General features: G+C 42.8%; 2 protein-coding genes across 3 annotated transcripts; both read left to right on the top strand.

The window, feature by feature from the left end:
• Positions 1–13,378: 13,378 nt before the first annotated feature.
• On the top strand, positions 13,379–58,880 carry SLC25A43 (solute carrier family 25 member 43). 2 transcript variants are annotated; one of them, XM_037164101.2, is made up of 5 exons: positions 13,379–13,905; positions 20,256–20,497; positions 24,037–24,209; positions 45,007–45,141; positions 46,041–47,250. In XM_037164101.2, exons 1-5 carry the CDS (start codon positions 13,631–13,633, stop codon positions 46,239–46,241), a joined length of 1,026 nt encoding a protein of 341 aa, XP_037019996.2. In that variant the 5' UTR covers positions 13,379–13,630; the 3' UTR covers positions 46,242–47,250. The 2 variants fall into 2 exon arrangements, with proteins under 2 accessions (XP_037019996.2, XP_053525753.1); XM_053669778.1 differs by lacking the exon at positions 46,041–47,250 and adding an exon at positions 58,497–58,880 and having other exon boundaries at positions 13,387–13,905.
• On the top strand, positions 58,833–61,725 carry SLC25A5 (solute carrier family 25 member 5). The gene is made up of 4 exons (XM_037164102.2): positions 58,833–59,025; positions 60,016–60,502; positions 60,783–60,923; positions 61,302–61,725. The coding sequence occupies exons 1-4, from the start codon at positions 58,915–58,917 to the stop codon at positions 61,457–61,459; spliced, it is 897 nt and encodes a 298-aa protein (XP_037019997.1). The 5' UTR covers positions 58,833–58,914; the 3' UTR covers positions 61,460–61,725.
• Positions 61,726–72,089: the final 10,364 nt, after the last annotated feature.

The following is a 72,089-nucleotide window of genomic DNA, read 5'->3' as shown; positions in this document are numbered from 1 at the left end:
CAGGCATGGCCATAAGATTTTGGCCTGAGTTACCAAAAGAACCAAATTTCCATTTACTGAGATGGGGAGGATGAGGGGAGGGGCAGATTTGGTGGGAATGACCAGAGGTTTGGTTTGAGACATATTAGGCTTGAGACATCCATTAAATGTCCAAGAGGAGCTATTAAGGAGGCATCTAGGTATGCAAATCTAGAAGTCTAGGGCAGAATTCCAAACTGTAAATACATATTTAAAAGTCATCAGCACATAGGTGGTATTTCAAGACACCAGACTAGATGAAATCACCATGGAAATCAGTTTAAATAGAGAAGAGGCTCAAGGACTGAGCCCGGAGTACTCCAAAACTTAGAAGTTGTGGAGATGCAGAAGAAATAGCAAAAGAAGCTGAGAAGGACTGACCAAGAGTCAGTGTCCTGAACCAGCTCATTGCAGGGTACACTGATAAAGCTGAATTTCTGGGTCTACAAAGCCAAGAAATAAATAGCACCGACCCCCACTAAGGTACTGCTGTCCTGTGAAGTCTGGCTAACTAGTCAGTCTGCCTTCCTTTTCACATCTTTTCAATAAAACAAACCTCATGCAGTTTATATGCAAAATAGCAACTGAGACAGGCAATAAGCCAGGACAAATGGAATAAGAAAACTGAGACAGATGGCTAAACAAACTGGCTGAGCAATTTACAACCAGGTAGAGGTCACCTCCTCAGAGATAGAATCTAGGCCTCAGTTGTCTTACAGCTCCAGGCCCAGAAAAGCAGCAAAACCAGATGGGTGACGCCAGAACCCATTGGAAAAACTGATGACCTTCTGCCACAGCACCGACCAATCAGTGGAGGCCATGACCCTGAAAGGGCACACCTGAAGAACTGATGGATATTCTGCTGAAACTCTCCTCTAGGATTCCTGCCTTCAAGACAAAGATAAAACCCTCCAGACAAGGGAACAGCAGCACCATTCCCTTCCCCCACTTCTTCCCTCTCTTCTTCCCCCACAAGCATGCATCTCCTAAACTCTAAGGTCACTCAGGGGAACCTTAGAGTTCCCCAGGCTAACCCCCTGAAGCTGTCTCCAAGACCCCCTTATCTCTGACTTCCCAGGGAGCTAAGGCAGCCCATCCTAGGCTCTCCTGTTGCTTCTTCTATGCTGAGCCCTTCCTTGTTTCACTGTCCCCAGCTTTAGTAAACATACACTCAGTCATTGGGCTTGTGTTGTGAAATCTTTTGTACAGTCAAAAACCCACACACTGCCAGCTGGCTCTAAGCAGTTCCAAGCAGGGCCAGACCTCTGCCTGGTAACAGCAATGACATGGCCATATTGTGGTAGCTATGGCAAGTCTCTGGTTGGGGATGTCAAATACCAGAACTGTAGATGCTACTTTTGCAGGAGGAGTTCAGCCCTATATCCTCAAACAGATCCTCAGACCCAGTTTTGGAGAACATTCAGAAGGGACACTGAACACATTCCCAGGGCCCCAATAGCTCAGGGCTCCATGGCTCACTGCAGCCAGCTGCTGCTTGCTACCTTCACTATTGCTGCCAACACCAGCTGACCAAGAAGTAAAGGAATACTTTACACTAGAACACCTGGACCTTATCAGCAGGTCAGGGTTAGGATGAGGGTTAAGTTAGGGTTAGAGTTGGGTTAAGGTTAGAGTTCCCACTCCCTCATGGGCTAAGTTCTAATAACCTCAGACGTTTCCTCACAAGTTCCGTCCGTATCCTGCTGTAACTGACATCTTGGCTGTCTGCTGGCCCCTTTAAAGTTCAGACTGTTTTTCCTCTCACTCCCCTGCAGCTAAATAGCTTAGAGTGCAAAGAGGTGGAGCTGGAGGTCTCCTTGCTCCCCAAGGCCGTTTTCTGACCTTTGCTCCTTCCCACTTTTAAGAAACCTCTGGCTCCTTCTCAGCTCACACCATCACATTGTTTCACCCTGTCCCCATCCTGGTGGTCGTCCTTTATCATCTTCCTGGTCATTGCCCCCCATGAAGGCTTTAGTTCTTGACTCACTGTCTGTCCTCTTTGTCTCAACTTCTCCCATTATTCTCAGTGATTTCAACATTCACTTGACCAACCACCCAGTACCCATGGCCTCTTGTTTCTTCCATTAGCACGTTGCCAATCATCACTGCCACTTTACAGTGTTTCACAACCCAGAGCACCACTATGGGGCCTTGTACCCTGAAGGTCCCTGTACATCAGTGTATTTGTATGACATTCTCAAAAGGCAAAACTATACAGACAGACAACAGATCAGTGGTTGCCAAGGGCTGGGGCTAGGGGAGGTCTTGACTACAAAGAGGCAGCACATGAAAATTCTGGGGGCTGATGGAGCAATTCCGTATCCTGACTATGGTGGTAATAGTCACACAGATCTAGTGCTAAAACTCTTAGAACTCTACACCAAAGATTACAAAGTAATTTTACCATACATAAAATGCAAAAAGCATACAAGTGAAGTGATTAAAATATGAAGAGTTTAGCCCTAGGTCTTCAGCTAATTTATCATTATTTATGATAAATAATGATAAATTATTAATGATCATCATATATCAGAAATTTATCATTCCTTACCTGGATCGTCTCTTAATGTTGTAAAAATATCAAAGGCAAAGAAACTTAAAGTATCATGTGGGTACCATGAAAAACCATTAAAATTTGTATGACCATAGCCTGGTAATGGGAGCAAATTAAATTCCATTAAGTGGTATGTATCTCCCTAGCATAGTTCCTGATATAGAATAAGTCTTCAATAAATATTTTTGGAATGAATAAGTCAGTGAGTGAGTGAATGAATGAATGAAAAGACACATTTTGATATGAAATCTTCTTGCTTCAAACATCAAAAAAATTTGAAGCAGAATAGAAGGACATTCATGCATTGACTAAAGTTAAATACAGTGCTCCAAGGATAAAAATGAAAAAGGTCTGCAAACCACATTTTATAGTGTTGTATTTAACTATAGAGTTGTATTTAATGGTTAGAGCTGCTGAAGGCATTGTTGACACACTTGCCAAAACTGCGACTAAAGACATGGTGAAAATGATAACTGGGGACAAAGCAAATCTTTCTGTTAAAAGTCACAGTTCAGGAAAACTTCTGGCCAAGATGGAGGCATAGGTAAACACACTGTGCCTCCTTGCACAATCAAAAGAAGGACAACAACAATTTAAAAACAAAACAACAACCAGAACTGACAGAAAATCAAACTGTATGGAAGTCTGACAACCAAGGATTTAAAGAAGGCACATTTGTACAGACCGGTAGGAGGGACAGAGATGGGCAGCTGGGCAGAGAGGACTTGCGGCAAGGTGGTGGCTGGCCGGGAAGGAAACGGCTGGTGGAGTGGGCAGTCCCACATTTACGTGTATAAAAACTGGGAAGAACAACTGGGGAATGAAACACACTGCACAGCCCAGGGCTCCAGCCTGGGAAAATAAAGCCTCAAACCTCTGATTGAAAATACCTGTGGGGATTGGGGCAGCAGTGGGAGGAACTCTCAACCTCACAGGAGAGTTCCTGGGACAGACCCACAGGGTGTTAGAATGTACACAAGCCCACCCACCCGGGGAACCAGCACCAGAAGGGCCCACTTTGCTTGTGGGTAGTGGGGGAAGTGACTGAAAATCTGGCAGAGAGCTGAGCAAGCACCATTGTTTCCTCTTGGACCCCTTCCCCACATACATCATCACAACACAGCCACATGGGTTACCCTGCCCTGGTGAACACCTAAGGCTCCACCCCTCACTACGTAACAGGTGCGCTGAGAACAACAACAAAAAAAAATGGCCCGAATGAAAGAACAGAACAAAGCTCGAGAAAAAAATACAACTGAACACTGAAGAGATTGCCAACCTATCAGACGCACAGTTCAAAACACTGTTAATCAGGATGCTCACAGAATTGGTTGAATTTGGTTGTAAATTAGATGAAAAAAATTAAAGCTATGCTAAGTGCAATAAAGGAAAATGCACAGGGAACCAACAGTGATGGGAAGGAAACTGGGACTCAAATCAATGGTGCAGATGAGAAGGAAGAAAGAAACCTTTAACCAGAAAAGAATGAAGAAACAAAAATTCAAAAAAATGAGGAGAGAGAATTCCAGCCAAGATGGAGGTGTAGGTGGAAATACTGTACCTCCTCGCACAACCAAATTTAAGGACAACAAAGCTTTAGAGACAAAAACACAACCACAACAGACAGAAAATTGAACTATACCGAAGCCTGACAACAACAAACCATTCATCCAGACCGGTAAGAGGGGCTGAGTTGGCGGCTGGCGGAGCAGGATCCCATAGGAAAAGGTGGTGGTTAGGGGACCCAAGCGGGCTCAGAGACCAAACAAGCAAGCCAAGTAAGGCTCACAAGGCAGCTCGCTGACCATGAACACATATTCACAGGCAGATAAACCAGGCAAAAAAATGGGCGGTGAGACAGACTGCGCAACCCAGGGCCCCAGCGACAGGAGTTAAAGCCTAAAAGCATCAATTGGAAAAACTTTTGGGGGTTGACGTGCCGGGAGAGGCTTCCATCCTCACAGGAGAGTTCAACAGAGAGACCCACAGGGTCCTAGAACATACACAAGCCCACACACCCAGGAACCAGCACCAGAAGGGCCCAATTTACTTGTGGAAAGCAGCAGAGGGGACCAAAATCTGAGAGAGAGCAAAACAAATGCCATTGCTCCCTCTCCGACCCTACCCCCAGCCACAACCCAGAGACTTGGTTGACCCACCCTGGTGAGCATCTAAGGCTCCACCCCTCATACCTAACAGGTGTGAACAGACCAAAACATTATGGCTCAAGCAGAACAGCTCAGAACAAAGCTCCAGACCCAATACTTTTAAGCAACCAAGAGATAGCCAACCTATCAGATGCACAGTTCAAAACACTGGTGATCAGGATTCTCACAGAACTGGTTGGTTTTAGTTGCAAATTAGATGAAAAAATGAAAGCTACACTAAGTGAAATGAGTAAAATGTACAGGGAACCAATAGCAACGGAAAGAAAACTGGGACTCAAATCAATGGAGTGGACCAGAAGGAAGGAAAAAATGACCAAACAGAAAAGAGTGAAGAAACAAGAATTCCAAAAAATGAGGAGAGGCTTAGGAACCTCCAGGACATCTTTAAACATTCCGACATCTGAATTATAGGGGTAGCAGAAGGGGAAGAGGAACAGCAACAATTGGAAAAGTTATCTGAACAAATAATACAGGAGAACTTCCCCAATCTGGCAAAACAAATAGACTTCCAGGAAGTCCGGGAAGCTCAGAGAGTCCCAAAGAAGTTGGACCCAAGGAGGAACACATCAAGGCACATCATAATTACATTAACCAAGATTAAAATGAAGGAGAGAATTCTAGAAGCAGCAAGAGATAAGGGGACAGTCACCTGCAAAGGAGTTCCCATCAGACTGTCAGCTGATTTCTCAAAAGAGACTTTACAGGAAAGAAGGGGCTGGAAAGAAGTGTTCCAAGTCATGAAAGGCAAAGACCTACGTCCAAGATTGCTCTATCCAGCAAAGCTTTCATTTAGAATGGAAGGGCAGATAAAGTGCTTGTCAGATAAGTTCAAGGAGTTCATCATCACCAAGCCCTTATTATATGAAATGTTAAAGGGACTTATCTAAGAAAAAGAAGATAAAAAAGATGAACAGTAAAATGACAGAAAACTCACAATTATTAACCACACCTAAAACCAAAACAAAAGCAAACTAAGCAAACAACCTCAACAGGAACAGAACCACAGAAATAGAGATCACATGGAGGGTTATCAACAGGGTAGTGGGCGGGGGGAGAGGGGGGAAAAGTACAGAGAATAAGTAGCACAAAGGGTAAGTAGAAAATAGACAGGGGGAATAGTATAGGAAATGTAGAAGCCAAAGAACTTGTATGTACGACTCATGGACATGAACTAAAGTGGGGGAATGTGGGTGGGAGGAGGTGTGCAGGGTGGAGGGGAATAAAGAGGGAGAATGGAAAAACTGTAATAGCGTAATCAATATAATATATTTTAAAATAAACTAAAATAGAAAGAATAAAAAATATAAAAAGTCTAACTTTACTTTAGAATTACAGATGTGCTGTAAACTTAACATGGCAAATATTCAATTTATAACAAGGTTGATTTTATTTAGTGCACACTGATGAATCCACCAATCTCTTGAATTAGTTAATCTTTTGCTATTTATCACATATGACCTAAATATAATAATTTCATGAAGACACTATGCTCTACTAATCTTTTCTAACTTGTAGAACTGAAAAGAGATTTCCTTTCTTCCTTTCTTTCTTCCATCCTTCCTTCATTCATTCATCTAACTAATGACTGCTGAGCACTAACAAGGTGCCAGCCAGTGTTCCAGGCATAGGGGACACAGCTGTGAACAAGAGACAAGATCCCTTCCCTTATGAATTTTACTTCCAGGTAGCTGGAAACAGACAATAAACCAAGAAAAGAAAGATAACAGAGATAAATGCTACACAGAGAATTGAAATGGGGCGATGTGGTAGTGTGAATGGAGAATCTACACATCGGGTGGTCAGGTCAGCCCTCTGAGAAAAGATAATTGAAGCTGACCTCTGAATTACAAGAAAGAATGAGCTCTACAAACATCTGAGGAAAGAACTTGCCAACCAGAAAGAGTGGCTAGAGCAGTGGTTCTTTAAGGAATGGCACTTGCCTCCTAGGGGGCATTTTGGAAATGCGATGGTGGCAGAGCTACAATGATGGGGCACTGTACTGGCATTGAATAGGCCAGGGATGCTGCATATTTGCAGTGCACAAGACTGTCCTTTAAACTTCATAGTTTTCAAAGATCCCACCAGAAATCTGTGTAGATGGAAAGGCTGTTTATAATTATCAGAGCTGAGAACTTAACACTGCTCTACTACTAAAGACAAAACATTTTTGTACAAACCATCAGTTAACTGTAGATTTTTAGCCTGGTGTCTCTGGAATATTTCATTTTCTTTCTGTTTCATTAATGATATATAGCTTTGTGAATCTATTTTTGCTGTTTTAATTAATTTTATGAATAAAATTGGAAATACTTATTAGTTCCATTAAAACTATTTTTCAGTGTTTATGTACATAGAATTGTCCAGAAATGCAAGTAGCATGTAAATAGAAATCATAATTTATTTTATTTCATTCAGAACTTCACCAAGAGTTGGTCAGCATTTCAAAACTAACACCTCCCCAATGGAAAGACCATGTCACAGAAAACACTGCCCCTAATGGGAATACTTCACAGAAAATCGGTATTATTGGAGAGATTCTTTTAAAGATTTTATTTATTTATTTTTAGAGGAGAGGGGAAAAGATGGAGAAAGAGAGGGAGAGGAACATTGATTTGTGTGAAACAGATTGATTGGTTGCCTCCTTCATGCCCCCAACTGGACACCTGGCCTGCAACCCAGCTTTATATGCCCTGACTGGGAATCGAATCGGTGACCCTTTGGTTAGCAAGCCAGCACTCAATCCATTGAGCCACACCAGCTTCTTAACGGGAGAGATTTTTTTTTTCATTGATAATACATACCCATGGAAAAAAGAAAAGAGGCAAAAAAACAAACTATACCAAAGGGCACATAGTCAAAAGTCAATCTTCCTTCCACCTCTATTCCCAAGTCTCCCAGTTTCTTTCCCTGCAGATAACCTGATTATCAGTCTTTTGATTATTCTCCCGGAGGGATTATCTAATTTTTTGTTTAAACAAAGGCAGGTATACTGGTCAGTTTCCTCTGTTGGTGAAAGCATCATCCCATAAACTAAAAAAGGTTGTGCTTTCAGTTCTCAGTCAGGGCATATACCTGGGTTGTGGGTTTGATCCCTGGTCATGGGCACATACAGGAGACAAGCAGCTTCTCCTCTTTCTCTTCTCTTCTCTTCTCCTCTCTTCTCCTCTCCTCTCCTCTCCCCTCCCTCCCCCCCCCCCCCCCCCCCCCCCCCCCCCCCCTCCCCTCCCCTCCCCTCCCTCTCTCCTCCCCCTCTCCTCCCCTCTTCTCTCTCAGTGAAAATATCCTCGGGTGAGGATTAAGAATAAATAAATAGCCCTGGCTGGCATAGCTCAGTGGCTTGAGTGCGGGCCTGCAAACCAGAGAATTGTGGTTCAATTCCCAGCTGAGGCGCATGCCTGGGTTGCAGGCCAGTTCCTGGCAGGGGACTCACGAGAGGCAACCACACATTGATGTTTCTCTCTTTCCCTTTCTCTCTAAAGAAAAATAAATAAAATATTTTTAAAATAAATAAATAAATAGCCCTAACTAGTGTGGTTCAGGTGGCTGGGCACTGGTCTGGAAAGCAAACGGGTACTGGTTCGATTCCCAATTAGGGTACATTACCTGGGTTGCAGATTCTGTCCCTGGCTGAGATGTGTGCAAGAAGCAATGGATCGATGTTTCTTTTTCACATCAATGTTTTTCTCCCTCTCTTTCTCCCTCCCTTTCCCTCTCTCTAAAAAATAAATTAAAGAAGTAGATAAATAAATAAATAAAGGGTAAGCAGGGAAGGAGGGAAGGAGGGAGAAAGGGGAGGAAATCTATATAAATAAATATTTATTTGTCTAAACATGCCCTGGCTGGTGTAGCTCAGTGGATTGAGTGCGGGCCTGAAAGCCAGAAAATTGTGGTTCAATTCCCAGTTGGGGTGCATGCCTGGGTTGCAGGCCAGTTCCCAGCAGGGGATGCATGAGAGGCAACCATGAATTGATATTTCTCTTCCTCTCTCCTTCCCTTCCCCTTTAGAGATAAATGAATAAAATCTTTAAAAAATATTTATTTGTCTAAACATTTTTTTTAATGTGAGGAAGGATATACACATATACACCAAACTCTTAACGTTGGTTACCTCAGAGTATGTGCAGGGGAACACCCTCAATGATTGACTTCTATTTAAGATTGTGAATAAAAAGGGGGTTCTATGGAAATTAACCTCATAGAATTATATGATCATAAATTCCTAACTGGGCAGGTCATGTTGGGTAGTCACACTTCTTTAGTAAAAAGCTTATCTGCCTTAAGCAAGTCCTGTCCATTCTTTCTGTGCATCTATGTTACACACCTTTGAAATGCCTCTTTTCAGACCCCTCCTTCCAAAATGTGACCACCCTCAAGAGAACAAATAATCTTAATGATCCTGTAATCTGATCTCTGCCTTACTTTCCCCCATCTTCATGTAATCTTTCTGTCTGATTTTTAATCTCAAATGCATAAAAGAAACTGGAAACTGTTATTCTCTGGAGTTTTTGAGATCGTCTTCTCAGGCATATGTCCTCAGTTTGGTTCAAGTAAACTCATACATACAGGTTTGGACATTTCTTACATGGACGTTTATTTAAGGTAGTATGGCAAAATTCCAAAGGAGCTCACTCAGGACCATCCGTTGAACCTAGGCCCAGTGCTAGGAACCAGCAGGGCCCACTGTGCTCCACCAGTTCCCCACTTCACATCAGGTGAACCTGAGTGAATTTTTTCTTGGAATCCTGATTTTACCTGTTTAGGTAGCAGTTTCCAACTTTGAGCAGTTCCTATGTGAATGTTTTTAAATTCAACTTTTTAAAATTAGCTCAAAAGAAAATTTAAATTACGATGGGAAATCATGCCACTGAGGCCAACAAACTCCGCAACAGGCAGCCTCTCTTTGTTATTCTGGCATGTTTTATGTACAATACCTACAGAGCCTCAACTTGTAAGTGTCTACAGAAATGGGGAGGTTTAACTAAAACTGATATCAGCTGATGATGGCCGAAATAGGGCTCTTTTGAGGCCTCAAAATTGATTTTTCTGCTGCGCTCAGTTGGAAAAAGCAGACTTTAAAATTGAACGGAATAAATGGGATGCTTCCCTTGACTGGACACTAGAAGCCTCTAAAAGGAGCATAGAGATACACTTTCTTCTTTTCAGGAAGTTAATAGGAAAATGTTAATGACTGTCTTTGAACTATCAAATAGAATCTCTTCTCTTCAGGAAGTTAGAAACTGTCTTCCGAACAAAAGAAGACTCCTGAAACTACTCAAGGCCAATATCCGACCTCCCTGCTTCTCCAACTGCCCACTACTTTCCGAGCTCCCTTTTCCGAACTCACCCTCCTTTTCTCTCATCTCCACCACCACCCTCTACTGACCTAAAAGAAACTAAGAACAGAAAGCCACACCAGGAAAGGCTAGAAATTCTGGCAAGCTGCCTTTTTAGAAAAACCAGTCCCAAGACAAGAGGAATCAGCAATAATTTACTCCCCTTGGACTAAAGCAGAATTAAGGAATTGAACTATAAATGTTCCTGATTTTCTCCAAGACCTTTGTTGGATTGGCAAAAGAATTTTATTTGTTAGAATATATAATCCTGGCTATTCTGACCTCTTCCAACTAATACACCTATTGGTTTCTGAGAGCAAAGAAGCAGAATGGCTAGGTAAGGTATGTTAGAAAACTCCTTTAGAGGATTTTTTAAAACAAAGAGAAACAGATCTAGAAAAATGCAAAGAATTAGCCCACCAGCTTCACCAAGCCATCCCTGAGATTTACCCCTGGAAAATAGATTAGACAAAAGCCCAGCAACGAAGACAAAAACCTGATGAAACCATACTTGCCTTCTTCGATCTTTTTGAAAAATCTTTCAAACAATATTCAGGATTTTCTCCAGACACTTTTAAGAATCATCAAAATGATTATAATGCTCCACTTGGCATCTCTGGGAGGAGTAGATGAGGAGTAATTCTGATTAAATAACATGAAATAAACTGGGCAACCACACATGCTAAAAAAACTAGTGACTCTGGTCAATCAATTATTTAAATCTATTCAAAAGGAAGAAATTGATTAATCTACTTGAAACATTTATCTCAGTCTGTTGCGACCTTGCTTCCAGGTAGTATCCTCTGTTTGGCTCAAATAAAGTCTTACAAAATTTTTCTACAGGTTTGGATGTTTCTTACATCAACACCCCAATTGTTGAGAGCAAAACAAGGCTTCTGTAATTAGAGCAAGTCCTCTGGATCTAAGCCCTGCAGTACCTTTTAGAAAAGGTTCCTTTGTCATGTGTGTCATTAAATAGAGAACATGACCATAGAAGCCTAAAAGCAACTGTGTACCCAAGATGTCTTATACTAACAGACTGCTGACTGCCCCTGTCCTTTTTATTCTTATTATAGATCAATTCTGGTCTCTCTGCCCTGGTCTATACCATAAAAAAACCACAGTTTAGAGCATCTACCACTACCCCTCACACCACCAAGGATCAATACCACCCCTGTACTCACATATGTGGCTAAGAAAAAATTGGCATTAGGATATGTGATATATAAGGAAGACACCAGGCAAATGACCAATTCTAACTTCTACATGATGTCACATTCTTGGTGATGCTAAGTTTACACAAATGTACCATGTTCTACCAAGCCAACATCACAAGATCTAAATTCATGTAAAACACATTTGTAATCCCATTTATTTGCTATGTAGTCCTATGAAACATGACTTATGTTTTAATTGATATAAAAACACATTTTTAAGAAATATATTCATACTCTGTTACCACATCACCAATGAACCAACATTAAATTCTGTATTTATTTCTTCTCAAAAGCATAAAAACATAAAGAGACAGAGAAATTCAGAATTCTTTTTTTTAGATTTTGTTTATTTATTTTTAGAGAGAGTAGAAGGGAGACAGAAAGAGATGGAGAAAAACATCAATGCAAGAGAGGAACACCAATCAGTTGCCTCCTGTACACACCCCAACCACGGGACCCAAACTGCAACCCAGGCATGTGTCCTGACTGGGAATCAAACCAGAGCCACTTCACCTTGTGGGATAACGCCCCACCAACTGAGCCACACCAGTTAGGCCACAAATTCTTTTCTTAATTTATCAAAATCTGTCTTAGATTCTTGCCAACTCACTCTTAGCCCTTTTTTCCCCACTATTGTCATTTTAGCTAAGAGATCCATTAAAAATGTCATTACCCGAGTTACACTCTAGTCAGGTAGATGTATAGTGTAGCTGATAGTGGGTGTTGGCATAAAACTGACCTAAATTTTACTCCTGACCGTCTGGTAGTATTAGCTGTGTGACCTGGAGCAAGGGAATCTCTCTGTCTTGGTTCCCTCTGTAAAATATCTAATCATACTTAACATATATATTTGGTGCTTACCTGTATCAGTCATTATACATTTAATCTTTGTAACACCCCCTAGAAGAAGAAGAAACTATAGATGAAGCAACTGAGGCACTGGGAGGTTGAGTGACTTCCCCAAGGGCACACTGCTCATGAACTTCAGAGCCAAGATTGTAATGCAGGTTCCAGAGTCCAGGCTCTAACCACCATATCTACAGCCTCTCCAAATGAGGGCATACCTACTAAGGGCTATAGGACTAAATGAGATGATGTATATAAAGCCCAATACCTGTACTTGACAAGTGTCTGATAGGTAGCAGCTGTGTGTGTTACAGATTTTTCCTTTCACACTGAGAAATCTGCAAGGCTTTATCTTGTGGTAGAAAAAAAAAGAGGTTGGATGAAATAGAACAGAAGCCTGGGGAGAAAGGGTGAGGCAGAATATGAAAGGGAAATAATGGGGTTGTGGGGGAGAAAGAAACTTTCCACTATCGTTTAAGGTTGTTTGGGCTAGTCTAATAATCAAATAGACATAAGACAAATTAGCAAGAGAAAAATGACCAAATTTAATTACATATATATGTATGAGAACTTCACATACATGAGAGACGGAGGGACCCCCCACACATGAGAGGGTCAGAGACAGAAAGGGAAAATGAGGTGTATATGACATTCTGAGCTCAGGATGAGGCAAGGCTCCTTGGGGTTTCAGAGGGGAGGAAGGTCATTCCCAGGACACTAAGAAGAGCAGGTATTCAGTGATTAGACGTTTGCCCTGCCGTATAGATACATCAAAAAAGTCATTTCTGATTAACTCAGTATGGGCAAGGGCCCTAATTTAAATTCTTTTTTTTATTTATTATTTTTTGTTGTTGTTGCATCAATGTTGATTTTTAATGAAATTTTGATGAATATAATCAAATTGTCTTCTAAAAAATTACTGTTACTTTTATGTCTGTTACCAGTGTGAGATGACTTATTTCCCCAAATTTTCTAGTTCTTTAACTTTAGCTAATTGGATGGACATTATAATTTAAATTCTTTAAGAGAAAGAGAAAAGTTTCTCACAAGCCTGCAGGATCCGGTTCAGCCTTTATCTTAAAATAATCTGCACACCACAGAGGAACATTTTAGGGTGACTGGTTCTGAAGCCCTACAGAGTATACAAGAAGACAGGCAGGGGTGAATACTTAGGAAACAAGAAGTCTAGCTGGCTGGGCCTAGAGAGAGCACAGTAACTCTTTTTTCAACAGCAAACAGAAACTTGCCAGCTGCAGAACGGATGGCAAATCCGGGAGGCCTTGGGCTGGGGCGGCCTCCCCCGCTCCACCCACCGCACCCCACCCCGCCTAAGGCCGCTAGGGCGGGATAGGCTTCCCGGGTTGGCCGCGCGTCTGTCCCCCTGCGGGAGGGATTCGTCTGCCCCCTCTGCTGAGAGCCCGGGAGCCCCAGGCCAGAGACACTCCGAGTTCCGAGTTCCAGTGTCCCGGGCCCGGGCTTGGCCAGCGGGGCGTGATGGCGACGTGGCGGCGAGACGGCCGGCTGACCGGCAGCCAGCGGCTGCTGTGCGCGGGGCTGGCTGGGGCGCTCAGCTTGAGCCTCACCGCACCACTGGAGCTCGTGACTGTGCTAGCCCAGGTTGGCGTGGTGCGAGGTCGCGACCGAGGGCCGTGGACCACAGGGCTCGCCGTGTGGCGGGCCGAGGGGCCCCGAGCCCTATGGAAGGGGAATACGATGGCTTGCCTGCGCCTCTTCCCTTACAGCGCCTTGCAGCTCACTGCCTACCGCAAGTAAGGGCCCGGCCGTGCGGGGGGGTGGGCCGGGAGCCGGGACCGTCGGAGTTCCCGGGGTCAGGGCCCTGGCGTAGGCCCGGGCCGTTTTCTCGATCACATGGGAGACCCTCGGGGCACTTTGGCTGACAAGAAACATCTACAGCCCCCAAAGCGCAGCCTCCAAGTTTGTCACGTACTCTTGGGATTTCTTCCCAGCCAGGTGCAGTTTTGTGGGGGCAGCCCTAACCCAGCGAGGCTCACCGGGTAGGACAGGTGAGGGGGTGGCATGTGGCAATAGGGGTTTTGGGGGATGGAATGAAGAGACCTCCAGAAAGATGGCTCCTAACCATTCCCACCGTCCATCAACCTGGAAACTGCCTTGACTAGCCTAGGAGAGACAGACCCGTTTGAACTGTGTATGCAACTGAACCTGTGTAACCAAAGCCCCCAGAAAAAAAAGTGTTTGGTAGGACCAGAGGACTCCCTCCATTGCCACAAAACAGGCTACAGGTTTCTACACACACGCGCTCACAAACACCCCTAAAGGAAGCTTGCCTTTAGGGTCCAACACCTCCCCATGCTGTACTGCTCACTCCACACTCACTGCCCACCAGCTTTGGGCTTACTTCAATAGCTGCTTCTTAAGACTGGATAACGCCAGATGAGTTTTCAAGCTTCCTCAAAACTCACAGATATTTGTATTTTAGCTGGAAACAAAGCCTAAAACAGTGATGGAATTTCAGGAAAAGGAGATGTTTGTATGCTTGGAAGGATGGTCCCTGTGTTCCTCAGTAGGGATCACAGCCAACTCTAAAGGCCGGCCTTGGCTCTGAATTAGATCAACAGCCCACAGCCTTGACCACATTGTTGAGCCTTGAAGGCTAACAGTCAAAGAATTTTGCCTCTGACTCTGGGAAGCCAGAGCTGGAAGGCTCACCTGGCAGCTGACGGGCAAGATGGAATCAACCTTATCACTGAGTCCTGCAGGCTAGAACTCTTTCTGCCTTATCGCCTGGGAATAGTTTACTTTGTCTTCCTCTGAGAAGCAAAGGTACTGAGATCATCAGGCATTTCTGTCAGGCTCTCTCTCCTCCCTAGCATCTCCTTGCCCTCATCAACTTCTGGCCTGAAGTCTGTGTAGACAGCTCTCTGAATTTTAATGACTCAGCTTCTCCCCACTTCACTCTCTTCTCCACCAAGCCAGTATGGAAATTTTCCTTTGGAATGCGTGCCAGAGGAAGAAGACAACTTCAAAGGCTGGTTTAAGTATTGTGGCTTTTCTGGGAACCACCTAATATATACATCATTCGATTTTTAGAACACCTTTCTTGAGAAATAATGGACATAAAAATTGTATATATTTCAGGTGTACAACTGGATATTTTCATATACATTGTAAAATAATTATCTCAATTAAGCTAATTAATGTATCCATCACCTCCATATAGTCATTTTATCTGTGTGTACATCATTGAGTTTTTAAAACTCCTGCCTCCTACCCTGTAAGGTTCATAGGATGGGAAATATGTCCATTTTACAGATGCAGAATGGGACACAGACTGGCCATACCATTTACCAATGACAGAGCTGAGCGCCACTACCTGGCTTTCTGATATCAAATCTCATACTCTATTACAGCATGCTTCCTTTCTTTCTGCCTTTATTTGATTTTAATGTACTGAGTCTTCATTAAGTACCCACTGTATGCATGATGCTGGGGATGAGGTAAGGATGAAAGGCACATGGTCCCTGTGCCCCGAGCTTACAAAGTAATAGAAGAATAAGATCAGTGTATCCATAGTGTGTGATTTCCATGGTTAAAGTGCTATAGAAATAAACACTTCTGATGAGGGATGAGGAGGAAGAGAAGCGAAGACTTCTCAGGGGGAAAAAACCATCTGAGTTTGCTCTTAGGAGAATGAGTAGGAGTTTGCTGGCAAAGATGGAGAGAAAGATATTGCAGGTAACGTCAAACACAGGGGCGGAAGGCACGCAGCATGATTGGAGCATAAGGTGTGTCTTCAACTGTAATGGGAAATACAGCCAGAAAAACAGGTTGGGATCAGATGTTGGAAGGCGGGGTTAAGGAGTTTGGACTTGACTTGGTATGCAAGGATAGCTGTGGGAGATTTTTGGTGGGGGGAAGTGCTGCGATTAAAGCAGTTCAACAGTAATAAGTGTCACCTGGAAGCAGGGTAGGATGACTACAGAGGCAGAAGACTGGGGATGGATTGCAGGACCAGTTAGGAACCTATTTCACTTGTCTGTGTGATAGCTGAGGGCACCTGGAATAGACTGGTAACAATGGGAGTGGAGAAGATTTGATCCATGGGAGAGGAAGAAGAGATAGTTACTCAAGCCAGGTTTGCTCATTTTTTTCCTGCAAGATTTTTTTTTTCTGGAAGCTAAAAGGAAATATTTCAGTGAATGGCTGGATATAGATAGAAAGCAAAGTGGTTGATTAATCAATGGTGCCATCCTTCCTATGTATAGACGATACCTTTGGCCCATCATTATACTGATTCATCTCTACTCTTTCCTGACCATGAATTTGCAAAATCATTGCATGGGGCTTATGATCATGGATTTCAGCAAAGAATAAACATTTGCATGTTCAGAGAATGGAATGCAGTGGTTAAATAACTTGTCTACAAACACAATTAATGACAGACCTGGAGCTTGAAACCAGATCTTCTGCCTTCACAGTCCAGGACTGTACTCACCATTGTGATACTGAAATGTGTGCTTACTTGGGTTAACAATCAAAAGAGTACGCTTGGGAGAGTCTATTAGGCGCTAGGTACTTGTAATAAATAAATAATACCTAACACAATGCATGGCTTTCAAATATATCAAATAGCCCTCACCCAGCTTTATACCACAACTGCTTGTTTAACTGTATAAGCACTGGTTTGAGTCCTTGCAGCTCTGAAATTGTTCATAAGCAACACCAACTCCTTATTGTGTAACCACTTCATGACCTTGTGTGTGGCTGCTAACTTGTATTAGGTTGAAATGTTGGCAGTTTTAACTACATACATCCAGGGTGTGTGCAATATTCGTGTGGTTGAAAGGAATGGGTCACTGCTGTTCACCAGCTTATCCAGTCTCACTGGAAAAAACTGTGAACGTGTGTGGGGGTTGGGGGAAGAGCAGAAAGGGGAACACTGGTGCCCCAGCCAATCAAACAAGAACTTAAGATGTGGGGACCAGGGTGAGATCAATGGCCTATTAGGCTTGCCTGCCTTGACTCTGTGATTCTAAGTAGAATGATAAGTGGTCATTGTCTCTGTATCAGGTGGTCAGTGTCTAAGAAGGGACTTCCTTTGGTTCTTTTGAAATTTTGTGTATTTGATGGGAAGAACTGACTTCATAAGGCAATCTGACATAAGACAGTTCCTCTTCCTAGCTCATCAAGTTAACCAAAAGCTTATTTCCTCTCCCATTGCCCTTACCAGTCATTTCTTTTTAAAAAAAAAGATTTTATTTATTTATCTTTAGAGGGGAAGGGAAGGAGAGAGGGAGAGAAACATCAATGTATGGTTGCCTTTCGTGCATCCCCTAGTGGGAACTGGCCTGCAACCCAGGCATGTGCCCTGACTGGGAATTGAACTGCAATCTTTTGGTTTGCAAGCCTGCGCTCAATCCACTGAGCTACCCCAGCCAGGCCAGTCATTTCTTTAGCAGGACTGTTCAACTCTCTTCTGATCTATGCTGAGTTTTTGCACAGTATCTGGCACATTGTAGACATTCAATAAATGGATAATGAATTAATTAATGCCCCAGAAGTGGCCAAGTGGGATAGGGAATAAGGGTGAGGCAATCAGAATGAATGGTGTTTCCTTTGGCATTTCAAACTCCATGTTTTTCTAGGTTGTTCTGCCTTACTGCGGACCATTCCTCCAGTCAAGCATTTTCATTTCCTCAATCTTCCCTTCCTCTTCTAAGGTCCCCCCACCACCAACTTGACTGGCCAGAGGAGAGAGGAGGGAGAAACAAGGAAGTATGCAGGCAGTGAAACTGAGGCAAATGACCCATTAGTGGTAGCCAGATCTAGTTACCTGGATCTTTAAAAGGTAGATGGTTAACTCAGACCACTGTTTCAGTCAGCCCAGTTAAGATACATTAACAAAATGAAGTCAAGATTTTCCTACAGCTTGAAGGAGATAAGGAGATGCCTTTTTTTTAAACAAGAAATCATTGAGTTTACTTGAGAGCAAGGAGCCATCCTAGAACCCCTTAAATAACTGCACTTGCACACCCACTCATCTTACTTAGGGCCCTGGTTTGCTCCCAGACTGAAGGAGCAGGAAAGATACCTCTTCACTGGATGTTTGAAAGTCAAAGCACTAGAGATATTCTCAGTTTTTTAAAGATACAATGCTTCTATTTTAGCCAAGTTCTGTTCGCTTTCCTTTTATTCAAACCCTTGCTATCCCTCTCACTCTCTCCCTCCCCACTCTCTGGCACAAAATATTTATTTCCTGATTTCCAGGTAATTTTTGATCTTAGCCTCATCAGCAAGATGGAGTAAAATTCCTTTGCTTCCTGTTCCTGACCAGGGAACATATGTCATGTAAATGTCCCTTTATAATAATTTCTGCCCAGGTAGGCCCTCATGCCTGGGGATGTGCTGCTCCCCAAAAGAGGGATTGTAACAGAATAACTTTCTATTTTGCATTTGGAAAAATCCACCCAAAGCCACTTTTGACTACATTGTAAAACTGCAGAGAAACACAAAAAAATAATACAGTAAACACCCACCATCCAGAATTGACAGCAAGATAAGTAGTATAAAAGATACTTCAATATCTTTTTAATGTAAGAAATAAAATATCACCTTGGCTGGTGGCTCACTGGATTGAGTGCTGGCCTGCAAACCAAAAGGTTGCTGGTTCTATTCCCAGTCAGGGCACATGCCTGGGCTGCAGGCCTGGTCCCTAGTGGGTGTGCCAAGGGGCAACCACACATTAATGTTTCTTTCCCTCTCTTTCTCCCTTCCACTTTCTCTAAAAATAAATAAATAAAATCTTATTAAAAAAAGAAATAAAATATCATAGATCAAACTGCTGTCCCCTTCATTCTCTTTCCCAGTCCATCCCCTTTTCCACCTTCCAGGAGGTCTGTTTTACACTTTTTTATATGTATCTATAACTATCCATGAGTAATACAAGGTATGATTTTGTGGGTGTGTTTCTTAATTTAAATAGATCATTGTCATAGACTATAGGTCACTCCGAAACTTTCTTTTTTCACTCAACTTTATGATTTGTTTTTGTTAATATGTAGTTCTAAGCTCATTCATTTAAACTGTATAGTGTCCATTGAATGTCTGTACTGTAATTTATCCATTTCCCTACCAATGGTCATTTAAGTGGTTTGACTTTTTCACACTTACAGATCCTATTTGTGTCTTCATATGTACATGTGCAAGAATTTCTCTAGGTTATGCATCTAGAAAGGGGATTGCTGAGGTAAAAGTATGTATTCTTTCAATTTTACTAGATACTACAAAATAGCCATAACAATGTACACTTCTACAAGCCACTGCTTGGTGAGAGATCCTCTTTCCACTCATCCTCACCATCACTTAATATTATCCAACTTTTTAATCCTTGTCAATCTGCTAGATGAGAAATGGTATCTTGTTATTGTTTTTATTTGTCATTTCCCTGATAACTAGTGGGGTAGCACATCTTCTAACTAATTCAGTATATATTTTTAAAATATTTTATTTATTTATTTTTAGAGAGAGGGGAAGGGAAGGAGAAAGAGTGGGAGAGAAATATCTATGTGTGGTTGCCTCTCATGTGTCCCCTACTGGAGACCTGGCCTGCAACCCAGGCATGTGCCCTGACTGGGAATCGAACCGCGATACTCTGGTTCGCAGGCCCGCGCTCAATCCACTGAGCTACGCCAGCCAGGGCCTTAATCCAGTATATTTTTAAAACTCAATTTCTGGGGATGCTTGAAGTCATCATTTCAAGCAACTTCATTTCTTCTAAGTTTCAACAGAAGCAAAGGAGTACACTACACTTTAGTATTTACCAAGTACTTCTGCAAATTTACACCACACAGGCAAGCCAGAGTTGACAGTTATGTGGATAAAAGGGGGAAACACTTAAAGTGAAATGGGAAGGACATAAGGGTAGCTATAAATAAGAGGGCTGGGCATCTCTTCCTTACAGCTAACTAGAAGTATACAAATATAGTGGAGTTGATGTGTTGTTCATTAATCCTATTCATTAGTATGGTAGTTCTCATTTTGTAAATCATTTCCAAATGCTGGAAGATGTTTCAAGTAGTGTAGAGTACTCTAGTGCAATCCATAGCTGACTCCCTTGGACTTTCCCCCTGTTTTCTCCCAGGTTTGTTGTACTCTTCATGGATGACCTGGGCCATATTTCCCAGTGGAGTGCCATCATGGCTGGAAGTCTTGCAGGCATGGTTTCCACCATTGTGACATATCCTACAGACCTCATCAAAACACGCTTGATTGTGCAGAATATGCTGGAACCATCATATAGGGGGATCCTCCATGCTTTTTCTACTGTTTATCAACAGGAAGGATTCCTGGCTCTTTATCGAGGGGTTTCCCTTACAGTTTTAGGTAAGAGAAAATTTCACCTTGTCCAAGGAAAGGCTGCATTCTTTGACATATATGAATGTACTGTGTACCTTTATAGCCAGTTAAATCCATTTTATTGAGGTCAAGGGCATGTGGATTTAGTCCACATAGTGCCACTTAGCTTCATTCTATTCCATAGCTATACAGCCCACTCCTGACTTTGGCTTGTCACATCCCAGAGAGGAGTGGAAGATAGAGTATACAGGTGGCTATACCCAAACTGATTGGAAGTCAATACCACACATTCCCCATCCGACTGTGGGAAGGAGTCCCAGTATGCATATGTGCATGTATGAGCACAACCAGGGTAGCAGTTGTAGCTTCTATGGTCTTTGGAGCCTGTGCCAAGGCTACACACACACAGGTCACCCAGGACCTCCAATGGCCAATCCAGTAGACTTTTGCCCTTTATCTGACCTTTGTTGCAATATATAATGAGATTGATCACCCCTTCTTCTGGAAACTTGGATTCTCAGACCCCACTGTCTTCTGGATATCTTTCCCATCTCTCTGGCAGCTATCTCTTATCTCACTCATCTGGCTCATCTGACACTGTCAGCCCCCTATACAACACTATCCCTCCAGCTCCTTCCTTAACTCTTCTTTCACTCTCCATACCCTCCCTAGGTGGCCTCATCTAAGCTGTGGCCTAAACAACCATCACTGTACTCTAATGAACCCCGTAATAATTTCTTTGTTTTAAAGATTTTATTTATTTTTAGAGAGAGGAAAATGGAGGAAGAAAGAGAGGGAGACAAACAGCAATGTGAGAGAAGAACATTGATCAGCTGTCTCTCCTATGCATTGCTTCTCATACGCATCCTGACCAGGGACAGAGCCCGCAACCCAGGCATATGCCCTGACTGGGAATCAAACCAGCAACCTTTTTTCTTTGTGGGACAATGCCCAGTCACCTAAGGCATACCAGTCAGGACCCAATATCATTTCTGCAGTAACATTTATAGGTGCTTACTATGGGCCAGACAGTGTGCTAAATGCTTGCCATACAGGTTTTCAATTAGGCGTTATTTTACAGATGAGGAAATAGATGCTTAGGGAAGCTAAGTGACTTCCCCATGACCACATGGATAGAAAGTGGAAGAACCAAGCAATATAACACCAGAGCCCTCTTTCTTAACCACTGACTGCTACCAATTCCCTGTGGCAGTACGAATACCTACTATTAGACACCCTCACCTGATGCTCCCTTGGCTCATAAAACTCAAGATTAAACTCAGTGTCCTCATTAATCTCACACCTGCTCTCCTCTTGTGCTCCCTAATGAATGAGACGCCTTTCTTTCACCCAGTGGCCCAAGCCAGAAGAAACCTAGGCTCACTTCAACTCTTCCTCTCATTCCACTCTCACTTTAGTCAGCAAATGCTGTCAAGTTGACCTCTTTGAACTCACCAGTCTATCCCCCTTCTCCATCCCTATCTCCTCTGCCGTAGGTCACACTTGCATCACCATCTTTCCCATAGACACTTACAAGAGGCTCCTCTTGCTTGTTCCAAGTCTTGGGTCTCTCCTGCCCTGGGTCTCCTGCCCTTTGCACTGCAGCCAGGGTATGGTGATCTCTCTAAACACAAGATGATTGTTTTACCACCCTCACTCCACTGCCCTGCTCAAAAGCCTTCATTGCCTCTTAAGCACCAGGGAAAAGCCCCAATTCTTTATAGCCTACCAGACCCTTCAGAATAGCCCATCCTACCTCCTCTCCTGTCACCTCCACCTACACTGATGCTCTAGCCATACAGAAATACTTGCATTTCCTGGAAATACGACTTACTCCCTTTGTTCATGCTGTTCCCTCTGCCTGGACTGCCTATCCACTCTATGTCTGATGAACTCCCACTCATTCCTCAAGGCTCAGTTGAGAAGTTCTCTCTTCTGCAAAGTCCTTCCTGATTCCCCCTCCAGCAAAATTAACCCCTCTGATCCTAGCAAACCTAAAGCACTTTGTTTGGTGCCCCCCACCCCAGCCTTAATGTCACCTATCAGGGGCCTCACCACTAGACAGTGAACTTCTCCAGGAATTAGCCTACCCTTTTTTTGTATTCCTGCACCTAGCCTAGGTCCCAGCACATGGCATAAACTGCATGAATGTTTTCTGAATGGAGGTAAATGGGTCATCATTTTTATGTGTTTATTAAATATAAATATTATATTATTCTAAGGACAAGTAACCCCTCTGTGTTATCCGCTCTTTTAAATCTCTTTTTGAAGGAGACACTTAGTTCCTCTGTAAAATTAACATGATTCGCAACATTTCTGGAAGTTTGTGAAACTGCTACCTACTATACTCCTTACTCACCATATTTTCCTGGAAAGCTGAGGATGCCATACAGTGCATAGTGCCCACTGGACCCTGATATGGCCACACCATTTCCAAATACAAGGCCAAGTTACCTCCCTCACCACCACAGTCTCACTCTCCAGTTTTCACAGAATGTTTCCTTCCTAGCTACAGACCAGTCCCTCTTTGCCTCCAGAAGTTGATTAAGTGTAGCCCACTTTTTCTTATGAGACTGATTTTCTTCCAATATTTTATTTTTTTATAATTTCAAACACCTAGAAAAGTTTAATTAATAGGAAACATCCAGCTCTGGCTGGTGTGGCTCAGTGGATTGAGTGCCTGCCTGCAGACCAAAGGGTCACAGGTTCGCCTCCCAGTTGAGGCACATGCCTGAGTTGCAGGCTGGGTCCCTGGCTGGGTGTGTGTCCAAAGCAACCGATTGATGTATTTCACAACATCGGTGTTTTTTCTCCCTCTCTTTCTGTCAGTCTAAAATAAATTTTAAAAAATTGAAAACACCCATATACCTACCACCTAGATGCTACAATTAATATTTGGCTTTATCATGTATATGTCCATCTATCCATCCCTCCAGCATCCATCGGTCTATTATATATATATATATATATATATATATATATATATATATATATATATATATATATATTATTTTTAGAGAGAAAGGAATGGAGAGAGAAAGAGGGAGAGAAACATCAATGTGTGGTTGCCTCTTGCACGCCCACAATTGGGGACCTGGCCCACAACACAGGCGCGTGCCCTGACTGGGGATCAAACCAGTGACTTTCTGGTTTGTGGGTCAATGCTCAACCCACTGGGCTACACCAGTCAAAGCTATTTTTGATGATTTTCATATAACTTGCAAACATCAATATACTTTACCTGTCAACTCTTCAACATGTGTATCATGAACAAGATCAGAGTTCAATATTTGTTTATGGTTCTTTTTAAAGTAAAATTTACATAGAGTAAAGTACACAAACCTTTTGCAAATCATTTCATGCATTTTGACAAATGACACAACCCCTATCAAAACAGAGCACATTGTTATTACCCAAGAAAGTTTCTTCCCATTGCTTCAGCTAGAGTGATTTTAACAAGCCCAGAGAGGGTCTTGTTTACTTGCCCTGGATTCCCCATAGGCATTTATGTTTTAAGCCAGTGTTTGCCTAGACCTCAGCAGCCTCTTCCTGGCCTTGTTTTGCAGGTGCTCTCCCTTTCTCTGCTGGCTCCCTTCTAGTTTACATGAACCTGGAGAAAATCTGGAATGAATCCCGAGATCGCTTCTCTCTCCTCCAGAACTTTACTAATGTCTGCCTGGCTGCTGCAGTGACTCAGACCCTCTCCTTTCCCTTTGACACGGTAAAGAGGAAAGTGCAGGTGAGGAGTGATTTTGGAGGGGGTAGTGGGGGATGCCTTGTGTGTCGGTGGGTAGGTAACGACAGTAGAAAACACTGACCCTGAGCAATGTAGGTTTCCAAGGAGATTGTGACTGCTCACAAGTACTGTGCAAATCCCCACTCTGGGCCATTTCCACTGCTAACCTCAGGGCTATTGGATCCAGCCCCAGGTGCTATTTCATTCCCATGCTCTGCTTTTTTTAGGGCTTTTATTACTCCTTTAGATGAGGCCCAATTTTCTTTTCTCTCTTCCTCTTAGCTGCTATCTCCTGTGACATCACTGAAACCTCCTGGCTCCCTCCCCCTGGGGCCTCCACAGCCAGGAGGAGGGCGCACTCTTTTGTAACCACCCCTTACCTCAGTGAAACAGAATGGAAAGAGTGAAAATAAGCCAGGAGCTACTCAATGACCAAGCTCCAATAGTCCCTGAGTCCCTTGCTAAGGAAGTAACTACATTTGAAAAGGATCGGTGTCTTAGTGGGATTGGCCCTGTGTTTTCCTAACTGTTACCTGGGAAACTCACATTTGCTGTATAGGCTACAGAGGCAACGGCCTGGTATCTGAGAGCCCAAAGTGAGTAACTGGCTTAGCCTAGAATCAGCCAGTTTTGATTTAAAAAAATCAGTGGGCCAAGTAAGGTTGGGGGTTACAAGCAGGTCTGCACAGTGAGGGTGGGCTCAGAATGAAGAACTCTGAGGCTTTGCATCTGCCTTTAACCCTACTTGCTCTCTGGTAGCCTCCCTAAAACTCTAGTCCACAGACTTGCCTGACTCCCTGGCCTCTTCTGGGCAAATATGGTTTTATACGATGAATATATGTTCCTGAAGATCTGGTTGGATATTAATGTGGGGTCAGTTGAGTCCAGTTTTAAATGATCGATCCCAGCTGAATTCATTTTTCCACACGTCTGTAACTGGTTCCTCTGCAATCTCAGTGGCCCCCAGCTTCCCTTGGTGGCTTTCTTGGCTGGGCTGGAGCCCACTTACCTCAGCACTAAAAAGCCTGAAGGACCCTGACTGGGTAGCTCAGTTGGTTAGAGTGTCATTTCTGATTCACCAACATTGCCCGTTCCATCCCTGGTCAGGGCACATACAAGAGGCAGCCAATGAACACATGAACAAGTGGAACGACAAATCAATATTTCTGTCTCTCTCTCCCCCTTCCTCTCTCTCTCTAAAATCAATCAATGAAAAAATATGTACTCTAAAAAGTGTGAAGGTACTTATCTCAACCTATAAAGAAAAGCTGCCTTCAGAATAACACGCATGACATTCAGTTCTGCAACTTCAGTCCATGAGACTTTTCATCTGCCTGGGCTGTGTTCCTTTCCTGTCCTTTGTCAAGACAAATAAATAATTGTCACACTGTTCTAATTGTAATGTAGATGCAAGTTCAGAGTTGCTCAGTGCATGTTTATTTGTAATTCATCAATGCTAATTTTAAAAGGACTGTACATAACAAGCTTAAAAATGGTTAAAACGGTCAATTTTATGCGACGTGTTACAAAGATTATAGAAAGGTATGAAAAAGAAAACAATAATTTCTTATAAGCCCAACATGTGTGTGCTATAATAATTAATAGTTTTTATTTTATGTATATTTATATGTGCGTGCATGTGCATACATGTGGATGTGCATAAATATGAATATATGTAATACATGCATATGGAAGGTATTTTCACAACACTGTGTTCCTACTGTATATAAAAAATTAGTATCATGCTCATTTCACTTCTTATATAATAGATATTGCCCTAGGCTATCAAGTGTTGAGAATTTCTTTTTAAATTAGCGCATAATTTTCCACCCTATAGATGTGCTACAAATATTTTTTTAAACAACGAATATTTATTCTCAAAGTTACGGAGGCTGCAAGCTTAATATCAAGGTGCTGGCGAGGCTATGTCCCTTTTGAATGCTTTCGGGGAGGATCCTTCCTGTCTTTTCCAGCCTCTGGTAGCCCTCACAGTCCCTTGGTTTGTGGCAACATAATTTCCATCTCTGCCTCCATCATGCCATAAATAGCAATTTCTCAGTTTTTAAAAAATATTTAGGCTGTTTCTGATTCTTCAGTGAAAACCCTTGTATTTTTTCACATTTGTGATGACACCTTTCAGCTGTATTCCTAGAAATCAACTTACAGGTCACAAGACAAAAATAATTCTAAGGTTCTTAATGAAGTTTGCACCCTAGCAAGGTTATAAGTTTACACTTGCACCAGCAGTAAGCGTGGCTCACCTCAACTCTCATCAATAGTAATTCCTATGACTTTCTAAAGCCTTGGGGACCTAATAGCTGATAAATGCCATTACATTGTTTTAATTAGAATTTCATTGATTATATAAACAAATTATACATTTTTCATATATAAATAGGGCCTTTGTATTTTGGGGAGGGAAATATTCTCTTTATGTCCATCACCTATTTGTCTAGAATATTCAGCTTTTTCTACTGATTGGTAAGAAGTCTTTATATGTTAAAGATATTAACCCTTTGCCATACATTACACGTATTTTTCCCAGTTAGACAGTTGGCTTTTGATGCTATTTATGTACGATTGTTGTTATACATGTTTTTTAGATTTTTATGCAATTATATCTATTATTGTTTTTTGTTTCTACCTGTGCTTTTCTGTATAAAAGGCCTACCCTATCCCACAGTGATAGGATTAATCATTAATATAGCTCTTTTTTAAAAGAAGATTTTTTTTAAGATTTTTTAAAGTTATTTAAAAAGTAAATAACTTTTAGAGAGAGGGGAAGGAAGGGAGAAAGAGAGGGAGAGAAACAGCAATGTGCAAGAGATACATCCATCAGTTGCCTCTCACGTGTGCCCCCTATTGGAGACCTGGCCCACAACCCAGGCATGTGCCCTGACTGGGAATCAAACAGGTGATCTTTTGGTTCACAGGCCAGTGCTTGATCCACTGAGCCACACCAGCCAGGGCTATATACCACTTTTTTTGGACTATAAGACTCACTTTTCTCCCCAATTTGGGAGGAATAATGGTTGTTAATGCTGCTGTTGAGTTCTGTTTACATTTACATTGGTGAAATATTATGTTATTTATGTTATTAAATATTTTACCACATTTTTTGCATCAAAACTTTTTTCCTATTTCCCCCCTCTAAAACCTAGGCATGTCTTATAGTCTGAAAAATACAGTAGTTCGTTAAATACTTTTTTATTATAAGTTTTACAGTTAACACTTTAATGTATTTTAAATTAACCGGGGATATGACATGCGGTAATCATCTGACTTTTGTAAAAAATAGTTTACCAATTGTTTAAGGATATGTGAACTTAAAAATAAAAATGTCTTTGAAGTTATTTGGGATGCACTGATTCAGGCAGAAGACAGAGTAGTATTCTGCTTAGGAGACAAAGGTATGGTTATTTGTGAGAAACAGAAGGGGACAATTAAATCAGTAGAAGGAAGGCATTTCTGTTGGCTATAACATAATGATATTAATTCCAAACAATGTTTAATTTTCAATGTGGTAGTCATCAGTCCTGTAGTCATATGTGTTGTCTTGTTATCTTTGCAAACAGTCCTTTGGGGCATAAAGTTGCTTAGGCCCAGCCCAGAGGTTATTTTTTTCCCGTGGAAACATTCCAAAGCTGGAGGCATAAGATGTGCAACGCAATGTTTCCGGAATGACAGCTCTGGCTCCATTTTAAAGTGGCTCTGTTTATGTCAATTTTCTTAACATACCATTTCTGAAATAATATTTCTTTCCCCCTCCATTCTGTGATGCAACGTTTACCACATCCTAGATATTTACATATTCTAGGGTCTATCTTCAGCTATGTGTCATGTTCTGTGGATCTGTCAGTCTGTTCTTGTGCTGGTACCACACTATTTCAATTCCTCTAGCTCCCTAATATTAGTTTTTATTAAAAACTTTATTTATTTCTTTTCAGAGATAGGGGAAGGGAGGGAGAAAGAGAGGGAGAGAAACACTGACGTGTGATAAAAGCATCAATCAGCTGCCTCTCACATGTCCCCATTGGGGGACCTGGCCTACAACCCAGGCATGTGCCCTGACCGGGAATTAAACCAGTGAACTTTCAGTCTGGGGGATGATACCCAACCCACTGAGCCACACCAGTCAGGGCTGTAATACCTTTTAATATGTGGCAGAACACCTCCCTTCTTATTGCTCTTCTTTTCAGCATTTCCTTGATTATTCTCAGTCATTGGTTTCTCCTGATGAACTTTAGAAGTGCCTTGTAATTATGAATGGAGTTATGTCAGACCTATAAACTTGGAATAATTCATGTAAGATATTTTCTCTTTCACTTAGGAATGTCATATATTTCTTTTAGTTTCAGTCATCTTTCTTTAAATTGAACTATATAAAATTACCAATATTCTATCATTTTTACATGATTTTTTAATGTATTGATTTGAGAGAGAAAAAGAGAGAGAGATTTATTTCACTTATTTATGCATTCTTTGTTGATTCTTGTATGTGCCCTGACTGGGGATAGAACCTACATCCTTGACATACTGGGACGATGCTCTAGCCAACTAAATTACCCAGCCAGGGCTAATATTCTACCTTTACCTTTTTGACATACTCAAATGGTAATTTCATATGGTTTAACCCTTAGAAAAATTGATTTCTTCGTGTGGTAATTATGGGTTTTTTTCTTTAGAAAAAGATAGCTTTTTAAAAACAATGTCAGGGAACGGTTTGGTAGGAAAGATTTATGATATATTAGAAGCTTTTTATGCATTTTTAGAAAACCCTGGCCCTAAGAATTTCTTTCACTGTCAGGAGTGAGAACAGGCTGTCACTGTTTGAGCGTCAGAAGCTGAATGAAACAAAAGCTACTTATAGCACTGGCTTCTGTGCTGCGAGGATCACTTTTTGAAATGGTAGAGCCAGTCTATGACCATACCACCCTGAACATGCCTGATCTCATCTGAAATAGTAGAGCCAGAAGTATCTCTCTAATACTTTCTGCCACCTCTTATAATTTAGTGTTCCTTATACATAGTTTAAGGCCTTGAGCCTAGTGGTAGGGGTAGTCAATGAAAAAGGTAAAATTCTGGGACCAATTCCAATGTATGAGGTTTTCCCCCCACACCAAACAATTCTCCAACACCAGCTGGGTGTCCTACAATGGAACTCAGTTTTTTGGTTTTTTTTTAGATCTTTTATTTATTTATTTCCAGAGAGAGGGGAAGGAGGGGAGAAAGAGAGGGAGAGAAACATCGATGTGGAGACAAACATTGATTGGCTGCCTCTTTCACACCCCCCAGCCAGGAACCTGGCCTGCAGCCAAAGCATGTGCCCTAACCAAGAGTCAAGGGGTGACCTTTCAGTTCAGGATGACACCCCATCCACTGAGCCATACCAATCAGGGCTCAACTCAATTCTGATACCATCTACCTAAAGATAGCATCAGATCACAGGGTAGGAGCTTAATTCCACAAGACAGCCACCCACCTTCAGATGCTAATCTCAAGTCCAGGTACTTCTGACTGACTGGCTGTACATCAGAGGTTCCCAGGACCCCATCCTTGAGTTGACTTAATTCACTAGAGCAGCTAATAGAACTCAGGAAACCAGATTACTCACTAGATTGCCAGTTTATTACAAAGGATATTAAAGGATATGAATCAACAGTCAGAGGAAGAGATTCACAGAGCACAGTCCCAAACAAAGGAGCCTCTATCCCCGTGAAATTTGGGACTTGGCACTGTGGCACCTGACTGTGTTTTGCTTCGCCAACCTGGACTCTCTCTGAACCCTGTGTTTTTGGGGTTTTATGGAGGTCTCACTACACAGGCATGATTGACTAAATGATTGGCCGTTGGTGACTGATCCACACTTCAGCCCCTCATCCCTCCCAGGAGGTTAAGGAAGCAGGACTGAAAGTTCAGCCTTCAATCACATGATTGGTTCCCCTGGCAACCAGCCTCCATCCTTTGGTGTACTCCAAAAGTCACCTCATTCACAGAAGCTTAGGTGTGGCTGAAAGGAGATTGTTATGAATATCAAGACATCTTTATCACTCTCATCACTTAGGAAATTGCAAGGGTTTCAGGAGCTCTGTGCCAGAAACGGGGATGAAGGCCAAATATATATATTTCTTATTATAAATCATAGTATCACAGAGGGTTTTAGATAAAATTCAGTGACATCTAAATGTGGGAGTAGGGTTTCAATCTTCTCTATAAATTTCCAGTTTTCGTTTATCCCCCTGAGAGGTAGAACAATGATCTCTTCTGGGGGAATCTAGCCACTGCTACATCCCACTCTGGAATATTTATATACATATAACAATGTACTCTAAACCAGGGTAAAGTATATGAGAAGTGAGTATTTGGGGGTAAACTTGCTAATCTTTCCCCTTGTATAGAAACACTCTAAATAATGCATGTGCAGAGTTTCAACAAGAAGCTTTAAAATAAATGCAAAGTCATAATGATTGTGTAAAAAACAAATCCAAAAAAGCAATTGCTGTTTTCAAAAAGTATGATCAGTATCCAGTTATGAATAACATCATAAATGACATCCAAAGATATAGGAAATGAATTTTTAGGATTTTAGTTAAAGTGTTATTTAACAGGAGTGAACAAACATAATAATACATTGTCTGCTCTACTTTTTAAAAACAGTAATCCCCAAGAGAGAACCAGACGGGTTTTAAATGTAAACATGCATTGCTTTCTCTGGCCATTAGATGTCGCTGCAGTAAATGGAGCGTACCTGAGCACTATCTGAGGGTATTAGATCCAGGGCACTAGTGGTGTCTGTCTAGTTAAAACCTCCTAATCCCTGCTTGAAATTCATATTCGGTTTGGAGGATAAGAGGCCTAGAAACAACAGGTGAACTCTAAATTCTGCTGTAGTTGTTGTTTTTTCCTGCAGAGCACACAATCCAAATTCTCCAAGAAGAGAGAGCTTTAATGACAATCTCCCCTGAGGGGAGTAGGCAGAGTTTGCCAGCAGAATTTGTAAGGAGGGAGCTTTGCAGGGCAGCCATGTGCTCTGAACTGAGCACACTTAGCGATCGCATTTAAATTCCATTGGCTGTCCTTGTTGCACTGCCTGTCAGGAAGCAAATCCACGTCAAGTGTCTTACCCGATACTGACTGGCTACTTTGTCTAAATGTCTCCTTCTAATATGTTTTGAGACACACACACACACACAGAACACACTGCCTGTTTAATGCCACATCAGGTTGAAACTCCCTTGAACATTAATGACAATAATCAATAATCAGATGTCTCGTTTAACCAGCTGGGCCCTTCCTTCACTGCGCTTACTCTCATTTTATTCCTTTTTCTTTTTCTTGCCCTGGCTCCTGGCTGGCATGCTAGAGAATGGAGAGGTAAATAAATTATGCATGTGCATGTTTTGATGGTGTGGTTTCTGATGGGAAGGGGGTGGATCCGCCCTCTGTTCAAATGGAATGAGGTACCCCCCACCTGGTGCGCTTTCACAGAGGCCAAGACCGCCCTGCCTAAAATCTCTGTGGCCACACTTCAGTGCCTTTCTCAGTTCAAACTCTTCCACATATGGCTTGACCTTTCCACCTTCATATCTCCCACACCCGGCCCAGAGCCTGGGCCTGAAGAGGTTAGCAGCATTATTGTATTGAGAAAGTAGAAAGGGTAAAAATTGACGGAGATTAATTAGTCTCACTAATCTGTGGGCTCCTAATAAGGATTTGGGATTCCTGAGCAAATAATTCTCTGGACAGGCACCTGCGGAGGAGAGAGGGTGACAGGCTGCCCTGAACATCCAAGGAGCAGCTGAGAACGTGAGACCCTCCTGAGAGCAGCAGGAAGGAGGCACCAGGCACAAGCTTGATTCCCCTGTAGCTCTACCTGCCACCCTCCCATATTGCCCATATTAGGTGTGTCCATTTCATCAAATATAAAACTGAGTGTCAGCCCGTTGCTTTATACTGCAGGGGACTTTGACCCCATCGAGCTCACAAGGTAAGCATGATTGGGCCAGATCAGCATTTGAACTGAAAACACATAAGATGAAGGACAAAGGTAGTGGTCAACTGGCACAGCTGACGAAGCAAAGTACACATGGTATCTGAGTGAAGGGAGGCCCTGGCATGTTCAAACAGAGATGCTGAGCCTGGCTGAGATGCTTAACACCTCGGCTGCTTTTAGTCAACTGGACACTGTTGCTTCATCAGTCCCTCCTAGGGTCTGCCTCCCCCACACAGTTTATCATGCTCAAATCCACATCTTCATCCCCAGCCCCACGTTGCAGACATTACCATTTAGCTATCACCTCTCCACTGGCACCTCTAACTGAAAATGTACTAAACGGACTTCTTCCTCTGAAACGTTCTTCCCAAGAGTTTTCCATTTCAGTGCTACCATTCCCCCAGGCTGGAAATCCACAGTTTATCTTTGAGTTTCCTCTTCCCCTACCTCCCAATCAATCTTGAGGCCAGTTGGTTCTTCATTCCCAACATTCCCAGTGCTCCCACACTGGTCTTTCTTTTTGTCACTGTCCCCGTCCTAAGCTGGGACCTTAACAGGTTATACCTAGGCCATTGCAGCAGTCCTGTAACCGGCCTCCAGGATTAATTCTAAAAATGATCCTGGAGCACCAACGTACCCGGCACTGTGCAAAGCGCTTTAGGCTCTTATTTAATCCTTACAACAACCCTATGAGGTGGGTTCTGTTCCTATGAAGCCCATTTTACAGATGAGAAAACCAAGGCACTGAAAGATTCTGTAGCCTGCCCGAGTTCACCCACCCAGTAACTGAGCTGAAATTTAAGACCAGATAGCGGGTCTCCAGCAGCAATACTCATTTAAGTCCCTCCAGTCCAGCTCATAACTTCTTCCAGACTTTCTTAAGATCTGCCTGTGTTTTGTCCTTCTTTGTCACCCCTAGAGAATAAAGGCTGAGCCCCTTGGCCTACCATGCTGCCCTTACCAATTTTGCCACCCTCGTTGGCACAGAGGCCCTCTATATCAGGAGTTGCAAAATCAAACAGCAGGAACTTGGAAGTAATGTGCAAGAGAGAAAATAGGAAAATGCAGATAATATACAGTTGCCCCCTAAAGAATAAGCTTTCAAATCTGTTCGGAGCCATCAAGGTTTTTGGCTTTCAAAAGCATTCTGGAGAACCAACTGCACTGTGCTCACCACATGTGATTAGCATCCAAATGTGAATAGCAGAGAAGAACAAAGTGAGCCAGCAGAGGCTGAGGCAGGCAAGCTCCCCTTCTCCAAAGGATGGATGCCATTTAGAAATGTGGGCCCAGTTTTTCAAGGGAGCCTAAAATCCAGATTTTTATGTAAAATCACCCCATTTGTCAATGGTGGCGAATAAAATTAGGTAAATACTGCCTGAGCTAAACAAAACACCTCTTTTTATAACCTCTGCTCTATTCAAGCCTCCACTTCCATCAAAATGATCTTAGTCCACCTCCCACCTCCCTCAGCATATGTCACATATGAGGCACCTCTGCCTGGAGCATCTATCTCTACCTTCATAAAGGCTCAAATGAGGTTTGCCTCAGTGATGGCTGTCTCTTCTGACCTAAGATAGCACATACCTGTTCCTTTTGTTTGACAAATGAGTTGGCTTTTCCCACTCCCTAAAGAGCATCCCATCCTGATGGGGAAAGGCAGATGTTCTGCTTCTGTAGAGCCTCAATGGGGTGTTCCACGTCACTGTGGAGGAGATTGTGGAGCAGGAAAAGCCAGTTAATTAACAGTGTGCTCTAGCAATAATTGAAGATGCTATGTTTTCACTGTCACCCCACCCCACCCCCAAGGGCACTGTTATTTTGTGGTAGTTTTGTGGGTGAATAAACCCTTTGAAATGATGCTATTCGTTTGTGCGCGCCCTCTGAACCAGCTGATTGAATTTTCAAAGCCTTTTTCTACATGCCTCCACTTCTTCCATCTCTACACCGTTGCTCTGTCTCTCCATCCTGTCAAAGCCACATCCTAAGGTCTTCTGTCACCTTCTGCAGCAGAAGGAGTTTCCTTCTTCCGAATGCACGTAGTGTGCACTCACTACAGCTCTCTTAGGCCCATGTAACATGCTTCTCTGTGCTATAATTGTCTCTGTCATTATTCCCTCTAGACTATGAGCTCTTTGCCTTTGGGATATATATCTTACTCATTTCTTACTCATTTGTACATCCCCACAACACATAGCCTTGTGTAGCAGGCACTTGATACTTGTTTAAAAATGAATGAAGTTCAGGGCCGGCTTATGGTATCTCACTGTCTGTGAGTACAGAATTGAACCTTAGCTGCCACTGGGTGAGCTCCAACTCTGTGTACTTGTCCCTACCCATGCGGAAGGTAAGAACAGCCTGCTCTAAGGAAACCCCTGTTTTGTCCCCTGCCTAGAATAACTCTCACTCTGATAATGCACTATCTTCTTTCTGCCTTGCCAGTCAGGTTCTATTTAATCTCAGCCCAAACACCTGTTAACATTTCAAGATAGGCAAATATGCTGACAGGACAGAGTAAAATAACTGTAGCACCGTTTGTATGTATACCCCCACTTCGATGCAGCCTCCCACCACTGTGTATGGTGCCTGGAAATGCTTGACAAATCATAGCATCATAGAACTTGTATTTGTTAGTTTCTCGATTTCACTAAATGTGACCTGATATAAATGAATGTGTCTAAATCTATGCTGTTCTTCGGTACGGCGCTTTTGTCAGGGGTAAGGATGGGGACAAAATATGTCAGGAGGAGGTAATGAAAGGATAGTGTTCCCTGGGATTAAAAATTATAATATTATGCCTACCATTTATTGGTCATGTAATATGGACAAGGCCATTTAACATCCCATTCCACCCTTTTTTATAGACCCTATGAAGTAAGTGCCAATATGATTCCTATTTTCTTTTTTTGTAACTTTTTTTAAAAGATTTATTTATTTATTTATTTATTTATTTTTAGACCGAAAGGAAGGGAGGGAGAAAGAGAGGGAAAGAAACATCAGTGTGTGGTTGCCTCTCACGTGCCCTCTACTGAGGACCTGCAACCCAGGCACGTGCCCTGACTGGGAATCGAATCAGTAACCCTTTGGTTCACAGGCCACCGCTCAAGCCCCTGAGTCACAGCAGCCAGGGTTGATGCCTATTTTCTAGATGAAGAAATGAGACACAGAGAGGGTCAATAATTTGCCTAACAGTCACATAGTGAACAAGTGGTAGGGGTAAGGATGGAACTCAGGTCTCTCCTTCAGGCCCATGTTTTATCCACCAAAAGTATAGGAGCTTGTTCCTAGGTGCTAGGCAGTCAGTTCATTTTTTTTTCAGTTCCTTTGCCCCAGGCTTCGCAGTAGTGGAAGAGGGAGAAGAAAACCTAACCTTGAGAACTGGGTGCTCACAGTGTGGGACAGAAAAATAACTTTCCTTCTACTCTTCTAAGTTCTTCTGATTGGACCAATAGTAAAATTATCACAAGGCAGAGTAACAGGAGAAAATTTATTACATAGGTACAAGTAATAAATGTAGATACATATAGTGTATGAAGTCCTAGGAATCTGGAACTTCAAAGGGCAAGTAGGCAGTTCACGGGTAGATGAGAAGGAGCAAACATGTGGTGAACAAATTATTGCCTGGTCATGCAGAAACAATGGGATCTCGAGGGCAGTCTAACAGACTTTATGAGATTGCTAGGGTCCCACTGTCAGAACATGTAGTTCCTATTATGATGCTAAGGTAATAGCTCCCTTCCTTTAAGCAGCTTTTTCTATCTGAATTCCTTTAGGCATGTAAGGGGGGGAGGGTCAGAGTTTTTTTCTGAGTCTCATTCCTTAATAACCAACTTAAAATGATCAAATCCAAAAAAGCATATTTTGGAGTAGCAAACTGTGCTCCCCCTCCCAGTTGCAAGAGCAGTTGGAAAAAAAACAAAACAAAACACAATAGTGTACAAGCTCAGAAACAGGCAAGAGCCTGGCTTTGGCCAGGGAATGGTTAACTCAAGTTAGAGGGGAGGGGAAATCTTTGGAAAAGCGGGCTGGCCAGGGCTTGCTTTAGTCTCTGGCAGCCTGACAATGGAAGGCTTGAAGCCGGCAGACAGAATGAGGAGCATAGATCATTCAGTAGCCACAGACCTTTGGCCAGCTACAAACGGATCAAGCTGCTCCACTGGCTTTTTGAGAAAGCCCCACTGGCTCTTTGAGCTCCTGGGAGAGCAGACACAAAGCCCCACGAGGGGAAAGGAAGTCATGATCATCACACATGCTAGGAGCTGCTAACAGTTTTCAAGTTTTCGGCCTGGTTCAAGGTTTCTTGGTTGACATAGCATCCATTCTCAGTAAGAACAGAGCTCTGTTTTTCCAATAGAGCCAGCTCACCTGTCCTAAAGTGCAAAGGCTGCTGGGCTCTAAGCTGCTGGGGTAGTGGGAGAAGATAGGAACATTACCTTTAGTTTGCTGCATTTTCAGCTCCTTGCTTTCTTCTCACTTTGGGGCCTGGCCCCTTTGGGGACTGACTACTTCTCCCGAAGTCAGCAGCACTGCCTTGGCAGTCTGGCATAAAAGGCCAGTTTTGGGCCCCAGGTAGATGTCTGGATATCCCTTAGGCATGGTGGATTTGAGCATCATTGTTAAGGTGTAGGGAAAGGAAAACATTTCCCTTTGACTCCCCCCCCACACACAAAAGTTATAGGGTATGGTAAATACCTGAGGTGTGGCAGTTGTTGATCATGGAAACAACCGTCCTTAGAGGTCAGGCAAGGAAGGTGAATGGAGGAACCCTCTTCATTCCATTCTTTGTGAAATCACTCTGCCCTTTTCGCCTGACCTGAGCTGGCCAACTCCTTTGAAGAGATAAAGTCTAGGAATCAAAATGACCTAAGCGGGCTTCTTTGCACTCCAGCTAAACAGTAATAGCAACTAAGATGGGAGTTGACCCCCCTCCCCACCTCCAGAGTGTGGGTGAAGGGAGAGGTAGGGGAGAGGGAAACAAACATCCCAGAAAAGGACTTATGTCAGCCAAGACCCGCAGCTGGGAGCAGTCGTCTGCACCTCCTGCTGTCAGGCCTCGATGGCACTGGCCCTTCCCCCACCGACCTCAAGCCGCTTCTAGAAATGGGATGAAGAGTACCTTGTAGGTGGGCCCTGCCGACAAAGCGGCCTACACCTACTTTTGTGGAATCCCCACTGGGCCTTTAGAAGCCAGTTTTCACCTCCTTTTCCCATGTAGCTGTTGCTTGTTTGTTTTTGATGGCTGTGTTCATCTTAAAGCTTTGTGGGCAGAGTGGTTCCATGGTCAGGAGTGTGGACTTTGGACACCAGCTCTCCCCTTACTCCTGCATGAACTTGGACAAGCCATGAGCCCTCTCTGAGCCTCATCTTCCTCACCTGTAAAACATGGGCGGAAGCATAGTGCCTAGCTCATATATGGAGAGAAGAGATTGAATTGGGTTCATGCAGATACAGAGCCAGGCACGTGATAAATATTCAGTAAAGCCAGTGTGCTATTTTTATTCTTCTTGAAGCATCTCTTCAGAATCTACATAGGGCATTGAAGGCCTGATTACAACTATAAAAGCTGGCCCAGGCGTGTTTTTATGTTTCCTATGATTGCTGTAAATACACAAACAAGTTAGCATCACAAAACCGCAAAAGACCCTCTATAGATAATGACAAGCAGGGATGGTTGGAGCATTAATTATTCATTTGTTCGGTTCTTTTAACAGGCATTTAACCTAGGTCCTAGGGGCTACCATGTGCAAGTCTGTATGTTCCCAGACTTCTGAAAACTCATCTTCCAGATCATTTCCCTCACCCTTCCTACCGGATCTCACTACCAATGAAGGTGACATTAAAAGTTGGTACTCCCAGCTGCTGCTGCACGCACTCCCCTGGCCCCGTCCTGGGCAGCTCCAGCAGCTCTGCTCACTTGCATCTCAATTGCTTTCTCTAGCCTGACCCAGCTGCACTTTTGGTTTCCCCGCCCCATCCCCCACCACCACACAGGAACTGTTTCTCTTCTCTCTTTCCAAGCGGAATACTAACCTGCTGTCTATTTGCTTGCTCCCCCATCTGTTATCCCGTTATCCTGGGCTTTCTGAGCAGCCGATCAGTCCTCCAGCCTCCTGCTGAACCACGAAGTGCACACATCAGCCAGGATGGAGGGTATCTTCTAGGTGGGCCACGCTGGGGGCAGCCGTCTGCACCTACTTTTGTGGACATCCCTACTGCAGAGCCACAGTGTGTCCCAGTTCTGGGGACTTGGCTCTGCCAAGAGAAACTTGGGCCATGTGGTTCACAGGACAGAAAGGTCTTTTTACTTCGATACGATTGGCCTTATTCGTTTGTTTGATTACTGTGGACTTGCCAGATGACAAAAGCCTCCCACCACAACTGCCTTCCAGGCAGGTGTGTCCTCAGATGATTTGGAAATGGGACAGCTTCGTCTCCAGCTTGTGTCCGGTGTGTCCAAGGAAGATAGAGTCGTTTCCAACCAACAGGAAAAGGGTTCTAAGCTCCTGTTTGCTCTAACTAGCAGGCTCATTTTCTTTTTTTTTTCTTTTGTCTCTCCTTTTAAATGCCTCTTTAAAATTGACTTTATGTTTTTAGAAAAGTTTTAAATTGACAACAAAATTGACAGGAAAGGGTGGAGGATGGGTGAGAGGTGAAAGCGAACAAGAGGGACAGCTTTCAGTTATAAAATAAGCAGGCCACAGAGATGTAGTGTACAGATGGGATGTAGTCAATAATATTGTAATAACTTTGCATAGTGATAGATGGTTACTAGACTTACCATGGTGACCATATCATAAGGCATATAAATGTCAAGTCACTATGTCGTGTACCAGAAACTAATGCAATATTGTATTCCAACTTACTTTAATTAAAAAATTAATTGAAAGGAAGGTAGAGAGACTTTTCATGTACTCACTGCCTGCACAATGTATTACCAACTTCCCCACCAGAATGGTTACATGTTAAAATTCAGGAACCTACACAGACACATCATAATCACCCGGAGTCCACAGTTTATCTTAGAGCCCACTCTTGGTGTTGTACATTCTGTGGGTGTGAACAAGTGTATAATGACATGCATCCATCATTGTAGTATCATACAGAGTATTTCCAATGCCCTAAAAATCCCCTGCTCTGCCTATTCACCCCTCCCCTCTCCCCCAAACCCTGGCAACCACTGACCTTTTTACTGTTTCCATAGTTTTCTAGAATGTCAGATAGTTGGAATCACACAGTATGTAGCCTTCTCAGATTGACTGGCTTCCTCCCTTCATCCCTCCCTCCCTCCCTCCCTCCCTTCCTTCCTATCACTCTTTTTATATAGAATTTATTGGGGTGACATTGGTTAATAAAACTATATAGGTTTCAGGTATACAGTTCTATAATACATCATCTGTATATTGTATTGTATGTTCAGCACCCCAAGTCAAGTCTTCTCCCATCACTATTTATCCTCGATTCTCTATTTTCTACCTTCCCCACCCCCCCTTTCCTTCTGGCAGTCACCATTCTGTTGTCTGTGTCTGGGAGGGTTCTTTTGTCCTTAATCCCCTCACCTTTTTCACCCAGCCTCCTAACCCCCCTCCTCTCTGGCAGCTGTCAGTCTGTTTCTATTTTGCTTATTAGTTCAGTTTGTTCATTAGATTCCACATATATGTGAAATCATGTGGTGCTTGTCTTTCTCTGACTGGCTTATTTCACCTGGAATAATGTTCTCCGGGTCCATCCATGCTATCTTAAAAGGTAAGATTTCTTTCTTTTTACAGCCAAGTAGTATTCCATTGTGTAAATGTCCCATAGTTGTGTTATCCACTCATCTACTGATGGACACTTGGGCTGCTTCCATATCTTGGTGATTGTAAATAACACTGCAATGAACATAGGGGAACATATACTCTTTCAAATTAGTATTTCAGGTTTTTTTGGATACATACCCAGAAGTGGGATCACTGGGTCACAAGGCAGACCCATTTTTAATTTTTTGACATAACTCCATACTGCTCTCCCAGTGGCTGCACTCAGATTGGGTTTTTTTTCATAGTAATATGCATTTAAGTACTCCCTATGTCTTTTCATGGCTTGACAGCTCACTTCTTTTTCATGCTGAATAATGTTCCATCATCTGGATGTACCACAGTTTATCCATTTACTTAAGGACACCTTGGCTGTCTCCAAGCTTGGGCAATTAGGAACAAACCTGCTGGAAAAACATCCATGTGCAGGTTTTGGGTGGACATAAGTTTTCAACTTATTTGGGTAAATACCAAGATCTAGCCTAATCTAATCATCAGAATTGCTGGATCATATGTTAAGAGTATGTTTAGTCGTGTAAGAAACCAGCCAACTGTCTTCCAAAATGACGGTACCATTTTGCATTCCCACCAGCAATGAGTGAGAGCTCCTGTTGCTCCACATGCTGCCAGCATTTGGTGGTGTCAGCGTTCTGGATATTGGCCATTCTGATAGGTGTGCAGTGATATCTCATGGTTGTTTTCATTCGCATTTCCCTGATGACATATGATGTGCAGCATCCATTCATATGCTTATTTACCATCTGTATATATACTTTGGTGAGGTGTCTGTTAAAGTCTTTGGCCCAATTTTTAGTTATTATTGTTAAGTTTCAAGTGTTTTTGTATATTTTGGATAACAGTCATTCATCAGATGTGTCTTTTGCAAATATCATCTCCCAGTCTGTGGTTTGTCTTCTCATTTTCTTCATTATGCTCTTTTAAAATTATGTATTCTATCTTTTGCATCACTAGCATATGCATATGATATAATACTACTTTCCAGTCTACAGTCCAGTGATTAGACATTTATATAATTTATAAAGTGATCACCCTGATAAATGTAGTGTCCACCTGACACCACACATAGTTTTTCATATTATTGGACTATATTCCTTATGTTGTACTTTACATCTCTGGGACTGTTCTGTAACTACCAACCTGTACTTCTTAAATTCTCCCCCATTTTCACCCATACCCCCAATCCCCTCCCATCTGGCAACCATCAAAGTGTTCTCTATATCTATGAGTTTGTTTCTGTTTTGTTTGTTCCTTTATTTTGTTTTTTAGATTCCACATGTAAGTGAAACCATATGGTATTTGTCTCTCTGTCTGACTGATTTTACTCAGCATAATAGATATACCCTTTCTTTAACTACCCCCTATTGGTAGACATTTAAATTATTTCCAATTTTCTGCTGTTACTAACAATGCTGCAACAGAAATCCCTATAAAATATGTCAGTTCCCACATGGGTGAATATATCTGTAGAATAAATTCCTAGAAGTAGAATTGCTTTGGCCAAAGGGTGTGACTTTTATATGTTTATACAATATTGTTTATTTCATGGGAAGAATCAACAACCTGAACTGTTGCCTTTTGCTGGAAAGCCTCTTTGGAGTTTATCACAGAAACTATCAAGTGCTTGGCTTTGAAGTATTTGTCTTTTATCTTGATCTACCACAAGTTTGTTCCTTCTTTCCCCCAGTACCTATTAGGCAAATACTGTATACCAGGAAAGTTGGTAAGCTTTGGGGATAAAAGCACAAACAAGGGAGACACGGTTGCTACACTCATGATATTTATAGTTCGGGAGGTCGGGGTTGTGGGAGGAGAAAGAACGAAATAATTAACACCAAAGAAATGAACACATGAAAGAAATAATTATATATCAAATCATTACAAAGTGTGTCAAATGCCATGAAGGAGAAGTATAATGTGACCAAAGTGTTTACTAGGCTCCTGACTTCGGGGATCTGAGACTTCCTAGAGGAAGTGATGTATATTCTGATCAATGAGAGAGATCCAGCTAGGTGGAGGAAATGGTAGGTTTGAAGGCTTGGAGTCAGAAAGACGCGTAAGGTACGGCCAGCAGCATGGATTATAGGATCAAGAAAGGGCTTTCAAGGTCATTTAACTCCAATCTCCTCACTTGACATGTGAACAAACTTAGGTCCAAAGAACTAAATGACTTGGTCAAGGTGATACAGATAGCAGCAGAGCCAGGACTAGCACCTGGCTCCTCTGGTATTTTTCAGATGGTGCTGTGCTGCAAAATGCAGCATGCCCATCCTGGGGTCCAGACACCTATGAGATAATTGCCTAGCTTCATGCGGAGGGAGTGTTTAAGTTCAGCTCCTGTGACTAGCAGCCTGACATGTTTGTTTCTCTTTATTAGTAAGTTACAGTTTGGGCAAATGGCCGTGTAGCATTCCAGTCTAGTGGGTTGGTTTAGTCCTCAGCATACTTGTCTCTTCTCCACGTTTAGATAATAAATAATAATAATATTAATAATGGTGGTTATTTATATAGTACTTGCTATATGTCAAATGCTGTTCTAAGCATTTTATATGTATTTCATTTAATCTTGACAATAATCCTACCAGGTAGGTATTATTATCACCTCATTTTACAGATGAGGAAACTGAAGCTCTGAAGGTCAAGGCATTTGCTCAAGGTCACAGAGCTAGTGAGTGTCAAAGCATGGACTTGGTCCGAGCAGTCTGGTTCTAGGGCCCACATACTTTTCCCAATCACTCTCAGCGTTAGCAGCAAGGTAGACTCAGGTCTGGACCCTGAGCAGCTTTGTGCTTTAGAGGGCCTACACAACCCTAGCTGCACATCAGAACCCCTTGAGGAGCTTGCCAAAAATGCTCATGTCCAGACCTCACCCTAGGTCAGTTAAATCACAGTCTCTAGAGGTGGATTCCAATCATGGATGGTTTTGAAAAGCTTCCCTAGTTAATCTAATATGCAGCTAAGGTTGAGAAGCACTGGAATATAGCCTTATCATTCCGTCTTCATTGGATGTGTTTTAGTTCCAATGGTAAAACAAAATACTATAGGCTGGGGGGGGCTTAAACAACACTTCTCACAGTTCTGTAGGCTGGTAAGTCCAAGGTCAAGGTGGCAGTAGATTCAGTGTCTGGTGAGAACCTACTTCCTGGTTTGCAGGCAGCCACCTTCTTGCTATGTCCTCACATGGTTGAGTAAGAGAGATCATATCTCTAAGTCTCTCATTATGAGGGCACTAATCCCATTCATGCGGTTTCCGCCTTCATGACCTAATCACTTCCCAAAGGCCCCATCTCCACATAGCATCACACTGGGGATTAGGCCTTCAACATATGAACTGTGGGGGCACGCATTCCATCCCTAGCAGGATGCAACCAGCAATACATGTTTTCCTTTGTGTTCTGAATATCAGTTTAGTGTGACACTTATAGAAGTATTGATTCATACCACACCGTGAGCTCCAGTCTTAGCATAAAGAATTCATTCAGCTCTGGCTAGTGTGGCTCAGTGGATTGAGCACCAGCCTGCAAACTACAGGGTCACCGGTTTGGTTCCCAGTCCGTACACATGCCTGGGCTGCAGGCCAGGTCCCTGATCGGGGGTGTGTGAGAGGCAGCCAGTTTATGTATCTCTCACACATCAATGTTTCTCTCCCTCCCTTCCCATTTCTCTAAAAATAAATAAAATATTTTTTAAAAAAGAATTCATTCAGTGCCCTGGCTGGTGTTGCTCAGTTGGTTGGAGCATAGTCCCATAAACTGAAAGATCACAGGTTTGATTTCCTGGTTAGGGCACAGGCCTAAATTGTGGGTTTGGTCCTCTGTCTGGATGCATAGAAAAACTGTCCGCATATGAGAACAGTACCCAGTCAGGGCACGTGTGGGAGGTAACTAATGCTTCTCTCTCACATCAAGGTTTTTCTCCTTCTGTCTCTCCCTTCCCCTCTCTCTAAAATCAATGAGCATGTTCTCAGGTAAGGATTTAAAGAAAAAAATTCATTCAGTGCACAAGCTGTGGTAGCCTCATTCAACATTGATGTGTGTTAGTAAGCATATCAAGGGCTAAGATAAGACAGCATTCTCAGTGCTGGGCATTAGGAGACAGTGTAGCTTAGTGTTATAGAGCTTCATTCTGCATCAAACATACCCAAATTCAAGCGGATGCTTTGTCTCTCATGTCCTGTAATTTTGAGATTTATCCTTTCACCAACTCCATTTTGTCATCTATAAAATCTAGCTAATAAGATAATATGACCCATTTCGTGAGGTTTTTGTGAAGATTAACCGAGCCAGAACATGTAAAGGACTCGGTGTAATGCCTGACACCTAACACTTGGTCAATATTGGCCTTTTTTTTTTTTTACTTCATGACAATTCATGTAGCTTATTTGAGCCTCGTCACAAGCCAACAGTTGTATTTGAGAAAAGCTACTAGTGCACTGATATTGAAGGAAATTTAGTTTGACATTTCCTGAGTGCCTGATATATGCAATGAAGGGTGCTAGGCCCTGAAGAGCTAGAACAGGGAGGAAGGCCCAATACCTGCTCCCCTAAGCTGGCTGGCCGCCAGCCAAGATATTATACCCAGATAACTCTTACCAGATAGACCACGCCATAGCAAAAGTCCAAACAAGGGGAGGAATCAGTTAAGACAAGGAGATGGGGGGAACTTAAACAAGGTTAAGGACGTGGGAGTGTGTGTTGATCATGTCCAGAGGGCATAGGCTGAGAAAGAATGTTAAGTGTGAGGTTGAGGCTGTCCCAAATGGCTGCTTCCTTCCAGGCAAAAGAAGTCACACATTTGTGAGTGATGTCATGACTTTACTGCATGTTAATATTCATTCTACACCCATGGAACAAGAAGAGCCCTGTGATAGCCATTCCTTGCCATCATCTTGGCCAGGAGCATGGCATCCGGAGTCCAGACTTGAAAGCCTGGCTACTTTGACTGGAACATTTATTTTCTGGTGACTAAATCACTTCATCCCATCTTCTATTTTCAGGCTCAGAGCCCCTACCTTCCCCACTGTGGAGGAGTAGACGTTCATTTCTCAGGAGCCACGGACTGCTTCCGGCAGATAGTGAAGGCCCAAGGGGTACTGGGGCTCTGGAATGGATTGGCAGCCAACTTACTGAAGGTGAGAAGAGTCATTAGCCTCTACTGTTTTTCTCCCTCTTCCAGTTCCTTTGCCACTTCACCTATAGTTTAGATGGAAATGACCCCTCTAATATTGATTATACCCAGAGGCCCACGAGTACAGCCTGGCTGTCAACCCTGAAGAGAGAAGATCTTGTGCAATGTTGGGGCATCTGATACCCCATCCCAGAGGAGCTGATCATTTAATATAGAGGTTCCTACCATGGGGGTTCATGGACTCCCAAGGGGAACCTAACCCCCATCCTAAAATTGTATGCAAAAATGTGGATGTGTGTGCATGTGTGCCCCCTCTCTGGGGAAAGGATCCGTAGATTTCATCATATTCCCAAGAAACTCCATGACCAAAACAAACAATGGTTAAGAACTCTGGATTATGCTGACCAGTGTGGCTCAGTTAGTTAGGCATCGTCCTGCAAAGTAGAAGGTCAGCCATTCAATCCCTGGTCAGGGCACATGCCTGGGTTTTGGGTTTGGTCCTGGTTGGGGCACATGTAAGAAGTAACCAATCAATGTTTCTCTCCCTCTCTTTCTTCCTCCCTTCCCTTCTCTCTAAAAATAAATAAAAATCCTTTTTTAGAAAGAGAACTCTGCATGAACCTTACATTAGTTGACACATAAATAGGTGCAGTCAAGACAGGCATATGTCGACAGGAAGTATCAGATTGCCCATGTGTATATTAATCCAGACCTGTGCTTCCCCAGAGCCATTCAACTGCTCTGCCATTCCTCACCCCGCACCTGCCATCCTCCCTCACTCCAAAAAGAATTACCACGTTGTATTACCCACAGCCTTTAACTCAGTTTACCTTGACTCAGCTTGATTGCAGACACATTAACACTTTAAGACTTTAACATGATTTTTATTTTATTTTTAAACAGATAGTTCCATATTTTGGAGTTATGTTTGGTACCTTTGAGTTCTGCAAGAGAATCTGTCTTTACCAAAATGGTTACATTGTGTCACCTCTGAGCTATAAATTGACCCCAGGGGTGGATCAGAGTTTGAAGCCCCAGGAATTACGAGAATTAAAGAAGTTCTTCAAAACTGGAAAGCTAAACTCTAGAAAACCTACTCTTTAAAACTGAATGGAACTAGAAGTGCACTGACTGAAGGGGTGTTGCAATCACAGACAAATGTAGCCTCATAATTGTACACATGTGGAGTGATAAGAGGGTACTCTGGTCTGCTGCTCTTGGAAATGAGAAGATTCAGCCATACGCAACCTCTGAGCTCCAAACTGATGTTCCTGGGGACACCGGCACCATGGGAAGGTTTCCCAACATGACCTTCTCCTGATAGCATTTCACTAGATTTTATAACACAAGCTGGTAGTAATGATATGAGCTATTTACACAATACCAAAGAAAGGGCATTGTTATGACACCTCAAAGCAACATGTAGTTGAAGTGGCTGAGCAGACACCATGTCATGTACTCAAGTCACAAGGTCACTAACCCATATTGGCCTAGTTTTGCTCAGTTTGACCTGAGACTTCCTACTATAATCATTTTGGAATTCATAATCTTTGCTGACTTCTGAGTGCACACATCACAGTGTAAACTATGCCTTATCGGAAGCTAAATGAAAGTGTTTAACACTTGAAAGTTATGACTATCATAGTAGAATCATCCTTTATTAGAATTTGAAGCATCCCACACTTAGAATCTGGTGTCTCAGGAAGGCACTTTTTAGCATGACTGCTTATTCATGCCCCAAAAGACCTTCTTCCAGTTCAAGTCATGTACAGTTTAAGTGGCTTGAATTCTCTGCCTTTTTAACTTGCTTTGCAAGCCTACCTGGAAAATAAATTACTAACTCAACTTATGTTATTTTCACAAGACATCCAGTTGCCTAAAAAAGATCAAATACAGCATTTTACACACGTACCAAAAAAAAATATCTGACAACAGTTTAGGCTAATTATCTCTATTAGATTTTCAAAAAGTCAAAGTTTGGATTGTTTCACTTGGGGATTTTGTGTCAATTTTATTTAAGTGTACTTTCAAATAGTGTCTATCCATGCATTAAACATATCTAATATCATGATACTAATTTATACGTATACGAGCTTTCGGTATGTTGAAAATATTTTCCCTATTAAATTCATTTTCCAAATAAAAATGATGTGTTGGTCATTTCTTACTAATCTGAGTTACAAAACTATGGTTAAGTATATACTGACCAAAATCTTTAAATTCTCAGAAACTTGTCCTATTGAAATATACCAAAATAACTCATTTTTCCACTTGTCAAGGCAGATTGTGTTTTATGGGGAATGGCAGTTAATACACACATGAAAATCTCATCTGTAGCCCAATCTGTTAGAGTCTGGAGCTTGGCAGACTCTACCCAGAGTGAATAGTTCACGTTTGTTACTCTATTTCCCTTGAGGTGAACAATTTTTTTAATTTCTGAAAACCGCAAAAATTTTGTCTTGCTAAATCTAAAATCATAATGGTTACTTACCTCATGTCAGGATCTTTAAATTTTTTTTTAATTTATTGATTTTTAGAGCGAGGAAGAAAGAGGAAAAAAACATCAAGTTGCTGTTCCACTTATTTATGCATTCACTGGATGCTTCTTGTATATGCCCTGACCTGAGATCGAGCCTGTGACCTTGACATATTGGGAAGATGCTCTAACTAACCTAGTTATGGGGCCAGGGCCTCATGTCAGTATCTTCTGTGTATTCTTCCACAGGTATGATGAAATAAATAGCTACAGTCTTGCTACTGCCATGCATAGGAATGTTTTCTGAGCTACTGAGCTACTATTTTGATTTTTTTTAATTAAGGAGAGGAAAGCATATACTTCATCTTCCTAATTTGAAAAGAACTCTTTAAAACTCTAGTTCTGGTCCTCGTCAGAAAGCTCAGTTGGTTGGAGTGTCGTCCTGATGTGCCAAGGTTGTGGGTTTGAGCCCCGGTCAGGACACATACAAGAAGCAACCAGTGAATGCACAGATGAGTGGAGCAACGAATCAATATTTCTCTCCCTCTGTCTCTCTGTCCTTCTTTCTCTCTCTCCACCCCCCTTCCCTCCCTTCCTCTCTCTGAGAAAACCCCAAACCTCTAGCTCTGTTCCTAAAATGAACTTAGAGCTACTTCCATTTTCTCTGTGTTATAAAGGGAATGTTCTGCTTTATGGTTGGCAGTGTGCACCAAACTGGACTAAGCACTTTAGGAGAATTATATAAAGTGTGATGCAGTATTGATCCAGGAGTAACTTACAGTCTTCAGGAACAAAACTTACCTACACACATGAAATAAATATGATTACAAAACAAATGCAAGCAATGGCATGATAATGGGGTGACAGCTGTTTGCAAGATGGCCAAGGGGTTCTGTGTATACTTACTGAATCAATGATTAACAGGACCATCAGGTGAGAGGGGCCAGTAATGGGCAAGAGGGTTTGGAGGTAATGAGTCTTGAACTAAGTTTTGAAGGAAGTGGCAGGATATTAGTTGGTTAAGAATAAGTTAGAGGGGCCCTGGCTGGCGTAGCTCAGTGGATTGAGCGCGGGCCTGTGAACCAAACAACCACAGTTCAATTCCCAGTCAGGGCACATGCCTAGGTTGCAGGCCAGTTCCCAACAGGGGATGCATGAGAGGCAACCATACATTGAAAAGGAAAGAATAAGAGGGCACTGCAGGTTGAAGGCAGGTCATGTACGGTGTCACAGAGATGGAAGCAAGCAAAAAAGATATTTGGGATAGAGTAAAGAAGACTGGCTTCATGCATTTATTCAGCTGCTGGGTACTCTGGACCCAATGGTACATAAGTCAGATAAGGTCCTTGCCCTCCTAGAGCTTGCATTCCAGTAAAAGCAGCAGTCAATAAAGACATAAATCAACAAGATTGTAATGGTATGAGGGAAATACACAGGGTGCTTTACCAGAGAAATATGTGGAAGTGAGAGAAATGTTTTAAATCAGGGAGCCAGGGAAGGCTACTCTGAGATGAAACCTGGAGGGCGAGAATGAGCTAACCATGCAAACAGCTGGGGGGAACATTCCTGGCTGAGAAAGCAGAAGGTGCCAAAGTGGTGCGGGTAGTGGGGAAAGATTTAGTGAAGAGAAAAGATATGAGTGTAGCCAGCATGATGAGTGAGTGAGTCAGTGTGTAAGAGGAGGTTGGATAGAGAGCTAGATCATATGTGGCCATTTGGGCCACAGTCATAAGTTAGATTTTACTCCAAATGCAGTGGTGACTCATTGAAGGTTTTCTTTTTCAAATATGTTGTGCTTCATTTTTTACAACATTTTATTTATTTATTTTTAGAGAAAGGGGAAGGGGAGGAAAAAGAGAGGGAAAGAAACATCAATATGTGGTTGCTTCTCACATGCCCCCTACTGGAGACCTAGCCTGGGACCCAGGCATGTGCCCTGACTAGAAATCGAACCAGCGACCCTTTAGTTTGCAGGCCCATGTTCAATCCACTGAGCTACACCAGCAAGGGCTCATTGAAGGTCCTTGTGCTGAGAAGATACAATCTGATTTTCATTTTTTAAATTTCTTTCTGCTTGCTGTGTGGATAATAGCTTGGAGGGAAGTGAGGCTGTGAGTGGGAAGACTAGTGGAGAGACTATTACAAATTCCAAGTAAGACATGATGGCTTAGACTAGAATGCTAGCAATAAACATGGAGAGGAGTGAATGGGTTTGAGACCTACTTTGGAATTGGACTCAGCAGGATTTGCTGGACAATTGAATGTAGGGAATAAAAAGAAGGAATCAGCCCTGGCTGGTGTAGCTCAGTGGATTGAACGCAGGCCTGCGAACCAAACAACCACAGTTTGATTCCCAGTCAGGGCACGTGCCTGGGTTGCAAGCCAGTTCCCAGCAGGAGACACACGAGAGGCAACCATACATTAATATTTCTCTCCCTCTCTCCTTCCCTTCCCCTCTAAAGATAAATAAATAAAAATCTTTTTAAAAAAGAAGGAATCAAAATGGCACCTAGATTTTTGGCTCTTGACTTGACTAACAAGGTAGATAATGTTGCCATTTGCTAATGTGGGAAAGACTGGTAAGGGCCAGAGTTTTGGTGAAGGAATTCAAAGGTCTCTTTTGGCCCTGGCTGGTGTGACTCAGTGGACTGAGTGCCAGCCTGCAAACTAAAGGGTCACTGAGTTGATTCCCAGTCAGGGCACGTGCCTGGGTTGTGGGCCAGGTCCCCTACGGGGGGTGCACAAGAGGCATCCACACATTGATGTTTCTCTTCCCCTCTTTCTCCCTCCCATCCCCTCTCTCTGAAAAATAAAGTCCTTTTTTTTTAAAAGGTTTCTTATAGAAATATTAAATTCAAAATGCCCTATGAGACATCCAAGTAGACAGCTGTCTCCAGCGTAGACTGTGTTACTGTCCAAATCAGTTGTGGTAGATAAAATAATGAGCCCCCAGGGCTCTCCACACCCTAATCCCTAGAATATGTAAACATTTATCTCACAGGGCAAACAGGGCTTTGCACATGTGATTAAGGTTGAGATTATCACGGTTTATCCGGGTGGGCCCAATCACAAGTCCTTAAAGTTGGGAGATAGGTGGAAGAATGGGGCAGAACAAGAGGGGGAAGAAATAGGACAAGAAGAACTTTACTCGCACCAGCTGTTGCTGGCTTTGAAGACAAAAGTGCCCACGAACCAAGAGATGGGTATGACCTCTAGTAACTGAGCATAACCCTCAGATGACTGCCAGCAAGGAAATGGGGACCTCAGTCTTACAACCACAAGGAACTGAATTCAGCCAACAACCTGAATGAGCCAGAAAACAGACTTTCCCTGACACCTTCCAGAAGGAACCCATTCTGGCCAGACACCTTGAGTTTAGCCCACTGAAACCAACATCACATTTCTGATCTCTATAACTGTAAGGTAATAAATTTGTCTTGATGAAGTCACTGAGTTTGCAGTAATTTCTTACAGCAGCACTGGAAAACTAATACTTCAGAACACTCTTAATAATGAACCAGAAATGTCCTGGGCAAAACCCGGAAAAGTCTGCAGATGAGGGGAGAGTAGTAACTAGAGACAGAAGTTTGGGTGTCATCAGTACATAGATGGCATTTAAAGCCAAGAGACTGAATGAGACCATCAAGGGAGTGGGTGGGAAGAAACCCCTGGCAGAGCCAGAAACAACAAAAAATGATTAAACAAAATCCTCAAGGCCCTGGCCATGTGGCTTTAGTTGGTTTGAGTGTCATCCCGTGCAGCAAAAGGGTTGTGGGTTCAATACCTGATCAAGGCACATTGGTATTTCTTTCTTTCTCTCTCCTCCCCCCCCCCCGCCATCTCAAATCAATAAGCATATCCTTGGGTGAGGAATTTTTAAAAAGGGGGCCTCAAGGAAGATGTGGAAGAACTGGAACTCTTGTGCCCTGCTGTTGGGGATCGAAAATGGTACAATTGCCCTGACCGGTGTGGTTCAGTGGATTTAGTGCCGGCCTATGAACCAAAAGATTGCCAGTTTGATTCCCAGTCAGGGCATATGCCTGGGTTGTGGGCCAGGCACCCAGCTGCGGATGTGCAAGAACCAATTGATGTATCTCTTGCGCATCAATGTTTCTCTCCCTCTCTTTTTCCCACCCTTTCCCTCTCTCTAAAAATAAATAAAACCTTAATAAAAATAATAAAATGGTACCATCATTTTACAGTCTGGTAATTCCTCAAGTGGTTCATCACAGAGTTACCATATGGCCCAGCAATTCCACTCCTAGGTATATATACTACAGAACTAAAAACATATGTCCACATAAAAACTTTTCCAGGAATATTTATAGCAGCACCATTCATAATAGGTAAAAGGTGGAAATGACCCAAATGTCTATCACCTGATAAATGGAGAAACAAAATGTAATATATCCATACAATGGAACTACTTAGCAATTGAAAAGAATTGATGCCCTGGCTGGTGTGGCTTAGTAGATTGCACACCAGTCTGTGAACCAAAGGGTCGCAGGTTCGATTCCCAGACAGGGCACACGCCTGGGTTGTGGGCCGGGTCCTCAGTAGGGAGCACTCCAGAGGCAACCACACACTAATGTTTCTCTCCCTCTCTTTCTCCCTCCCTTCCTCTCTATCTAAGAATAAATAAAATATTTCTTAAATCTGTTTAAAATATATGTACTTTTATTGTATGATACTTCAAAAAGATTGGTTTTTTATTTATTTTTATTTTTTTAAGATTTTATTTATTTATCTTTAGAGGGGAAGGGAAGGAAAGAGGGAGAGAAATATCAATGTACAGTTGCCTCTCGTGCATCCCCTGCTGGGAACTGGCCTGCAACCCAGGCATGTGCCCTGACTGGGAATTGAACCACAATCTTTTGGTTTGCAGGCCTGTGTTCAATCCACTGAGCTACACCAGCCAGGGCTATTTTATTTATTTTTAGACAGGGGAAGGGAGGAAGAAAATGAGAGAGAGAAACATCAATGCATTGGTCAGCTGCCTCTTCTTGCACACCCCCAACTGGGGACCTGGCCCACAACCCAGTCATGTGCCCTGACTGGGAATTGTGAATCCAACCAGCAACCTTTTGTTTCACAGGCCACACTCAATCCATTGAGCCACATCAGCCAGGGCTGTTGTTTTGTTGTAGGCAGTTACTCGGGGCTGGAATTTTAAAGTATGCGCAGAGGGGCCAGAAATGAAATCCTGGGGGAAGGAGAAAGAAAAGGGCTTCAAATGCTAAACTGAGGAATTCAGGATTGACCAAGTAAGCAAAAAGGAATCACTGGTTTCTTGGACCAATATAGGTGACGTGATAAAAACTGGATGTGAGCAGATTGTTTCAGAAACTAAAGTGAAATACTAGAGACAGAAAGACTGGCCCACAAGTGATGAGCATTGTTTCCTCCTAATTACACTGCCAACATGAGTGTGATGTTATCATCTTCCATATTGCAAATGCAAGCCAGGTCCAAAAACTGAGAGTGCCTCATCTGGGTACTTCTTAGAGACTCAGATCCTGCTTCTATGGGCTCTGGTGTGGTTGACATCCCTGAGAACTGGCTGACCACCTTCTTAAGCGAGGGTGGAGTGATTTAGTCATTAAAACTCAGTCAACCTAAGTATTTTTCTTAGTATTAATGAAATCTAACCTGTATTGAATGTTTACTATGTAGCAGATTTTGTTTATGCATAGGTAATTATCACTTCAGTGCTTAGAGGTATAGGTACTATTCTCATTCCCATTTTACAGGTGAAGATATCCAAGTTCAGAGAGATTAAGTAACTTACCCAAGGCCTGACAGCAAGTGGCAGAGCCAGTATTTGAACTCAAGCAGCGTGGCTCCAGAGCCTACCCTGCTGACCATTGGGCTAACTTACCTCTCTTCTTATTTTGTCCCAGATTCCCAAACTCAGATGCTCAAATGCAATTCAGTCTTATACATACGAAAGCAATAGCCATAGAATCTTATAATTGGAAGGGTGTAGAACTTTCTTTCCAGCCAACACAGCAATCTCCTGTGCAGTATCCCTAAGAAGTGACCAGTTCCACACTCCTAACATTTCCAGCAACAAGAAGTTCCCACATTCCATGTTTAAGTAGCTGATATTTTAGAAAGTTATTTCTTGTTCAGCTGAAGTCTACCTCCATGAGACTTCTACCCACTAGTGTTGATTCCATATAGAATGTCTAATTCTCTTCTGCCTGACAGTCCTGCTTCACTTTTGAGATAGGATGTCCCTCCTTCACCCAAAGCTCTTTCCCAGTTAAATATCTCCCAGTCAATGAGCCATTTCTCATATGACATGAATTAGAGGCACTTCCCTTTCCTGGCTGCCTTCGTTCAATGTTCCAGTTTGTTAATGCCCTCTTAAACGTGGTGTCCAGAAATAAGCACAAAACTCTATATGCTGGCCAGCAGAGAAAGCCCCCCTGATCCCTTCACCTCTATGCTCTTGTCCCAGCCTTGTACTCATTAGCATTTTTTGGCATTGTCACTTCACAGACAACTAAGAGCCCCAGTTTTCACAATGCTACGTTAGGCTCTAGCTCCTCGTCTTTAAATGTCCTGCACTAAATACAGTATTAGAGCATTTTATAGGGTCCTTCGTGTCTTGTAAGCCTGGGTTTATTTGGGCCTTAGCCATTCTGACTCAGTTCCTAGAGGTCTGTGATACCTTTTGGACTTTCTGGTTGAAAGCCCAGCCCTTCTTCTGTCAACTATATACTCTTATGTACTTTTAAAATCTGAGCTCATCAGAGAATAATCTGTAAGGACACTTTAGTTGATTAGATCTCTCTCCCTTTTTAATTTCTAATTGTGTCACAGGTGGGCACAGGTAACCATAGGTAACCACGTTCTTGGTGATCTTGGACAAAGAATTGAACCAAACACACAGAGAGTTAATAGCAGAAAGAGAGATTTATTAAGTGATAGTACACTCCACAAAAACATGGGAGAGGCCAACTCCGAGCAGAGACTCACCTCAGGGGCTGGAAGGATTCTGTTCTCTTAGGGCGGATATTCCTGGTTAGTGCTGGAGGAATTCTGTTCTTATAGGGCGAATATTCCTGCCTGGTTTTGACGGGGCTTATTTATTTATTTGTTTGTTTTGTATTTATTTATTTTTAGAGAGGGGAAGGAAGGGATAAAGAGAGGGAGAGAAACATCAATGTGTGGCTGCCTCTCATGTGCCCCGCACTGGGGGCCTGGCCCACAACCCAGGCGTGTGCTCTAGACTGGGAATTGAATCGACGATACATTGTGTCAAAGGTCGGTACTCATTCCACTGCGCCACACCAGCCAGGGCTGTTTTGGGGAGGGGGGGTTATTTCACATGTACAAGTAGTTATATTACTTTAAAGCTACTGTGCATGTGGTCTCCCATGATTTTTCTTGATTGGCCACCAGGGAAGGGGGTCACACAGTGTTAATTCATTATAGTGCTATTATAATGAAGCGGGGGTCATGTAGCATCTTCTGTGCAGGTGCATTCATGATTCACTGTGATTCAGCGCTTTTCCAAAACGTGGGAACTACTGGTCTTTGAACAGGGTCTCTGTCCTGTATCGATGTCCTTTGTCTTAGCCCTGGGGCACCTCTGGGGTACACTCCTTCCTGGCTATCTCCTGCCTCAATTTGGACTTTTTCTAAAATGTACAGGTCTGAATTTTATCTCTGGAATTTATTGACCTCTTGAGCTGTCTTTCTCTTTAGGCCTTTGGCCAGGAGATCATATCTATCTTTTCTCTGATTCTTTTGACCTCTCTCTCTCTCTCTCTCTCTCTCTCTCACACACACACACACACACACACACACACACACAAAACCATGCCTAGCATTCTTTTGCTTAACAGATCCAGACAGCACAGTCAGTTTCCCCAAGATTCTTTGTAATTTTTACTTTGCTAACCAGATCTTTCTTATTTATTGTCAGGATTAAGCTCAGTTTAGCAATTTACCTCTCTCTGCTTCTTCAGTCTTCTGAGAACTACACTTACCAGCAAGAGAATCAAGAATTTATCCAATGGGTTGCCATCAGAATAATGAAACTTCCAGCAGATATTGGATGCCTTATGTCTCTGATGACCATTTCTCCCCTATGTGATGGTTTTATGAAGTGCTATTCAGAACTTTTATATTTCTAGTCATTCTCTTATATATTTCTACAACTACAATCACTTTCATTTCTCCCTTTCATTTTCACTGAATGCTTTTCACCTTCCAGCCAATGAATTACTGGTTATACACTCTTGATATATTACTGTTCTGCTCTCCTTTTATATGGTATTTCCCTGAATAGGTTTACCCTTCCTTTTCCAGATGCCAGTGAGAAGTCCCATTCTACCAAGTTTGCCCAATACCTATAAAATTGTGGGGTTTTTTGTTTGTATTACCATTTTATATTCACTGTATTACCCACATTCTGGGTGTTGGTACATAGATAACTAATGGGGGGCCTTCAGTATCATTTCTGACCCTCTTCCTTGTTTTTTCTTGAGAATTACAAGGCACTGCCTTAGATTTAGTTCCTCTTTCTAAATTATTCTTGTAGTCTACACAGTTTCCAGTAACACAGTAGTTACTAACACAGAACCCCCACCATGCCTCACTGGAAGAATCCATTTTTAATGAATTGACCAGCCATATATTGTTATCACTAATATTAATGTCTATTTTAGTGGGATCTTGCTACTGGCTTCCTTTTTTTCCTTTTTCCTTTTCAATTTTCTTTAACCTTCAGACAGAAAAAACAATGTTACTTAAAAACCCAGTATAAAGAATTTCCATGTATCCTTCACTCAGCTTCTCCAAATATTTACATCTTACATAACCACTGTAACTAAGAATAGTACTGGTAGAATACTATGAACTAACCCGCAGATATTTGACTTTCACCAATAGTCCACCAGGTCCATTTTCGGCTTCAGGATCCAATCCAGGATTACACATTGCTTGAAACTATCGTTCTCTTTAGTCTCCTTTAGTCTGTGACAGTTCCTCAGCTTTTGTTTTCCATGACCTTGACACTTTTGAGAACATCTGACTCCTTGAAGTATACTTGGCCTAGGCAACTAGGAGAACTCCAGCTTATAGTGGATTTGGAAGAACACCAAGCCAGGCATGAAGTTGCTTTTAAATGACTCATCTTGTATTTTATCTTCAGTAAAAGGACACTTAGGTACCCAAACACTGAGAAAAAACAAACTCTATGTAACTATTTGATCATCTTTTTTTGGTGGAGAGATAGAAATCTGACAGAGCAACAAATGCGGAAGTGCTTGAAACTGTAAAAGGTATCTTGGATAGAATACAATAGGGACTTAATGCTCAAAGGGAGTAGCAGATGTTGCCTGGAGAGGTAGAAAAGAGGTAGATAAGCGATAGCCCTGCATTTCAAAGAGTAATTAACATTTGAATAAAACGCATTAATCAGAATGTCAAGGGTTCAGACTAGAACGGTTTTGAATTTTATTTTGAAATGTGTTCTAAAAACTACCTCCCTCTAAATAAAATACTCTGTAGATTTTTGCTTTAGCTGTTAATGCTGGCCCTAGTAGAAGAGTGACTACCACTTTCAAAGAATATGCTCCATCATTCTCTGAAACTGTACGGCAAGGTTGTTTTTGTATCGAGATGCATCACTAACTAAAATCCACTAATGAGAAAACTAGCAGCCTCTTATGAGCACAGGTCAAAGATACCCCCAAAATCAACAAAGCTGGATTCAAACTTGCTCTTCTTTAGCACATGATATGCGCTCTTCACGTTGGGTTGCTGGAATTCTTGGGAGGGCTAACAAACTGTAAAGTATACTTAAAGGACCTGAAAATCTTGGAGGAACCCTAGAATTAGGTCCTTCGATGGGCACATCTGGAGAAGGTGGGAGACAGGAGGAAAGTGAGGGATATGCCCCCTATGTCTTCAGCATGCTGGGCATCTACAGTTTGGCTGCAATTGATGTTTTCAAGAGTTGTTCTTACTTTTATAAACATTGTTGTGATCAATTAGATATAGGATTTGTGATTGACTCTTGGCTCCTGTTATGAACCTGAAAGTGCATTCAAACTAATAAGCGGGTTTTTAAGAACATGCATGGCAAATGCTTACCTAGTGCACGCATTAAGGGGTTCAGTAAGCATCTGTCCATTGACACAACGGCTCTCAATCTAATTCTATTGATTCCTCTAAAATTTTCTGGAGTTCGGGAACCTACTCAACCCAAGAGCACTCTACTTGGAGTCCAGGAAGCCACAGGCCAACCTGGTTCACACAGCCTCTTAATTGGTCCTGTACAAAACTCTGCATTTGGCTTCTGGCTGCAATTTCCCAACCCTCAAGGGAGTTCTTTGGACTCTCTTCTGCCAATTCCCAACATCTTTGTTAAGCTGCGTTTGCAGACCCGGGTATGGAGCACACTGACAGTATCCCAGCTTTGCTGTTCCCCAAATGTCCTCTGGCTTCACTGGCAAAACTTCAGGGCAGTGCCGGGTCTAGAGGGAGGAGGCAGTTGCCTTGGCACAAAATTTAAGGAGGCACCAAATAAATTGGCAATCGAAATAAATTATTTTAATGCACTATTTTAAGAACTCAAAAGTAACGCAAAAATTTGATTCGTGAACATGAGAAAAGATTCACGAACAAATTATCAAAGTTTAAAGACAGGACCCCCACCCCCCAACACGTGCATGACCCTTCCTCATTTGCCTCACTCTGATCCCAGGCCTGGGGGCTCCAATTAAAGTTATTTACTAAAACAGGTGACCAGCCAGCAAACCGTAGTTTGCCCGTATAAAAATTTTAAGATGTTGCATTAAATATCATTTATCTTGATCACTGGATTTTTCTTTCCTTTTTTTTTTTTTTTCATGTTGTTCCCTTAGATTCTGCGCCTCACTTTGGTCCCGGCCCTGCTCCAGAGGTTTTTGTACAAGCACATGGTGACCTTAAGCGTCCCTCCCCGCTCCCAGGCTTCTCCCAGGGTCAAGCATCCGAATCCTGGTTATTCGCTGGAGCCTCCCCTCCTTCCAATCAGGTCAGCTCCCCGGGACCAGCCACGGGGTGAGGAGGGAGGCCTTGGCCCGACTCCGCGGCTCCTCCCACACCGTGCGGAGCCGAACCACTCAGCAGTCCCGGGGCTCAGCGCACCGCCCTCCAGACCCGCCTCCCACGCCGGCCTCCGGAGCGCCGGCTCTGCGTGTATATATATCGGCCATTTGCTTTGCTCCGCCCTAGAGCTCCGGAGTCCTAGCCGGTTGCACATCTAGTTCTGCGTTCTCTCGCTCCTTCTTTCGTTTCAACATGACAGATGCTGCTGTGTCCTTTGCCAAGGACTTCCTGGCAGGTGGAGTGGCTGCGGCCATCTCCAAAACAGCGGTAGCACCCATCGAGCGGGTCAAGCTGCTGCTGCAGGTACATCCTGGGATCAGGGAGCCCGACCAGGAAGTGGGGGAGGGGACGGGAAGGGGGGTCACGCAGAAAGCGGGACCCCAGGATTGGAGGGGCGAACTCTTTAGCTAGGTCCGTGGAAGGGGCAGCGTGAGAGCCAGGGTGGCCGCAGAGGGGGACGAAAAGGCTACCTGATGGAGGTGTTCTGGTGATCTGAAGTTATAGATCTAAGAAGGGGTCGGGTGTGGAGGGAGGTGATGAAGGCCGGGGCCTCGACACCCCAGAGCCCGCGAACTTGGATGGGGTAGTCCGTAGTGGTTAGCAGACTCCCCGGACCGTCGGGTCAAGGGCAAAGCCTGAAAGCCGGCGAACACCTGGTCTTAACTGGAGTCACCAAGGTCGCGGCAAGGATATCACAGCCTTGGGGAAGCCACGCGGTCGGTAGAGCGGCCGCGTTCCAACCCGGCCGGCCCGGGCCGGAAGCCTACACCGGATAGCGTGAGTCTGCCGAGTCCGCCTCCGCGCCGCCGCCGGCGCGTCCCCGCGGCCGGCCCGCGCCGCGTGCTCGCACGCTCTGGCTCTAGGGGGCGCACTCGGACGGGCGAAGGGGAGTGGTGGCCCTCAGGTCACCTCTAGGAGCCGAGTCAGGGAGGAGCCGGAGAGAAGCATCTCTGGGAAGCCAAAGCTTACGGCTTGGTTACCAAGGTGACCGCGCCCTACAGGGAACTCACCTTAATGCCTCTGAACCTTTCTCAGATCTAAAGGTCACCGGTCCGCTTGAGTATCCCCTCTCTGCACCCTAAAGGGTGGAGGCTTAAAGCTTCTAATGATGCAGATCACCTCTTCCTCCTGTGCCAGCTGTCTCAGGGTTAGGAAGGCCCAGCTTGTGACACAGAAGACTAGATGGGGGGAGGGACTAACCTTACATTGTGTTGATTGAGATAATATATTATCTTCCCTTTTCCCTTCTCCATGGTTATAACTCTCCCTGTTGGCCTCCTTTTTGTCTGTCAGGTGCAGCATGCCAGCAAGCAAATCACCGCAGATAAGCAATACAAGGGCATTATAGACTGTGTGGTTCGTATCCCCAAGGAGCAGGGAGTCCTGTCCTTCTGGCGTGGTAACCTGGCCAATGTCATCAGATACTTCCCCACCCAGGCTCTCAACTTTGCCTTCAAAGATAAATACAAGCAGATCTTCCTGGGTGGTGTGGACAAGAGAACCCAGTTTTGGCGCTACTTTGCAGGAAATCTGGCATCGGGTGGTGCTGCTGGGGCCACCTCTTTGTGTTTTGTGTATCCTCTTGATTTTGCCCGTACCCGTCTAGCAGCGGATGTGGGCAAAGCTGGAGCTGAAAGGGAATTCAAAGGCCTTGGTGACTGCCTGGTTAAGATCTACAAATCTGATGGGATCAAGGGCCTATACCAAGGCTTTAATGTGTCTGTGCAGGGTATCATAATCTACCGAGCTGCCTACTTCGGTATCTATGACACTGCAAAGGGTAAGTTTGCTATGTGCTTTGAAGCCGTGTTCTTATGAGACAATATAGAAGATCATTATGCCATCCTAGTTTGCCAGGAGCCAGAATTGGGGGGGGGGGTTGTTTGGGGTTTTTTTGGTTTGTTTGTTTTTGTTGTTTTTTTTTTTGTAATTGCTAAAGGCAGCTAAGGTCATCCATCCAGTACAACCCTTGTGACCAGATCAGATATTGGGGGGACATGGGAAATAAGCCGGTAAAACTCTGCTATGTGGTTAAAGTGTCTCTTTCTTATTATTCTCAGGAATGCTCCCAGATCCCAAGAATACTCACATCTTCATCAGCTGGATGATTGCACAGTCCGTCACAGCAGTGGCTGGGTTGACTTCTTACCCGTTTGACACTGTTCGTCGCCGCATGATGATGCAGTCAGGGCGCAAAGGAAGTAAGTTTCCATTAAGCAGAGGAAGACATGGGCATAAACTAGTAATGCCTGGTATGAAACAGCAGTCTGTTCAAATAGCAGGATGGGGTTGATTGTGTGTGCTGCACAGTTGCCTTGGAGCAGGCCCTTTGGATGTGAATGAACGAGGATGCTACTTAAAAGATATTAGATGTTTAAGTCCAATCCAATGGGGAATCTATACATTGCTCACTGTTCTCTAGTGACAGCATTAATATTTCAGTATTGGCCAATGTGTTGATGTTGGATTTTGAAAAAGTGATAATAGCTGTTCAGAGGCAGGGCTTGGGTTTAGTCTGGTAAATCCTAGGACTTTTCATCAGCATTTTGTCACCAACTCCATGTCTGTCTTTTTTGCAGCTGATATCATGTACACAGGCACGCTGGACTGCTGGAGGAAGATTGCTCGTGATGAAGGAGGCAAAGCTTTCTTCAAGGGCGCATGGTCCAATGTTCTCAGAGGCATGGGTGGTGCTTTTGTGCTTGTCTTGTATGATGAAATCAAGAAATTCACATAAATTATTTCGTAGTCTTCCTCCCCCCACCCCGTGAACAGGCATGTTGTATTATGTAACATATCTTGAGCATTCTTGACAGACTTGTTGGCTGTCTATTTATCAATGGCAACTATTTACTGGTTGAAAATGGGAAGCAATAATATTCATCTGACCAGGTTTTTCTTAAAGCCATTTCCATGGTGATGGTGGGACTCAATTATATTTTTTATTTCAGTCACTCCTGATAAACAACAAATTTGAAGAAATAAAAAATATCTGAAATATAACTTTTGTTAGTGGTTTATTTGCCTATAAAATATATATTTCATTTAGTAGTGTGCTGTCTTTGAGTAAATAAATGCTTTATGTTTAGTAAATAACTACAGTATCTCCTGAGACACTAAGAGCTTTCTTTTAAAACCAAACTTGCTGTGGCTGGGTGGTTCAGTTGGTTGGGCATTGTCCCCGTGTGCCAAGGTTGTGAGTTTAATTTCCGGTCAGGGCACATACAGGAAGTAGGTGGTGTGTATACAGATGGGTGGGACAGTGGTTTTTCTCTCTATGAAATCAGTAAGTAAAACTTTAATAAAGTCAGCCCTGGCTGGTGTATAGCTCAGTGGATTGAGCAGGAACTGGAAACCAAAGGGTCACTGGCTTGATTCCCAGTCAGGGCACTAACCTGGAGTAGGTGCCAAGTGAGAGGCAACCACACATTGATGTTTCCTTCGCTTCCTTCCCCTCTAAAAGTCTTTAAAAATAAGTCAATGTTCATCCAATCACCAAAGAACAGCTTGGTTGTGTGACCCATTGATGTTCCTACTACATTAGTAAAATAAAATCTCAAGTCTACTGCATCCAAAACCCTCTGATCCATGGCCTGTGGAAAGTCATAGCTAAATGAGCTTTCTCCAAAAAGTGAAATGTATCCACCTTACCTAGTCTGTGGTTATTAATTCAGAAATATAAACTGAACCCTGATTAGTGTGGGTCTGTTGGGAGGTGTCCTGTAAAGGGAAAGGTCAAGTTCCTAGGCTGGGCACATTCCTCTGCTGCAGGTTTGATCCCGGGTCAGGGTGCATACTGGAAGCAACCAATGATGTTTCTCCCTTTAAAATCAATAAAGTCATATTGGATGAGGATTTAAAAAATATGCATATGTATATGCTGACATGTTCACTTCTAAATGATTTGTTCTGTGAATTTCATCTAAAAAAGAATCATGAAATGCAAGGTAATAGAAATTTTCATCCAGTTGTCTTTCCTCACCCATCTTCACCTGGCTCGAGCCATTTTTACCTAATTCCATTCAAAGCAGAGGATTAGAGCTGGCACTGTTAGTGCTGAGATTGCAGTGCTGTTAAAGATTACCAGGAGATCCAGATAACTGCCAAGGCCTCAACATTTCACAAAGAGGAAATGTACCTGCATTTTGTCTGGTGTGGTAATATTAATAAGCCCAGTCAATGGAGGACATTTGTGTTTATTTTGCATAAGCCCTTATTTGGGGTCCACATGAAAATGTGTTTGCAATTTCTATAGCTCTTAAGCCTCAGAAATCCAGTGGGTTTTTTCTTGTAACACAGGATTTGTGAATAAAGCACCATGGTGGTCATGCCACAACATTAATAGTAGAAAATGATAGGTGATTTGTGTGCACAGGTAAAACTCATTCCTGAGGAACATCACACATGCTGGCTGGCATATTTAAGTGCAGCTCACTAGGAGTTTGCATGGCACACATTAGTGCCCAGGGAATCCCAGACACTTCCATCACCTGTATCTTGTAGCTTAGTTGAGAACCCCTGCCTGGGCCAGGTTGCTCAGTTGGTTGGAGCATTGTCCTGTGCATGGAAAGGTTGTGAGTTTGATCCCCAGTCAGGGCACGAACCTAGGTTGCAGGTTCAATCCGTGAGGGTGCGTTCGGGAGGCAACCGATCTCATCTCTCTCTCCCTCCCTCAAAATCAGTAAATATATCCACGGGTGAGGATTTAAAAAAGAACTCACAGTGTATACATGTATCAAAAAAAGTTGTACATCTTGCCCTGGTTGGTGTTGCTCAATGGATTGAGCGTGGGCCTGTGAAGCAAAGGGTTGCTGGTTCGATTCCTAGTCAGGGCACATGCCTGGGTTGCAGGCCAGGTCCCCGGTGGGGGGCACGTGAGCGGCAACCACACATTAATGTTTCTCTCCCTCTCTTTCTCCCTCCCTTCCCCTCTCTCTAAAAATAAAGTCTTACCTTTAAAAAAAGAATCCAACTATTAATACATGAAATAACTTGGATGAATATCCAGCAAATTATGCTCAGTGAAAAAAAAACTACCCTCATGATTACATATTGTGTGATGACCTTTATATAACATTCTGAAAATGAGCAAATTACAGAAATCAATGAGCAGTCGCCAGTGGTTAGTATAGTGGGTTATAGCTATAAAAAGGCAATTAAGGGATTTAAAAAACAAAGAAAGAAAATTGTATACCTTAACTATGTACAATTTTTCTGAGTTAAAGACCTTAAGGTTGTTTAAAAAAACCCAAACTCTTGTTCTAGTATAAGAGAGGCCTGGATACTGCCACTTAATTGCACTGTTAGGCAAGTTACCTAATTTCTCTAGGCCTCAGTTTTCCTCATCTATAAAACGAGGATACTACTGCCTGCCTCAGAGGGCTGTGACAAGAATTAAACAATTTATGCAAAGCATCTGCCAGAGAACACACATAATGAGCACTCTATAAATGGTAACTATGATAATTATTAGGAAGCAGTTAAGATTTCAGGAACTCCAAAATCAGAAGTACCTGATTTTGAATCCTGGCTCTGCTGCTTACCTAGCTGCATGACCCTGGGCAAGTCACTTAATCTCCCCGAGTCTCAGTTTCCTCCTCTGTAAAATCAGGATATAATAGTGTCAGCCATATTTCCTACCAGTGTTTTGAGTGAGGGTCAAGGACCATGAAGTGTGTAGAGCAGTAAGTATGGCACCTGGCATGTAGCAGGCACAGCAATGGGAGTTTTTCACATTAAGCATCCATTTTGTTGAATGAAGATTTGCCCAAGCAGAGTGCTATTTAAGAATGAATTCAAGTTCACTTTTCTTTTTCTGCAACAGCCTAGACATACTATATTGTGTAGAATTTCTATAAAATAAACTTCAGCTTAGGTTTTTTTCAGTTGTAGATTTTGACCCTGAAAGGGGCTAAGAGGCTCTCCAGTTAGGGCTGCAAACCACAGTACAAGAGAACCCAAGCCCCCTTTATGGTTATTACAATAGATGTAGACTCACTGAGCTGCAGCTATTAAAATAAACCTAGGATCAGGCATTAATGATCAGAAAGCAAGAAGTGGTGCCTCCTACAATTGGGTGGCCGATATAAATGAGGCAGTTGTTGTTTTTTTTCCCGTTGTTTCTATTCTTGTTGTTCAACGATTTTTGAAATTTAATTTAAAGACAAAGTGGTTTTAATCTCTCCAAGCTGTGCAGGATAGTGCTATAGAATTCATTACGTCCATTATGCTCATGTGAACATTGATGGTACACAATCTTAGCAACACCCTAATTTATTCTGTTGTTTTGTTACTATTCAATGCATAACAGAATCCGTGAAGCCTGATTCCAGGTGAGAGAGCCAGAATACAGGTCAGCTTGTGCACAGCCGAGCTTCCCATTCCAGAGGCCTCTCCAGTCACTGGAGGCAGTGTGCTGCGGGTGCTCCAGAGCGCCGGAGGAAGAAACCAGGGGTGTCTCCCCACAGGGGCAGTTGTCGTGGATGGTAAGTCATTTAAGCCATTATTTTCATATTAAAAGACATGCGGATATGTTAGAAAGTCTATTGCACAATTCGAATGCATTTTAAAACCAGGAGCTGCAAAGAGAGTTCTTGTGTACAGAGGACCATTTCTGGCACTGCCCCCAGAACCCTGGGAGGACCCATTCAGCCTCCTCTGCTATTCCGGATACTTCAGTAGTAGAAAATTTTTAAAAGTACTGCCGTAGTGGATGATAGATTTTTTTTCCAGCACCAGTGTTACTGAGGTAAATTTTATTTCTCCTGTGAAGTTTGTGAGCATAGCATTTCTATTTTGTTTCTTAGGGTTTTTAACATAGTTAATATCTGTACATGGTAATCAAATAGTAAAGAAAAGCTAGAAAATGAAAAGCAAATATCTCCCTGTCCTGCCTTTCCCATCCCTAGCCCCCTCCTCAAAAGTAACCATTATGAACAGTTTCTTGTATATCTGTCCAAAAAAATTAATGCATATTGTTGTAATAGTATCTGACTTGTTTGTATCTGAATCATATTCTCACTGTTTGCATTCAAAATGGCATGATTCTTTTAGACCAGTGTCAGCGGTGGGGTACCAGGACTCACAGATGCCGTCAGAGGCAGGAGGGCGGGGAAGGGAAAGCTTCTGGGCTCTGAGCAACGACTTCTAAGCGTAACCCTCTATGAAACCCTAAACCGGCACTTTTCTTCCCTTTTGAGTTTTAGCTTTGGTCACTGAGTGGGGCCCATTACTTCCAACATCAGAGCCTTCGTTTCTCCTCTAAAGTCTCTTACAGTTTTAACGTTCCCTAGCTCCATCATTTTTACATAAAGCAGAACCTGTGAAAGGACTGGGGTTAGGTGATTTAATCCTTCCAGAGAACATTTTTTTCCAGAGAACATATTAAAATATCCAACGGTCGTAAGTGAATAGTCTCTGACTCAGAGCAATCGTTTGCAGACTGTGTGAGTGGGTTGACATTGCAAGTAAAATTATGAATGTAAAGATTTATATTAATTTTGGGATGAAGAAGCTGAGCAACAAAATTACAGCTCGGAGTTGGGGTTAAAGGTTATCTGATTTACCTCAAAATAATTAAAATCTGTCTTGTCAAAGCTTCATCTTATTATGTGTAATGTGCACTTTAGTATGCAGGTGGAGATTTATTTGCACGATAAATATCGGACACTGCAATTTCTGGACAGAAAAATGCCTTGTGTTCCACTCAAAATGTTTGGAGGAGCTTTCCCATCATTTCAGCCATTATTTGCTTTATGTGCAGGTGAACAAGTTCAGATGCATGGTGCTTTTCTTAGCCAAAGGCTTAAAAGAGCCTTGGTATCCTAGCAACAAACATAAACAATGTTCAAGAGACAGATTGGGCAGTTGTTTCCAATAGACCCACTTCGGAGACAAAACTGAGTTCGGCTAAAGGAGTCTATTTACCCGTGTCTTTTTAAATATTGTCAAGGTAGGAGACCGTGGAAGAGAGGTCTCATTTTGATGGTGCGCATCCAACCTGGGATTTCATTTCTTTGGGCCACTTTTGTAAGGCAGGAAGGAAATTTAGCACTGTTGAGATTTAAGAGAATGTGTAGATTATCATCACATGATGCATTTTACCGTCTCTGATGTTTTCACTCCCAGAATGGAGATATTTGTTGCTGTAAAGACATAACCAGAACAAAGTCTGCACTAAATTGCTGTTGACAGATCAACTTCCAAGGGCTTCATGTTTGGGAGTGAAAAGGAAAACTCTTCTGTCTAAATGAGCTTCCAATGCCCTGCTCTTCGACAAGCAGAGATATCCCATGGACAGAGGCAAAGGGACTGTGAAGCTAACCTTGCTTCAGCTTCAGCGCTACCCCTGGTTCGGACCCCGTCCCAGCCCTAGGAGATACCATAGTGATGTATTCATTTTCTCAGTTTTGTTAAATTTTCAAAAGTAAGATGTTTGCGTTTTCAATAAGAAGGCACCAAAATTAGATAAGCTGATTCCCCCGCCCCCAACCATGGAGCTGGAGTATATGTAGGGATATGGAACCCTTCGTGTACATCAGGGCAGAGGTGGGACCTAGTCTGGGACGTGCTCATCACCTGATCTCACTGCTGCTGTCCGTCTTCCCACTCACATTGCACTCATGAGAATTTTTTGGAGTAGAGGTCTCATTCTCAAATACCAAACTTTGTCACTTGCCAGCTACCCAGATTTAACTGCTTTGTGCCTCAGTTTCACCATCTGACATATGTGGATTACAATATTACCTACCTCAAAGGAGTAGTGTGAAAATTAAAGGAGTTACTATATGTACAAAATTTAAAATAACGCTGGGCACCTACTTTATACAACTGTGCTATTATTATGACTTATTATTCCAATTATTTTAAAAATATTTTATTTATTTATTTTTAGAGAGAGGGGAAGGGTGGAAGAGAGAGAGGGAGAGAAACATCAATGTGTGGTGGCCTCTTGCATGCCCCCAACTGGGGACCTGGCCTGCAACCCAGGCATGTGCCCTGACTGGGAATCAAACCAGTGACTCTTTGGTTCGCAGGCTGGTGCTCAAGCCTCTGAGCCACACCAACCAGGGCAGAATACTTTCAAGCATTTTTATTTCATTCATGAGAGACTGATGCAATGGATTTATCTCTGACCTACAAATTTCCTAAAACACTCACAAGAAAATATCATGTGTGCTACAGGAAATGAATCAGAGAGAAAGAGAGAAGGTTATAAAAGAAAGAAAGGAACCCTTTTTGAATGGAATATGAACATGGTTGTAGTGATAATCCAAAGCTCTAACTCAGAGCACATATTTTACAGCACTGATTATGAAAGAGAGCAAAGGCCAAAAATAAAACCATCCTGCCTCACACCAGATGCCACTGCTCTGCTGGCCCAGGAACCACTATGTGATCATTTGGGTTCCCTTTGCTCTTGTAGTATTTCAAGGAATCCATGAAGTCCCAGCCTGACCACCCAACCCTTTGATTTCAGTCCCTAGGGGAAGAAGCTGCTAGGAAGAAGCAAGGTACCTAGACCTTTGGAAACAAAAGATTGCCTTTCACTTATGCAATGAAGTTCAGAGCCCAGGAGTCCATTTATCATAAAAATTGAGCCTTGTCATGGGTTTATCCTAGAGGTGAAAGTCAGGGGGTAAATGCGCTTGGGATTCTGGGTAAAACAGCATGCTGCTTGCCAATTAGGATAGAAAGCTGGGAGTTTGGCCAGGGAATTTGTAATCCCATTTGAACTCCATGCTTCTTTGTCTTGGGTCACATCACACCTCATCATGGATTAGTGCCTCAGTTTGCCCACCAGGAAAACTGGAAATCAATTTTTCTTGAGTTACAATATCATTTCTTAAATCGTCTATTAGGGGCTGTGGCATTTTTCAGAATTTCTAGAGCTAGACAGGTTGGATTAAGTTAAGATTACTTATCTTGATCAAAGAATCAATACAGGGAGGTACCAGTGATTTCTCCAGAAGCAGCTTCCCTGGCTGGTGTGGCTCAGTGGATTGAGCGCTGGCCTGCAAACCAAAGGGCCATGGGTTCGGTCCTGGTTGGAGCACATGCCTGGGTTTCTGGCCACTTCTGGTTGGGGGCGTGTGCACTGGGTCCCCAGTAGGGGGCGTGTGGGAGGGGACTGATTGATGTTTCCCTCCCTCCCTTTCCCTCACTCTGAAAATAAAGTCTTAAAAAATGAAACTACAGAAGCAGGATCATAGCTAATTATTGTGACCTCTTATATTGTGCTAAGCATTAACTTTCCTAATTCTCTCAACAACCCTAAGAGGTAAGTATTATTATTAACTCCATTTTACAGCTGATGAAACTAAGGCTTAGAGAGGTGGGGTAACATATTCTGAGCACTCTCACCTGACAGAAGCATTCAAAGACAACTTCAAGGTGATCTGGTTCAATTGTTTATTTTGGGTCATGAAATATATCAAAATATTAAAGCCAACTAGTTTTTTTTTTTTTACCCAGTAGGCTTTTAATAAGTACTTCCTTTTAGTAATTACTTTTCTTTTTTAAAATTTTTAAAAATAATTTTATTTAGTTATTTTTCAAGTACAGTTTTTTTGTCTATTTCTCCCATCCCAGTCCCCCCCCACCCTGTGCTCCCCACCTCCCTCCCATTTCCACCCCCCTTAGTTCTCGTCCCTGTGTCCTTCATATTTGTTCCTCTGAATCCCTCCCCCTTTTTCCCCCTTAAATTCCCTCCCCTCACCCCTCTGGTCGCTGTCCCCCTGTTTTCTATTTCAATGTCTTTGTTTTTATTCTGCTTGCTTGTTTGTTTTGTTGTTTAGCTTCCTGTTAAAGGTGAGATCATATGGTATTTGTCTTTCAACACCTGGCCTATTTCACTCAGCATAATGCTTTCCAGTTCCATCCATGTTGTTGCAAAGGGTAGTAGCTCCTTCTTTCTCTCTGCTGTGTAGAATTCCACTGTGTATATGTACCACAATTTTTGGATCCATTCATTTACTGACGGGCACCTAGGTTGCTTCCAACTCTTGGTTATGGTAAATTGTGCTGCTATGAACATTGTGGTGCATAAGTTCTTTTGAAATTGATGTTTTAGGATTCTTAGGATATAATCCTAGCAGTTAAAGCCAACTAGTTTTAATACCAACAGACAAAATCCACATGACAAATATTAAGCAGAAATTTTAATAACCAAAGCTCAGTCTTCAGAGTCCATTTTTAGAGTATAGATCATTTTGTATTTTCAGCCAATTTAAAAATTATTGACTTAATTCAAGTTTTGTTTGCTTTTTCAGAATAGACCTTCTTTTTTTTTTTTACTGTATTTATTTATTTTTAGAGAGAGGGGAAGGGAGGGAGAAAGAGAGGGAGAGAAACATCAGTGTGTGACTGCCTTTCATGTGCCCCCTACTGGGGACCTGGCCTGTAACCCAGGTACATGCCCCATCTGGGAATCAAACTGGTGACCCTTTGGTTCTCTGGCTGGTGCTCAATTCATGAAGCCACACCAGCCAGGGCAGGATAGACCTTCTTTTTAAAAGAGGGCCCTTAGCAAAGAATGCTGAGCATCCTCTAAGATTACGTTCTCAGGCTATTGGGACATTGAGTAAGGCCCCGCTTGACAAACACAACCACATGATTAAGTAGTATTTGGCATCCCCTCACCTCTCACCAGGGTGTCAGAAAAATGCTGAGACCCTGGGCTTTTGTCTCTTCTAACTGATTGCACATTATATGGAGAGACAGTACAAGCACCTCTTCTTGCTCTGCTACTTCTACGCATGCTCTACAGTCCCAGACCAAGCCAGCTGCTATTCCCTAGCCATGTCATTCATTTGCATTTTTCCTAGTGTTAATCTAAAAATAAAAGGCCTTTCAGAGTAAGAGGCAACATGCATTTATTTGAGATGTTTTTAAAAAAAAAGATAGCTATTCATGATGAACTGATTCAGGCAGAAGCCCAATTAGAAGACAAAGACAGTGGGTATTTATGGGAAAGGGAAGAAGAACAATTACATCAATAGAAAGAAGGCATTTCTATTGGTCATAATGTAATGGTATTAATTCTAAATGATGTTTTGAATTTTCAGTGCTGTATTTATCAGTCCTCTTGTTGTAATATCTGCTGTCTTCTTATTTTTGCAAGCAGTTCTTTGGGGTACAGTGTTGCTTTAGGCCCAATCCAAAGGTTGTTGTGCCTCAGTTGAGCCTTGCAAGGCTTGAGTCATAAGACATGCGAGATAGTTCCTTTGGTATGGCATCTCTGGCTCCATTTTAAACTGGCTCCATTAATTATTTTTTACACTAGCTTTGTGGTACTATTACTTTTCCGAGGCCTGCCCTTCCCTGCCTCTCTGCGAAGGCACAGTCCTTCAAGACCCAGCCGAGATCACACCCCCTCTTCGTGCTTTTCCAGAACCCACCAGCCAGCACTCTCTGCCCTCTTCTTTGAACTGCTATTTACGTCAGCTCCATAAGGGCAGGAATTTTATCAGTTTAACTCATGGTTGTAGTCCCAGTGCCTAGAACAGCGCGTGGCACATAATAGGTATTCAGGAAATCATTGTTAAGTGAATGCATTATAATGTATAGTTCATGGTATAGTAACTAAATGTTTACTTGTCTGTCCCCATTAGAGTCTACGTCTTGTTCTTCTTTACATTCCTGACAAGGAACATAGAACATGACACATAGTGGATGTCTGGTAAATGTCCACTGGAGGGAGAAGTGAATGAAGGAATGAATGGATGAACAACATGTGGAATTTGTTCTTGTGGTTTGGCAGAAATGGATTTTGTCGGGATTCAGCCCCCTTGCTATCTGGCAGCAATTTCACCGTCATAAATTTCACAGGGCAGGGCCTTCCTCACTTGCATCTATTGTTTGCCCAGCCCCTGGGCTGAGTGGGAGGATCTGAATAGAGCAGGGGTTTGGAAATCACCTGGTTCCTGGACTGCTGCTATATTATCCCCGCTAAAGAATAGGAGATCCAGCCCTGGCTGGTGTAGCTCAGTGGTCTAAGTGTGGGCTTGCAAACCAAAGGCTTGCAGGTTCGATTCCCAGTCAGGGCACATGCCTGGGTTGCAGGCCAGGTCCCTGGTGAGGGACACACAAGAGGCAACCACACATTGATGTTTCTCTCCCACTCTTTCTCCTTGCCCTCTCTCTAAAGATAATTTTTAAAAATTAAAAAAGAATAGGAGATCCAGGGCCTTGGGACACCTCCCTCCCCAAATCTGTGTTAAAGAAAAAAGCAGATATGATGCCACATCGAGTGTGTCTACCATCCTGTGAACATATGCTGCCTATTTGATCGTGAAGCCTTCCACATAGTAAGTACTTGATGGCTATCTGGTTGTGATGGTGATAAATGCCGAACACTGATTGTTATA

The sequence above is a fragment of the Artibeus jamaicensis genome, unplaced genomic scaffold (assembly GCF_021234435.1).
Source record: "Artibeus jamaicensis isolate MK-2021 breed Jamaican fruit bat unplaced genomic scaffold, CSHL_Jam_final contig_1686, whole genome shotgun sequence".
NCBI lineage: Eukaryota > Metazoa > Chordata > Mammalia > Chiroptera > Phyllostomidae > Artibeus > Artibeus jamaicensis.
Note: the sequence above shows the minus strand (reverse complement) of the source record. Positions and strands in the feature narration are given on the sequence as shown.

Coding starts and splice junctions, on each gene's coding strand:
- SLC25A43 (XM_053669778.1), top strand. CDS start 13,631: ATGGCGACGTGGCGGCGAGACGGCCGGCTGACCGGCAGCCAGCGGCTG. Junction 24,210..45,006: donor CGGTAAAGAGGAAAGTGCAG/GTGAGGAGTGAT, acceptor TTCTATTTTCAG/GCTCAGAGCCCCTACCTTCC. Junction 45,142..58,496: donor TGGCAGCCAACTTACTGAAG/GTGAGAAGAGTC, acceptor TTGTTCCCTTAG/ATTCTGCGCCTCACTTTGGT.
- SLC25A5 (XM_037164102.2), top strand. CDS start 58,915: ATGACAGATGCTGCTGTGTCCTTTGCCAAGGACTTCCTGGCAGGTGGA. Junction 60,503..60,782: donor TATCTATGACACTGCAAAGG/GTAAGTTTGCTA, acceptor TATTATTCTCAG/GAATGCTCCCAGATCCCAAG. Junction 60,924..61,301: donor GCAGTCAGGGCGCAAAGGAA/GTAAGTTTCCAT, acceptor TCTTTTTTGCAG/CTGATATCATGTACACAGGC.